The sequence below is a fragment of the Equus quagga genome, chromosome 16 (assembly GCF_021613505.1).
Source record: "Equus quagga isolate Etosha38 chromosome 16, UCLA_HA_Equagga_1.0, whole genome shotgun sequence".
Classification (NCBI taxonomy): domain Eukaryota; kingdom Metazoa; phylum Chordata; class Mammalia; order Perissodactyla; family Equidae; genus Equus; species Equus quagga.
Window position 1 is genome coordinate 17612132 of NC_060282.1, and position 72089 is coordinate 17684220.

General features: G+C 45.3%; 2 long non-coding RNA genes across 3 annotated transcripts; one reads left to right on the forward strand and one right to left on the reverse strand.

Moving 5' to 3' along the window:
- Positions 1-2069: 2069 nt before the first annotated feature.
- LOC124228210 (uncharacterized) lies at positions 2070-28832 on the reverse strand. 2 transcript variants are annotated; one of them, XR_006885660.1, is made up of 3 exons: positions 28417-28832; positions 27707-28316; positions 2070-2402 (listed from the first exon to the last, which is right to left on the reverse strand). It is a non-coding gene; the product is annotated as an uncharacterized LOC124228210 (long non-coding RNA). The 2 variants fall into 2 exon arrangements; XR_006885661.1 differs by lacking the exon at positions 2070-2402 and adding an exon at positions 22726-22855.
- A 22929-nt stretch (positions 28833-51761) lies between these two features.
- On the forward strand, positions 51762-60563 carry LOC124228279 (uncharacterized). Its single transcript, XR_006885683.1, has 4 exons — positions 51762-52041; positions 55581-55677; positions 59159-59407; positions 60136-60563. It is a non-coding gene; the product is annotated as an uncharacterized LOC124228279 (long non-coding RNA).
- Positions 60564-72089: the final 11526 nt, after the last annotated feature.

A 72089-nucleotide genomic window follows, 5' to 3' on the forward strand; every position in this document is an offset into this window, starting at 1 on the left:
CAATCCAGAGAGGCAATGTGGAGAAATGGAAACATCAGGGGGCCTCATGAAAAGCATCCAAGGATCTGGATTTGAGGTGTGGCTCTCTGTACTAGGTATGGGACATTGGGAAGGTCACTAAGCTACAATGTCCTTGCTTGTAAAATGGGTGAATCTCATTTGCCCATCACTCTTGAGAAATTTGCCATAGTAAATGGGAAAGTGGACAGTGCTCTATGGTGATCAGGGATAAAGATTCTCCCATGTTCTTCCTTCCATCTCTCTGGGCTCAAGGCTCATTTGGCCTGGGGGAGCAGGAGTAAAGAGGAAGCCAGCTCGTGTAACCAGCATCCAGATGAAGAAACCGGACATGATAGCACCCCAGAAGGCCCCTTCACACCTCCTTCAGGTCATTAGACTCTTCAAAGGGAACCACTGTCCTGACTTCCAACACCTCAGCCTAGTTGGATAGCTTGAACTCTTCAACACGGCTCCTTTTGCTCAACATTAAGTTTGTGAAATTCATCCACGTCACTCTGTGTAGTTGCAGTTTGCACATTCTTGTTGCTTACAGTATTCAACTATATAACTCTACCACAATTCTTGTATCTGTCTTACTCTTGACAGTTGTGTGTGTAGTTTCCCATTTGGGGCTATTATGAACTTTCTTGAGTATATCTGTTGGTGACCATATGTACGCGTATCTGTTGACTATATACTTAGGAATGAAATTGCTAGGTCATGGGGTGTGTATATGTTCAGCTTTTATAGATATGGCCAATCAGTTTCCCAAACTTGTATTAACCTCTACTCCCACCAGCAGTGTTTGAGTTCCAGTCGCTCCACATCCTCAACAACACTTGATATGTTCTGTCTTTTTCATACGAGCCATTCTGATGGGTGAGAAGTGGAATCACATTGCAGAATGATATTTTTAAAGTGTAAATCAGATTATATTACTCTGACGATGGTTCTCTTTGCACTCAGAATAAAACCCAGCTCTTTAACCTCACCTTCAAGGCCTTGGTTACCTTGGTTTTCTCTCTGACCACTCACTCTACTCACTATGCTTCAGCTCCACCATCTTTCTTCTTGTCTTCAAATAGGCCAAGGTCATTCCCAACTCAGGATATTTACATTCGCTGTCTCCTCTGCGTAGAATGTTTTTCTTCCAGATATTCCCATGACTAACTCCTTCTTGTTCATTCAGGCATTCAATAAATATTGTCAAGTGATTACCGTGTTTCTTCTCAAATGTCACCTTCCTCCAAGAACCCATCCCTAATCACCATGTGGTGTAGTAGGATATCCACCACCCCACCCCACGTTCACTCTCTTGTCCCTTATCTGGCTTTATTTTCCTGGTAGCACATATCGCTCCCTCCCATCTCCTCTTTTAAGATTTATGTGTTTTCTGTCTTATTACACTAGAATATAAACTAAGAGCAGAGACAGTATATCTTCAATGCCTAGAACAAAACATACAGTAAGTTTTCAATAAGTATTTGTTAGATGAATGGAGGGTTCAGGGAAGGAATTCATAGATAGCCTTCTCAAAGATAATTGTAGAATATTAAAGCTAGCGGAGCCCCCCCCCCCTTTTTCTGCTCCACTTGACTGATAAAAATGAAGTTTTGAAAGATAAAATGACTTGGCCAAGTTCATAGTCAGTAGATGAGATGTGAACCTAAGCTCGTTGAACCCAAGCTCATGATTTCTTCTTCTAGTACATTATTCTGCCTGCAAGAACAGAGGACAAAGTTTTACTCCACTTGAATGAGTTTCTAATTATTGAATGTTGGACATTAGGAATTGATTCAGCCTGGACAAATCCCCCCTCATACCATGAAAGCAGACAACACATCAAGAGGATATGACACAGGAATTGTTTCTGGTTCCCCCAAATCGTCCCTGACCTGGTTCAGAGGAAGAGGAAGATATTGAGAGGGTAAATATGCACAGGGGTGGTTCTCAGCCCATCCCCCAGTCTCTTAAGAGAGGAAAGAGAACCACCTTGGCAAGAACAATTTCCCTGGACTCCCAGGGCCTGAGATCATCATCATGCTCTCTCAGGTGAGGGCCCTGTCTCACACACTTAGTTTGGGTGAAAATCAGGTTGTACCACAATGCGAGCCTCAGGGCCAGTTGCATAATTGGATATGTAATCAGTACCTTTGAGAACTTCAGCCAAAAGCACTCCTGACACCACTTCGATCTTGCTGAATCATCTCCAAACCCCATGACTGGATGATTCACTGGTCTCCTCTGGGGTCATAACTATCAGGTGATGACCCAGAAATGAGAACTAAATTCATAAGGAAAGAAATCCTCTAGTCGGAACTCCAGTTTTTCCGGAGCTTCAATCTTCCACTCCTTGAGTTTCCAAAGAGTGATGGAGGCCATGTTGTCTCCTCCTCGTCAATCTAAATAAACGGGAAAAGTTAACCAGAGACCGACTAGATAAGATAGGAAGTTAGTATTTGGGATGAAATCAACTTGGGAGGATAAAAACCACACAAATCCATAGCTCCCTATCACAATTCTGAAATCCAAAAAGTTCTGAAAACGAAGTTTTTTTCTTGTTTATTCTTTTTTGTATATTTGCAGCAAATTCATCTGGCAGCAAATCCCGACAGCAAAAGCTGACGAGACTATTTTCAGTCTTTATTTATGCTCCTTTGGGTATATACTCATACATTTTGATGCAGAAATGTTACCATTTGATTATGAGGTGCTGAATCAAACCCCAGTGGGGTGTTTCAGAATATACAGGGTATTGTACATCTTATTACTTTAATAAAAGCTGAAAAAGTTTTAACAACAAAGCACATCTTGCTTCTAAGATTTCAGATAAGGATGGCAGACCTGTAATTCTTCACGTACTTTATTTGTTCTGCACAAAAAGCCAGGGCAGGCAGTGTTGTCCCCATTTCACAAATGAATCAACTGAGGTTCAGAAAAGTTAAATGACCTGTTATCTATTGCTGCATAACAAATTACCTCCAAAACGGAGTGACTCAAAAGAACAGTAAACATGTATTATTTCACACAGTTTCTGAGCATCAAAGAGTCAAGAGTGGCTCAGCTGCGTGGTTCTGGCTAGAGGCCTCTCATGAAGTTGCAGTAAGCTTGTCAGCCAGTCAGCCAGCATATTTTATCTGAAGGTTTGACTGAGGCTGAAGGATCCACTTCCAACATGGCTCACTCACGTAGCTGTTGGCAAAAGACCTCAGTTCTTTGACACATAGACCTTTCCACAGGGCTGCTCGAGTGCCCTGCCAACGTGGCAACTCGATTCCCCCGGAGCAAGTAATCCAAAAGAGAGCAAGATGGAAGCCACAATGTCTTTTATGACCAAGACTCAAAAGTCGCATTCCATCATTTTCACAATATCCTACTTGTTACACGGATCAGCCTCTCCAGTGTGAGAGGAAACTACACAAGGACATGAATACCAGGCAGCAGATATCAGGGGTGCCATCTCGGAAGGCTGGCTACCACAATTAGATAATATCACTTTGTTTACGTTTTACAGATGAAAGTCTAAGCAAGTGGTCCACGGCTACACAGTGAGTCAGATACAAAATAGAAGTTGAAGCCAGGCTAACTAACTCCAGACAACTATGACATGACATTGCCTCTTCATTTACTTGACTATCCTCCTAATATACTGCATATTTAAGTAAATTCCAATTTCTTGTTACTATAAATAACACTAGACACTTTCTACATAAATCCATTTCTCCATTTCCTGTTCTTTTGTGGGACAAATGCCTTGAGGCAGATTTGCTAGGTCAAAAGGTATGAATTTTTTAAATCCTCTTAACATGTATTAGAAAAAACAAATTCTGAAAGGAAACACCAATTAACAATCTCAGTGAAAGTTCATATGAATGCCTGTCTCATTACATCCGTGATACAATTGAATATCATCATTGTTTAAATTTCTGTTATTTTTATATGTTATAAATATGTTTTGATTTGCGTTTCTTGGAACATTTCTTCATATGTTTATTATTATTTATTTGTATTATTTAGAGCTTTGGTTGTAAGCCATAGAATTTGACTAATTTCAGATGGAAAGGGAAGTATTGAAAGAAATCAGGCGGCTCATGGAATTAAAGGGAGGGTGGGAAAAATCTGGCATGAAAATGAACAGGGACCAGGGCATGCCAGGACTCTAGGCAACAGGAAGGGATGGATGGTCTTACAGGCCACCACCAGTGGGATGAGTCAGTTTCAGCATTCTATCCATCTTTGTGTCAAAGCGCCCTAGCTTGAGTCGTATGTCTATCCTTGGAAGGGCAGGGCAAGGTGCCTTGATTCAACCAAGACAGCACTTAGTGGAAGAGAGGTAGTTACCCAGAAGTAAGTAAATTGCTATTACCAAAAGAAAGGAAGAACGGATCCTAGACAGTTAAAGAACAACACGTGTCTACTACAGGGTTTAATCTGATGGCTCCCAAACCCATGCTCTTAAGTTAAAAGTCCTATGCTCCTCATACTTGTTCATGGTCTATTCTGATTAATCAGTCAGGTAAAGGATCCTTACTTTATTTTTACCTAAGAAGTTCAGCATCATTGGAGTCCTCATCATGGACAAGCCAGAGAAGGGTTCTCTTTGGTTGGGAGAAAAGTCTAGAAATGTAGAAATGTGGAGATAAGACGCCTTCAACTTTGCCAAGTAAAACAACCAAGCACAGAGGGACCAGGAAGAGTCCTGCTATGGTCTGAATGTTTGTGTTCCCCCAAAATTCATATGCTGAAATCCTAATGCTCAATGTGATGTCTTAGAAGGTGGGCCTTTGGGGGGTGATTAGGTCCTGAAGATGGGGCCCTCATGAATGGAATTAATGGTCTTATAAAAGAGACCCCACATTGCTCCCTAGTACAATTTTCACCATCTAAGGGTAAAATGAGAAGACTGAAACCTAAAGTAACGCCCTCCCCTGACCATGCTGGCACCCTGACCTCAGACTTCCAGCCTCCAAAACCGGGAGAAATAAATTTCTGTTGTTTACAAGCCACCTAGTTTATGGTATTTTGTTATAGTACCAAACGGACTAAGATGAGCCCTTTACCAGCCCTTTTCCTGTAAAAGACTAGGTGGTAAATACTTTAGGCTTTGCAGGGATGCACACTCTCTGCCACGACTACCCAGCTTCACTGTTGTAGCGCGAAAGTAGTCGCAGACAATAAGGAAACAAATGGGTGTGACTGTGTTCCAATAAAGCTTCACTTACAGACACAGTTGGCAGGCAGGATTTGGCCTTGGGGGCCATAGTTTGCTGACCCCTACTTTAAACCAAACAACAACAATGCAACACATAATGCTTCTATTTACGGTTGTTTCAATCCTAGCTCCAAAATCGTAAAATTTCTCCTGTGGTTTTAAAGAATTTACCTTCAGTTGCCAATATTTAGGACTGTGTTCACTTGATTTATCCCCTGCATTTTAACCATAAACTACCTCAGGCGAATTTGGCTTGGAAAAAGTATGAAAGCAATAATATACTATTTGATAGGAACTCAATCTCCACATCAAAGTCAACTTTGTTATCCCTGTAGATGGGGAAGAGTAAACATGCTCATTCATCCAAGAACATTCTACATGCGTTTGCTATCATGTGCCAGGGACTGAGGCTGGATGCACAAAACACACAGGCCCAGGCCTTAAAGAGCTTAAGCCTGGAGGAGAGACTTACAGTCTAGAAAAACATTCCATAGTTGAGTGTTACTCTAGTAGATAAGGAGTGGGCGTCACAGAGAACCAGAATCAGGTTTGAACGGCTGTGACTATCTGAAAATGGAAGAGGACGTTTCGTGGAAAGGGTCGGAAGAGCTCTAGCACTTCTGAACAACTAATGCCCAAGGGCAGTTCCTAATTTGAGTAAATGCTCAGACTAGACGATCTGTAAGACTCCATAATCATCAGCCATCCCTTGGAGTGCCTGCAAGATTTACAACAATTCTCCCTTCAGTGGGTGCACTCCTCAGTATGCCAGGCTGAGGCCCCAGGGGCTAAATCTGTACTATGTTCCCATCCCTGTGTCACGACTGAACGATCCAGGGGTCAACAACTGACCCGAGCAGGGTACCCTACAAAGACTTTGAAGATGGCCACCATGGTTTCCTTTCTTCCCTCTACACACATGCTACTCCTCACATCAAGAGGTGAAGTCTATTTCACCTATGCTTGAATCTGGGCTGGCCTTAGTGAACTTCTTGATCAATAGTATATGGCAGAAGCGATGCTGTCTGATTTCCGAGGCTAGGTCAGAAGATGCTTTGCAGTTTCCATCTTAGGCCCTCAAAACATTAGCTCTTGGAACCCAGCTGCTGTACTGTGGGGAAGCCTAGCAGCCCCCTAGAGAGGCCCATATGGAGAGTAACTACGGTCTCCCCATTGATGGTCTTGCTGAGCTCCCAGCTGACAGCCAGCACCAACGTGCTCGTCCTGTGAATGCACCATGTTGGAAGTGGATCCTTCAGCGTCAGTTCAGCAGCCCCAGCTGATGTTGTATGCAGGAGAGATGAGCTGCCTAGCTGAGCCCTGCCCAAATTCCTGACCCAGAAATCACGAGATAAAATAAAATCGTTCTTTTAAGCCACTAAGTTTTAAAGTAATTTGTTATTCTGTAACGGATAATTGGAACACGAAGCCAATCACAACTCTTCTCTCCCAAGAATTTGAAATTGGAGATAAATAGATACTAGAAATTTTAGGAGCTGAGTCTCATTAAAAGCAACCCTTGGTGTGCATTAGAATCACATAGAGAAATTGTGTAAAGTGTAAAGTTCCAGGCCGCCACTCCTCCCCCATATTTCTGATCCAACTGGATTGGGGTAAAGCCTAGGAATATTTTAAGCAAACATTTTGAACAAGTGCCCCAGGTAATTCCAATATCATGAACTAAAACTGTGATCTGGATACACAACTTGAAGAACCACCACCCACATAAACTCGGACTCCTCACCCTTTGTCCCCAACCTGGCCTTGACTTGAGCCTCTGACAATCCAGTCTTAGCTTATTCATTGCCTAAAATCTGGTTGCATCTCAGGGTTAAGAAAAGCTCATGTCAATAACATACTCAGCAGAAGTGGTGCCTGACAGTTCACTCTAAATTGAATTTGAAGAGTTAATCATCTTCCTAATTTTAGAATCCTGAAATACCTAGGATAGCAAGATGAAAGGCCTCTTTAAAACACAGTGTGAACTGTGTTCTAATCCTTCTTATATTTTTTCCTTCAAAAGGCAAATCTCCTCAACCACCTTGGGGATTCTCCTGGCTTACATCACAGACAACAGGATCCTCTCCGTAAGACAGGCTGACTGCGACTGCCATTATCTGCAGACAGAATTTCAAAGGACTGTCAGTGTGTGTGAACTCAAGCTGAGGCGATTGCCTTGGGGGAAGATTTGGTTTGAAAAGTTCAGATAGGAAAGCTGATTTACAGGCGCTGGACTCTCACAGTCCTGCTTTAGTTAGACGTGAATCCGGGCTGGACTCTCACAGTCCTGCTTTAGTTAGACGTGAATCCGGTCGAGGTCTGTGTGTTCTTTCTTGCTCGAAGGTTTATTTGGGAACAAGAAAAAGAGAAAAAAAAGTCTCTGGAAGTTAAGCTGGTGGACTATTCACCTCTTCCCACAGCCAGTCCAAAGACGCAAATACTATGTAGGTGGGCATCTGAGACGTCTGGAGGTGACAAGCTAGGAATTTTCAAATATGGAGCCAATGCTAGCAAACTTGGAAAGGGGGGGACTTTACTGCAGCAACCTTCTCCAGCTCGGATTTTCGTGATCCTTCTCTCCTTGCTTTGCCCTCAATCTGCATATTGCCCCCCTATTCCTCACTTGTTCCCCAGACTAAGCTTCCCCACTTAGACATGACTTATTCAAGAAGTAAGTGAAGAGGCCGGCCCGGTGGCGCAGCGGTTAACTGCACATGTTCTGCTTCAGCGGCCCGGGGTTCACCGGTTCAGATCCCGGGTGCGGACATGGCACTGCTTGGCAAGCCATGCTGTGGTAGGATCCCACATAGAAAGTAGAGGAAGATGGGCACGGATGTTAGCTCAGGGCCAGGCTTCCTCAGCAAAAAGAGGAGGACTGGCAGTAGTTAGCTCAGGGCTAATCTTCCTCAAAAAATAAATAAATAAATAAAAAGAAAAAAAGAAATAACTGAAGTTCTAGAAGTGTTTTCTCCTCTTTCTTCAAACTTTCTTTAATCAACCTCCCCCCCCCCCCCCATCAAAACATACCTTTCCTAATTCCTATTCCCTCCGGACCCTTTGCACACCTCACCAATCTGGTGCTTCATTCTTTCCACAGCATTAATTGGTGGTAATTTTATTATTCTCCTTCATGGTCCATTTTTGCAATGTATAGAGACCTCAAAGAAGCAACCCCTCAGGGTACCTGTAGTTGAAGCTTCAGACTCACTGGCACTGAGAAGAGAGACTTTGAAGCAATTTGTGGCCCCTTCTTTCTACCAGGCCCTCTCAGAGGCCCAGAGGAGGCACTGGCTTGACCTTGGGTCCCTGAGAACTCAGCTACTAAGGAAAGGAGAGGTCATTCTTATGCAGGTGTCATTGAACATGTCTGGATACGGGAATAAAAATGACCTTTCCTGTAATTTAAAATCAGTCTATTCTTCTCAGTACAAATTAACAAAACATTTTTTAAATCTGGAAAACAAAACCACCTCAAAAGTTAAATAAATAAAGAATAAATAGAATAAGGGAAATCCGAAACTCACCCTCCTAAGCTGTTACTGGCTTTTTCTGCGGCACTTTGGGGTGGGCGGTTTACATTCAAAGCACACGCACCCCTCAGCCCTGGCTTGTTATGGAGGAGGCGGAGGCACTGCATCGGGCCTTAGTCCCGACTCACCTACCTTGAAACCCAAGATTCCCATCAAGACTCGTTATTTTCACAGCAGGAAATCGGGACTGGAAAGCAGAAGGCCTGACTTCTAACCTAGGTTCCACGGCTACCTGTGGGGTCTTGACCTTAGGAAAATGAGGAGTGCAAAGCTTAGAAATTCTCTTTGCTCCAAAATTCTAGGATTCCAAGATTGAAGACGACTGTTTAAAATATAAGTAAATTCTCTGAAAAGAGGGATGCATTAATCATCTATTACCCACCACCCCTTAGCTCAAATGAGCCTCCCAGCTTATCTTGCCCAGTTGCTCACAGGTCCTAAAGGATGCCACAAAAATCAGTATTTAAGTAGGGTGATGAGAAGGGGGAGGTCAAGAAGATGGGAGCTTCCCAAGGGAGGAGAGGAATCTGGTGGGAGAAACTCCTGGACTAGGAGGATGCATAGGACTATGGACTCCCATTTTAGAGGCACCAAAAGGAAAGAGAGGCATGAACGAGGCACAAAAAGTTAATTTTTCCCATTTCCCACTTTTTCCTTGGCTGGGCAAGACTCCAAGGAGTCTGTGCTGGTGAGAGCTTAGACCCTTCCGGATGCTTATTAAATGGTAAATAATGCCAGTAATAATGATCCTAAGGAATTCTAGTGCTGTCACTGCCCTGACACAAGTCAAAATATCTGCTCTCTTTCCTGTTCAAGAAATGAGACTAAACTGATATGGGGCCAAGAAGGGTTGCGAGGGAGGGAAAAGAAGGACATAATGAGCAGTTACCTTTGTTAAGCATCACTGTGCACTAGGCACCAGGCTGGCTCTCTGGTTGGACAGGACAAATTTGCAAAGAAAGATTGTCATTCCCATTCTACAGATGGGGGGCACTGAGGCTCAGAGAAGGGTCACTCGCCCAACATCATCCAGCCAGTGATGAGCACAGCCAGGATTTAAATCCACATCTGGGTGACACTCAAACTCATACTCTTCCCACGATATCCACCCAAAACGAGTTTTAGCCAATGCATTTTAATGTCCATTTAAGTGATAAGTAAAATGATAAGGATAAACATTCATCGAGGGACTTTTATGTGCCAACCACTGTGCTAAACGCCATCTTTTATCAGGACATTTAATCCTCACTTCGATCCGATAAAACAGCCAACGTTGCCCCCATTTCACTGCCAAAGAACCTGAGGTTAAGCAATTTGCTCAGGGACACATGGTTAGATAGCAAGACGGGATTTAAGCCAGACAATCGGACACCAAAGACCATAATCTTACCCACTGCACTTAGCAAACTTATTTTAGTCCAATCCTCCATAAATAAAAACTTGTTATTGCTCAGTGTATTAAGAGGGATGAAGATAGAGGGAATTTTAACCACTATCCAGGCTGTTGACAGATCGAGAAATCACTCTTTGACAGCAGCTTGGAGTGACTGAGGGGTAAATGTCTTCAGAGTGGCAGACCTGTCCCCAAAGTCATTCAGGCCCAAAACAAAACCTTGTCTGCGTCCCTCATGTTCTTAAAGAACACAGGCCAGTTTCAACCATGCCAGGACAAACGGCTACCCCTGTACCCCATCTTGCAGGAACAAAACCCTGACCCTCTCTACTCAGGTCCGGGAAAATGTTTCTGGCATCTTTGCAGAGATGGGAAACTGGAGCAAGGAGGAGGCAGGAAGGAGAGGAAAGGAGGGAGAAAAAAAAAACCCAGTGTCTACCTACGTAAAACACAGAGGGAAGCTGAGCTAATGAAAGAACATATTTCCACAAACAGAACCAAAACACGTTTCACAAACTCTCTTGGCCTTGCAAAGGATTAGCTGCTACAGGACATGACCATGGGTACCACTTGTCTGTTTACAAGCTTCTCCGCCCCATGTGGAGATGTGACTTTCCGTGTCCTCGCTGAAGGGCTGATTATCTGGTTACCTGAGCTGCATAAACCCAAACAATTCCCGCAGTCTCTAGGACAGATCTGAAGGAGGAAGGCCCGGAGGGGCGCTGGCTGTGGACACATGTTCACGGTCAGCTGGGATCTTTGTGTGTCTTCAAGGTTTCCCCACCACAGACAACTGGCCTGTACACTTCAAAAAATGTCAGTGTCGTGGAAGACAAAAAAAGGGCTGAGGAACTGTTCCAGATTGAAGGAGATTAAAGAGATGTGACCGGTAACTGCAGGGCATGGGCCTCTGCTGCATTTTGGACCAGGGTGGGGGTGGGGGAATGGCCGTAAAGGATATAATTGGGCAACTGGCAAAATTTGAATATGGAGAGCATGTTGGATCGTGTTTTACACCAAAGTTAAATCTGAGCTTGATCATTACCCTGATCAGACTGAGAGTGAGTACACAAATGGACAATGGCCAGACCATATATAACAATAGAACTTTGACCTACAACCTATAGTAACCTGCCCGGAAGACCAGCCCTTATCTATGACAAAGAGTCGGGCAAGCCAGCCTGCTGTCAGTCAGATTTTCAGGAAGCCAGATTGCTGTCTCTAGAGACAATCCAGGAAGCTAGAAAATAATTTCTGTAGCAATCGGCCCCAAATGGCCAGGACTTGATTGATAACTGACAGCTTCTCTAATTTTTGTCCCTGCTCCCAACTTAGGACCAGAGAAAGTCAAACATGCACCCCTAACCAACAGGATGCCCTGCTTCTAGTCTGCCCGCCTCAGCTTCCCCATGCCAACACTCTCCAACCAGGGCACACCAGAGCCCTCTGTGCCTTCCGCTGTAAAGCTCGCCCATCCCTTGGCCTGCCTTTGAGTCTCTGCCAAAACGCAAGTGACCGTGGCCCATTCCCTTGCTAGAGCAAGCTCAGAGTAAATAGCCTTTGCTTTTCTCATTTGGTGGGTCTTCGTTTAATTTCCACAGTTCTGTGGTTAAGTGAGAAAATGTCCTTGTTCATAGGAAATACACGCTGAAGTGTTTAGGGGCAAAAGGGTGGAGGGTTTTCCGAACCTCAAACGATTCAGAAAAATATAGATACCTCTCGAGAGAAGGAGGGAGTTATAGAGCAAACGTGGTAACACGTTAACCATTAGTGAATCTGGCCACACGGTGGGAGAGTTCTTTGTACTATTCTTGCAACGCTTTTGTAAGTTTGAAATTATTTTAGAATTAAAACATTTTTTAAAAGTGTCCCTGCTGATGGCTTTCATCCTGACCGAACACACCACATCTTTTCACCTAAGACCTCGGATGATGGACTTGTGTCTTGTCTGTGTCGCTTTACCCGTCTGCTCCCCTTGCAGAACTGCAAATGCAGAAGCCAGAGCTCTCTCAGCCCTGCCCCTGAAGAGTGACCATGCACTCCCTACTCCCGCACTTTCTCAACCCTCTTGGCAGTCATCCATTTGGATGGTTGGCTGCAGAGAGAATCAGGATGATCTTGAAGTCCCTTCTACCCTCCTCCCTGGGCCAAGGGGCACAAAAGAAGCAGGGTGCTGCTCTCGTTATCAGCCCTCACACGTCCGGATGCTGGGCCTCGTGATGCACATGGCTCATGAACTGAGGATTGCAAGGATGTTTGGAGACTGGCCATCAGTTTCTTAAGGCTAAGCTGAGTTCTTGGAACTGGCTGGACTTAACTATTTTACATTCCAAAGCTGCTGTATATGACTGTTCCCTAAACTTGCCCTTACTCTTCTTGCTTCCTCGAAATTTATTGAGGCACCCTCTTGTTTATTAAGTCTCTTGTCCTTTCATGCAGTGGTTCTGAGCCTTGGCTGCACATTGGAATCATCTGAGGAGCTTTAAAAAATATTGATGTCAGGTCCCATGTCGCAGAGACTCGTAATCAGCTGTTCCAAGGTGCAGCTTGGGATCTGAGATTTCTGTTGTCTTTGCTTTCGATTTTTAAGCTCCCTGGAAGACCCCAATGGAGCCAAGACTGAGAACCCCTGCCTTAATGCATTGTCAGATACACCTACGAAGCCCTTCTCGCCCATATTTTCCATCTTTCTCATTACTCTGGGGAGAATTCTGACCATTTCCTCAGACCTTACTGAAGCTCCCACATGGGGGGAAATTTCTCTGAAGTGGTTAGGGTTCACTTGGCCGTTACGAAAGTGATTTGTTTGAAAGTCTGTCCCCAAAAAAGAATTAAGGAAAGACGAGACATGTGAAAACCTGCTCTGGTCAATAACAATTAGAGGTAATCATCATCATTTCCTATAAATAAACTCACCCAGCCTATACTTACGGGGCAGAAACCCCAGTGGCACCCACACCACACGTCCCCGTGTGACTGCACAAGCTGCTCCAAAGCAGAAAACAACAGATCATGCATCCAGATGTAGTTATAAGATACTGAAAATACATGAGGCAAAGGGATGACGAAATCACACCAGATTTACAGCAACAGGTGGTGGCCTCTCCTAGCAGGCGCATACGTGGTCATCCGACCTCTCGGTCACACGAAAGAGAGAACAAGGAGGCCCAGCACCAAGAAGTCTGTTGAAAGGTCTGTGGCTTGGATTCAAAACAGGGGGCCCAGGAGATGCTGAAAAAGCATGTGTTTGCCCAGTTCTCAGTGTGATGCTCATTAGAATCACAAAAGGGGGTTCTAAAACTACTTGTCTGTCTCCAATCCCCAGCTGGGCCCAATGAAATGAGTCCTTAGGTAGCGCCCAGGCATTGGTGTTTTTAAAAGCTTCCCACATGGTCTGACGTGCTGCCACTTGACTTTGAATCACTTCCACATAGAACCTTCTCTTCTTACTGCCATGTAGGACCCTGAGTTCCCCATGCCCCCTGAACCAGGTCTGAAGCCACATCACTTCCCCAACCCCCATCCCCTTAGCACTGCCCTATTCTCTTCCCACACCCTTTCCCCCATTACCCGCACAGACATACACACACCCACGTATTCATATACACTCACACATACTCTCACACACATGGGCCCACAGAGCAAAACCCCAGCAAGGTCATTTGAGTTATTCCAACTTCTTGCATATGAATTGTTTTCTTAATCACGCTGTGAGTTTCTGGAAGCAAACATCTCTTCTTACCCTGTGAGGGCCCCCATAGCATCCAGCAGAGCCTCAGGCTTAATAAAATGTAAGCGCCTAATGGCTGAAGGGTCACTTGATCCATTCAGCCAGAACTATCAAAAGACAGTTAACCTCACTGAGCCCAAGACTTAGTGTCCTGAAATAGTCAGACAGCTACTGAATATTATGTACCCTGGGCTGGGTTTGATTTTGGCTCCAACACTTATGAGCTAAGCGACCTTGAGCAAGTGACTCAACCTTTTTCTCCAAAACTCAGTTTCTGTATCAACCAAACGACAACAATACGAATAGCCACCTCATAGCGTTGTTAGGTAATACACACAAAGCACTTCACAAATATATAGTGTCTATCAGATAATAAACACTCAATAAATGTTTCAATAAATGATTTCAATAGCCACATCTATGGACCCGAGTTTGCTCTGAAATGATCCTCAAAGCCCAACTTGAGCGTGTGTAACATCTTTTCTAAAAAGTGACAATGGTTAGCAAAAATGGTCTCCGATGGTCCAGGGTCCATCACCCTGTTGATAGAGCAGTGTCCTGTCTGGGTGACCCTATAGCTCCAGTTCTGAATATTCTCGCTTTAAAAGAGCCACCTGTGAAATGGCAATCCGTGGCTCATCTGCTTCATTCTTCCCTTACAACGGGATACAGAGCATGTGGTGAAAATGTTGAGATCCATCCTAGAAATCGGACCAGTCTCAGAGATGCCTATTGGCCACAGGACGGGATCTTAAGCTTGAGTGATGTCAGAATCACCAGCAGAACTTGCTGCATAGGTAAGGGGTGGGCTCGTCTCCCAGAGACTGATTCCCCCGTCTGGACTCGTTCCATGATTCATCCTAACAGCCTGGTGATTCTGAGGTGGCTATTTGGGGATCATTCCCGGAGAAACGCTTATCTCACTGAATGATCAAGACAGGGAACGCTAAGAAATTCATGGAGGTTGCAGAAAGAATGTGGCTTCTGACATCAGACTCATTAGTTTTAAGTTTGAGCCAGTTACCTAATCCGTTTGCCTTCGTTTTCATCATTTCTAAAACAAGAGTAATAACACCCATCTCACAGGATTATTATGAAAGTTAAATGCCAAAAGACCTGTAAGCACCCAATACAGAGCAAGCACATTTGACTCTCAGCACAAGTTTATTCCTTATGGACCGAAGGACACAGCACAAAGGCAACCCAGCTTTCTAGCCTGGGATACCAAGAGATGGCAATGCCCCTGACCAAGATGGCATAACTAAGTGGAATGAATAGGCTGGGAGCAGATATAGGAGCTGCAACCCTAACTGAGTTGCTACAGACCAACGCAGTCCTTCTCCTGCAAACAAGAAACCTCAAGGCCAGTTCTTTGACTGACTCAGCGTTTCCTGCCCAGGTACAGGGAGTTCTTTCTCTCACACTGCTGCTCCACAGGTAACCCTAGAGCTACCTAGCCATAGGTAGCTCCTTCTCCTGAGAATGGCTTTGTGTCCCAACCTCTTGCTGCCCCCAAAGACAAGCCGACAGCCTCACTAAGCAACAGACAATAGTTCAGATAATCTTCTAAAATACACAGAATTCCATCAAGCTCTTAGGCTCCTGACTCCTTGCTGGGATAATCCCTGGAAGGCCCTGGAAGCTCTGGATCTCTCTTTGATTCCTGAGGGTGATGTCACCAAACTTCCCCACCTCCTGAGCTCCTCCTTTGGGTGGGGCATGGTATCCCCGTCCTGCATGACATCCCCTCTTCTCAGTCAGCAAGCCTTGGGGTCAGACCACTTGTGTCTACTAATGGCCCCTCAGGTGCCGAAGTGTCTCAAGTAGGTGACTTGCATCTTTGAGGAGCCTAGGCCAAGATAACACTCTTCTCTTTGGGGACTTTCCTTCGCTTTAGAGGGTGAAGGGCAGCGAGTCAACAATATTTACCAAGTATCCAGAGCCCAACACACAAGTGTCATTCATATTTCCCCAGCCATATTTGCCCTGAGGGTACAACAGGATCCCAGTGACAGCAACAGCACAGAACTGGGGGGAAACTTGTCACCTTATAACACTTCCACCTCTACCCAGCTCTTTTCCAGGCTGTCTCCAAGAACACACTTCTGTGAGCTAGAGAACGGTGTCCTCTGGGCTGTTGTACGGAGTCTGTCTCCAGGAAGGAAGGAAGGAAAGAAGGAAGGAGGGAGGGAAGGAGGGAAAGAAGGAAGGAAGGAAGGAAGGAAGGAAGAAAGGAAGGAAGGAGACACTGAAAATACAGAGGGAGTTCAGATGAAGAAAGTCCGTGTCCAGTCAGGTGTATTGGTTAGCTATTGCTACAAAATGTTACATAAAAAAGGACTGTAAAATCTTTAAAAATTAAAAAAGGAGACAGACCCTCCCTTTCCCTCAAATACACCGGCACACTACCCCCACCCCACCAAGACCCACACACAAACCTGCCATAATTACCACGCCACCATCAGAGAACGAACTGCTGGCCCATGATCCTACTCTGTCAAATGGGTTCAGTCTCACCATCTGGGGTGCTACTCACCAGATATTCCTGTCTCTCCACCTTTTGGGCTCATGGTAAGACTGTACTCCCTGAGCCCCTTGTAGGCAGTGGGATCATGTGACCAGTTCTAGCCAATCAGTTATAACCAGAAGTGATGTGTTCCCACAGACATTTAATCACGGGATAAGACTCTCCAGAGTTCACTTGCCCTCTGCCTCAGTGATCATCTACGTTCAAATAGATGACTCTGTCTCATCCTGAGTTGACAGGATGCCAAGCCTCCAGATGACCCACCATATGTAAGTAAGATGGGTGAGAAGTAAACCTGTGTTATTACAAGCCACTAAGATATTGGTGTTATTTGTTACTGCAGCATAACTTAGCCTATCTTGACTGATACACTCTCTTTTCTTGACAGATAGTCTAGTCATTCTCCCAACTGCTGTATTGGTGAGCCAATGATAGCATTCTGCCACCTGCCTTTGATTCTTCCCAGACACTCTTTAAATGCTTCTGAATAATAGTGTCTTCATGCCTTTGCTTGGCCATTTCCTTGCCTGAATTGTCCTTCCTCTCCACATGCTGAAATTAGATTCACCCTGCAACGTCCTGCACAAAATAACCCTGGAGACTTCCGGAAGTCCCAGATTGAAATGAATTGCTCCTTCTATATTCCATAATACTTAATTCCATTCATTATCATACATCTTATCATTCCTCAGCAGGGAGAGGCTGTGTCTCTCTGCTCCCTAGCCCATCAGCTCCTAGAAGGCAAGAACCAGAGTTGGTTAACCTTTCTATTCTCCACAGGACGTGTGAGCCCCTGTCACACAGCTTGTACATTTCTATGTTATAATACCCAGCCTTAAAATGCACTGGCTTTAAGGGCCAGCCCCGTGGCTGAGTGGTTAAGTTCGTGAACTTCACTTCGGCAGCCCAGGGTTTCGCCGGTTCGAATCCTGAGTGCCGACATGGCACTGCTCATCAGGCCATGCTGAGGCAGCATCCCACATGCCACAGCTAGAAGGATTCACAACTAAAAATACACAACTATGTGCCGGGGGCTTTGGGGAGAAAAAGGAAAAATAAAATCTTAAAAAAAAATGCACTGGCTTTGAATCTGCAAAAATCAACCTACACATTTATTAATTCATCCTTAGGCCTACAAATATTTATTGAGTGCCTACTAAGGAATAGGCACTATGCTGGGACCTGGGATTCAGTGATATAAATGACATGATTCTTGCCTTCCCAAAACCCTCAGTCTAGCGGAGGATAAAGGGCCATAAGCAGGTAATTATCAATATGTGCATCTATACTCAGTATAACTTTATTCATCAACTTAGGATCAAATGCACTCATTTGCTTTTGCTTTTCCATTTAATAAATCAGCCCCATGCGCCAATATTGGCAGATAGTCTGGTATCTTCTTCTTCAGGACATGACTCAGTGACTTAGCCTAAAGGGCCAGGGAGTATGGGATAGAATCTTGCCAGCAAGGTCCATCCTTCTTCTGCATCAAGCAGAGAGGAACTGGAGTCAGTCCCTCCATCTTCCCACTCGTTCTGGTGTTGATGTGGACCCACGAGGCCCACACCACTGAGTAGACTGTGCTCGTCTGCCGCTGCTGGACTGCACTCACTGGTCCAGATGCTGCCCGTCCTGCAGCGCTGCCCTCTGAGCAGGCATCTCTGTGTGGTTTCCATCCCTCTGCTAAGCAACTGTTCTCCAGCCCTGGGCCAGGGCTGGGCCAGGTTGCTTGGCCAGGAGAAACTTCCAGCATTAGCCACAATCGGTGCTGGTCCAGCCCTCCCCCACCAACCCTCAGATTCTGTGTGGAGCCCAAGGCCCGGTGTGGACACCCCCTTGCTTGAGGTCATTTTATTTCAGAGGCCATGTTGCCCCTTGTCACAAGCTTTCATCAGAGCCGTCCTGAAAGCTACCTTGAAAGGGCCCCCTAACTTCCAGTCTCAAGGCTTCAGAAGTTGGAGTGTCAGCCCCTTCCCTCCCAGAAGGCTCTGGCTCATTACTCAGATAGGCTTTCACACCCTTCCCCCAGAACTGTGTCCTAAGGAGAAAGATGCCTCTTGTTAAAGTGTCCTGCTATCCTCTGCTCTTTGGACCGTGGGTGTCCAATAGCTTTACATTCACATAAATAAGAAGACCACTCATGTGACCTTTCATGGGACAAAAAAGAGTGACAATTTTTATTAAAAAAAAAGAAGAAGAAGAAGACTGTGCCTATTGTATATAAGATGGTAAAATATTATAATAGGATAAGCACCAGGTGCTATGGAGCCCAGAAGAAAAATATCTGATCCAGACTGGTTTCGTGGGAGGACAGAGGAAGGAAGTCAGGGGAAGCTCCCATATCGTTTATCTGCGTATCCCAGGTCATGCCCATCCCTTATCCTGAGTGCCCACAGGCCAGGGAGCTGGTCTGGATGAACACACACCCTCAGGCTAATGTCAGCATAAGAACAGGTGGAGTCTCCCGGGAAGTGAAGAGACCACAGGGTAAAGGTGGATGTGAGGATGCAAGGTCAGGCTGGGGCATAACAGGACAGGAATTCAGGGAGTCAAGCACCTGAGTCCCAGCACCAGCCATTAGAGATACGCAGCCAGTGATTTCAAACACTTTATTGTCCAGGCCACATTTTAGGAGCTGGGTCTGCCATGATGAATAAGACAGACAAGAGGTAGAGACCAAATTCTACGGCTTGCTAAGGACTCCAATCCAGGAGTAAGCAAGTGACACAAGCACAGAAGTGAAGGGCCTACCTCTACCTGAGAAGGTCAGGGAAGCCACAGCAGGGGACACAATGTCACAGGTAGATCTATAGGGCCAAGCTAGTCTAGATGATGTCCTTCAGCAAATTTGGAAAAGGCTCCTGCTTTAGGGAGACAAATTAGAAAAATACCCTGGGCTGACACAGCATCAATGCTTGATGAGAGGAACGTGGGCTGGATTTCAGACCCCATTCACCCCCTGGGCCAGGTGCCTTGGCTGAGCGAGAAGAAGCAAGTGCATCTGAGGTGACCCTGGCCTTGAAGGATGAGCAGGAGAGTGCCCCCAAACAGGGAAAAGGCATTGCAGACAGAGGAACAACAGGGAAAAGGCCAAGGGCTGCAGCAGAACTTGATTCCGGAGAATCTTTTCAACTTCCTGCCTAGACAGGAAGTGGTCCCAGAGCACAGGCCGTCCAGGGTTCATAGGTATGAATTTTAAAACAATGGCACCAATTAGAGAGCAAAGAAAAAAATACTGCTACTGGAGATCAATTCCAAACCTAAGGAAGTAGGAACAAGAGCTGCAATGACAGGGTGGCTATGTCAGTGACAGAGAAATTATTCAGGGAGTTTCAAAAATGTGGAAAACACCCGGGACCCATCCATTCTTTAAAAAAAAGAAAACTTTCTCTTTCTTGTAAATTAGGACTCAGAAACTGGATCTCCCGAAATAACTGTCCTGAGCTCTTCGTTTTCCTTTGTGAGTGTGGAAAAGCACAAAGACATCTTTACTTGGCTGGATTTGACGCTCTTCGCGGTAGACACACCTCCTCCCCCAAACCAGGGATGAGTCACCAGGAAGAACATTTTAATCAGACCACCACTATTCACAGAAGAATACAAAGAGATAAAACACATGTGAGTGTGGACTTTCAAAGCCAGTTCTTCAATGAAATAAAATGGGCCATTCGCTTACGCTGGGTCTCCCAGAATTAGCCTAATGAAAAGGTGGAGGAAGCTACCTCACTGTAAGCGATGGCGTCATTTGAGGGAGGCACAAGGGTCTGACTCAACCTCAAAATAGCTGCCACGCCAATGATTAGCATGGGCTATGAAATCACTCCCTTGGAATATGGCATTGTCTCCTGAAGGTCCTGTCAGGACCTTGAGAGGACCGGTCTGCACAGCAGCCATGTTCCCCTTCCCCTGCTAGTAGGATGCTGATTTCCAGGTATCCGCCCCCAGGTGCTGCAGGGGTACAGGCCCAAACTCCCGCTTCACAAGCTGAATCAGGATTGGTTCAAGCATATTGGGGGTCCCATTCCCCTTGCCAGTCTTGGTTGAGTCATGGGCACATGACACAGTTCTGACCAGTGAGACACAAGAAGTCTGCTGAGGAAACATGGCTTATGGAAAAGATCTTTTAGTTCTTAAAAGGAAACACAAGGAAGAAACAGTCTGTGTTTCTGTCTCTGACTATGGGTGTACATGGATGTGTTTTCTGAAACAGTTGGCCCTCATGTGACCTGGATGGCAGTTAGATTGAGTGATACACACTAAGAGTGAGATAGATGGAAGAAACCTGGGTCCATTTAGGCACCATGGAGCCGTAGAATTAACCAGTCCAGAAATGGTCATTCTTCAGGACTTTTGTTATATGAGTTAATAAGTACCTTTTTTGGGCCAGCCCCAGTGGCCTAGTGATTAAATTGAGCATGCTCTGCTTTGGTGGCCCAGGTTTGTTTCCCGGTCATGGACCTACACCACTTGTCTGTCAGTGGCCATGCTGTCTTGGCAGCTCACATACAAAAAGAAGAAGATTGGCAACAGATGTTAGCTCAGGGCGAATCTTCCTCAACAGAAAGAGGAAGATTGGCAATAGATGTTAGCTCAAGGCGAATCTTCCTCAGCAAAAAAGTAAAATAAAATAAGTACGTTTATTTTTTAAGGCATTCTAAATAGGTTTTTCTATTTTTTATAGCCAAAAACATCCTAACTGATACAGAAGTTTTGGTGCCTTCATTTTCTTGGCACCTATTTACCCCTAAACACAGTGCAATCTGGATTCTGCATGGCCCACATGCCACTGAACTTGTCCTTTCTTCAATCCCCAATGGCCTTCCAAATATGAGATCTCTGGCCATTCTTCAGGCCTTGGCTTACTCAACCTCTCTCCATACATGACTCTTGCTCACTGCCTCCTTCTAGAAACTCTCTATTCCCTTGATTTTCAAGACACTAAAATCTCTTAGTTCTCCTCCTGCCTACCTGACCACATCTTCTCATCTCCTTTCTCCAACTATTTACAAAGAAGCACTTGACCTTGGGCCAGCAGATATATTTTGTTTGGCCTAAAGTATTTTTAAAATTTTGTAAATTCATTTCCAACATTAAAAATTGAGAAATTTCACACAAACATAGGGTTTTCTAGCTTCCTTGAATAATTGAAAGAATAGGCAACCTTGGTCTGGTATTGCCCCAAGAGAATTTATAGCTTAGGAAGAGGAGATCAGTCCAACAAACAGACAAAAGAACCAGCCAGAATCCAGGTGATCAATGTATATTGAAAAGGGAGGGACCAATTGTGTTAAAAGCTGCTAATAAATCAAGACTCAGAATTTACCACTGGCTTTGGCAACATGGAGCAGGCTGGTGACCTTGAAGAGAGTTGTCTTAAGATCAAAACTACTCTTAAAATATTGGAGCAGTTTCAAGACAGAAAGAGTGGGGGAAAGTTTGCATTACGAGCAAAGTTGTAGATTCATATAGCCTACAATCCAGCAAGTCCACTTCTAATATCTAACATAGAGGAACTCCAGCACACGTGCACCAGAAAACACACACAAGAATGTTCACCGTGGCGTTGTTCATAACAGCCCCAAACTGAAAACAGCCCGAAGTCCATCAATAGTAGAATAGACAATAAATTGGGGGTATATTGATACAATGGAATACTATGCAGCCATGACAATGAATAAACTATCAGAGACAACAACATGGATAAATACCACAGACATAAGGCTGAGTTTTTAAAAGAAATAAGACACAAAAAATTCATATACTATTATTCAACTTGTATAAAATTGAGTAAGAGGAAAAGCTAAATTATATTGTTTCAAAGATGCATGTTCAAGTGATACAACTCGGAAAGAAAATTATTATTAAAAAACCCAGACAGTGATCAGCTCTAGCAGAGAAGGAAGGCATTGTAAATGTATGGGGTGACTCTGGCAAGATTTTATTTCTTGACCTGGACTTGGCCTTTAGTTACATGGAAGTTTGCTTTATAATTATTATTTTAAAAATAAATGTATATACATATACAAACATATTTTTAAAAGACCTCATGTGTGCTATAGCTTACCACTTAAAAAAGAACCGAGAAAGAGCTGTTACGAACTTTTCTTAAGCATGATTACAATTGGCCACATCCTCTGCCATCACTGGATGGATCACTCTCAGAAGTCACTTCCTCGTGAGGCCTCTGAAACCACTCAGGTCGAACTAACCCAGTTTCATCACTTTCATTTCTTCAAAGCATTTCTCATCACATTTTACTTAGTAATAGTCTACCTTCCCCACAGAGGGAAAAGGAGAATGGGAACTGAAAAAGTAGACGCAGTGAGGATAACTATTTCCATGGCTTTTGTTCAGCGGAGAATAGAAATGTAGAAGGAGACAGATGAGGAACAGAAGGAGATGCTTTTCTTCTTCTTTTTTAAGATGTTCTATGTTACCGTGGGTCTGTAGGATGACGGGAATCCTAGAGAAGGAACGGGGAAGCATGATGATGCAGAAGGAAGAGAGAACGATTGGAAAGACTAAGTGCCAGGGAAGGTGATGGGAGTAGGACTCGCTGCGTGAGTGTAAGACTGGGCCTTGGCCAAGAAGCAAGGACCACAGAGGGAAGAGCCTATGGGAACAATCGCTGGGAGGTTCATGGATCTGGTAGTGGAAGGAAAAGGAAGTTCTCCTCTAACTCTTTTTATTATCTCAACAAGAGTGAGGATGAGGGAGGGCGTGTTAGAGATTGGAGGAGAGAAGTGGTGAAATGGCCCTCTGGGAGAACGGGACGAAAACTGACCAGAGAAATGCAGTAGAATGGTTATATATGACCAAGGGGCCTCTTAAGAATTATAGTCCTCAACTGAAAGGGAGGTTAGTCAACATCATTGAGAGCTTTTCTCCGGCCTTGTCCAGCTACTTGATACATATAAAGAATACAAGGAGAGTTCGAATTTTGTCAGCTGAATATAACAGAGAGAGAGAGCAAGAGGGTGGGTGGCCCAGCAGACCAAGTGTTCGGAGCTGGGCAGGGGAGGAAGCGCAGGCGGTAGCAAACCACATTCACGATCATCAGCATCTTCCACTGCCAGTGCAATGAGTACTTTCATCTGTGTTTTAAAGTTATAGCGATAGAATTTACTCCAATAAGACACAGTATTTTATCTGCTTTTAAAACTTATTTTTTAATGTCTATAAAGATATGAAAGTCCTTGGGAAAACTGGGCTCTTTGAATCTGTCCTGATAGGCTCCTGGTTTTTTGACAATATAACAGATAAGACTTGGGAAAGCCTGGGAACCGCTACCTCGTGCAGTATTCACCCAGTAAGGGTCCCTTTCAGAGGAACCATGTGCTCAGCTGAGTAACAACGCAGCCACAGCCTCTAAGGGACAGACCTGGCCCCTAACCCCATCTCCATCCCCAGCTGACTCTGGCCAGGTTTCTCAGCCTTTTTTCACTTCAGTCCTGTCCTCCATATCTTAGGGAGAACGATAATATCTACCTCCCAGAATTGCTGTTAGGAGTAAGTGAGAAAATTCATCTAAAGTTCTTAGCAAAGTGCCTGGCCAGTAATAAACACTCAATGGAAGATGATCAGTTACTTAGAGTAAGTACTCAATCAATGCTGGCTGTTTGGGGTTGGTGGCAGTGGTGCTATTGCTGTTGAGTGACTTAACCCCAAGTAACGGGTTATACGCTTGAATAGCTGGGTGACAAGGAGGTCTCAATCTCGCTGGCATTCTATTCTATGGTTGGACAACCCTAATTTGATTCAAGACAGGAAGCGTTTCTGTTCTCAGCACTAATCTGAACACCTTATATGTACCATTTCACCTAAGCTTCACAACAGGACTCCAAACCACATCTTTCTGCCGCCAAAAGCTATACTTTTTTGCCCAATAAAACACTCTTCTTCCTGAAAAGTTTGTTCTAATTTTAACTGGTCCTAATTCTGATTTGTTCTAATTCTCCTCTCAAGAAGGACCCAGAAGGAGTCAGTTCCTCCCCTACATGACACTTTCCTCCAAACGGAGCAGCAAACCCTCCAGAGCTGTCAATCACCCCAGGAGACTTGGGGCAAACACAGAATGGCCCGGGGATCCGCCGAGCCCCTCTCAGGGCTCTACTCACAGCCGAAACCCCTGCCCAAGGAAGGTCTTTTCTCTAAAGTGATTTCCGTTGAGTTCAGAAAATCTTCCTGGGGGAAGCGATTTCTCTATCCAGTGAAACGAGGGTCTGTGACCCATGTTCCCAGTATAAGATCCCCGCACGTGACTGCCTTAAATGGATGTGCCATCATTCCGTCATTCAAGCAGCAAGCTTGCAGTGCGTGCTGGCCAAGCTACACAGGCACTAAGGGGAGTGCAAAGGAAGCATGAGGTCTGGCCCTTAAGGACATAAGGACACCCTGTAAGGACACCCCAATAGCCTATGTGACCTCAGACCAGTCCCTTCGCCACTCTAACCCTCAGCTTCCTTGGTGGGAAATGAGAAAAGTAACAATCTCCAGTGTAAGAATTCTTGTGAGGATTGAATGAGGGGCTGCTAGCTGTTATTATGGGAGAGGCCCCCACACACATACCCTTCTTCCTTGTTATCGGAACCCCAGTTTTGTTCAAGAAAGCACTGGGCCTGCTCCCAGACTATTAAAGTTGATCTGATGTGGTCATGATGATCCTATTCCTCTCTGCCAGATACTCACTTTCCCAGCCCCTCTTGTGCCTGAGAATGTCTGTTTGACCTTATTCTGTGCAATGAAAGATTAAGAGAAGTCATCTGGGAGGCTTCTGGAAAATTTTCTGCTTCCTTATAAAGGGGACAGGCATGAGATAATACACATAAGTGTCTCCACCCCACATGCCCACACTCACACACACACATGCACTCTTTCTCTCATCTTTCTTCCTTGAATTCTGATGCAATGCCTGGAGTTGTGGTAGCCGTTTTGTGACCTTGAAGTGGCAAGCATGAAGGCAATAGTCAAAAGCTAAGGATAAAGAAGCAGAAAAGAAGAATGACCCTAGATCCTCGATGAGCCCCTAGAGCTGATGTACCAACCTCAGAATGCCTTCCTCCAGAGTTCTTAAGTGAGATAATAAATGCTTGAGTATTTAAGCCGCTGTTAATCAGGTATCACTCGCAGCCCAAAGCATCCCTAATTGATTCAATCATATTATCTATTGTTATCATTGGCTCCAAGCTCCCATCATTGTTCTGTGACTTGGAGCAGGAAGCCACACTTCTGAGTACCAAAGGGCTTTATCAGGGGCATTACCATGGACAAGGCCTTACACAGTAAAGTTGAGCCTCTCTTCTATTTCCCACAAAGTCCTCCTCTGCAAAGGACCCCAGCACAATCAGCAAATGAGGGGCCCTTAACGCCTCATGGATCAGAAAATGCTTCTCAGAGAGTCCTCTGGTACGATACTGTATTTGCAGCCCCCTTGGCAATCCCGTGCCCCATGTGTCTCATATGCTGTCTGCAGACCGTTCTGGGTTGTATCCTGGGCATTCTGCTCTGCCTCCATGGAAGAACTCCTCCTGATTCTCAGAACCAGGTTTCACAACTGCCCACGAGGGCAGAGGCGAGATCTGAACATGTGAGCAAATGCATAGAAAATGCTTAGCACAGGGGCCAGTACCTAGAGCTTCCTCAACAAAAGGCAGCTATTGTTATCATGATCACGACCATTATCATTATGTGACACAGCTGCCATCGCTTCTAAATTCAGCTTTTCCACAAAGGGGGAGACAGGCCCTGCACTTCCAAGTCCACCCACTCTCTGTGACTTAGAGCTTAGGAGTCCTTCTGACTTGGTATGGTCCCAGGGTGGGAGGTGAATCGTAGGTTCTGGCAGGTGAGCAGGTGCCCGACAGGTTACATGGAGAAAGAGGCAGGCGGGACCTAGACCGACCCTTGAGAAGCTGAGTCAGGGCCATGGCAAAGAATCACACCCTATCTTCCCAATCTGGGCTGAAAGTCAAGATGAATTTTATATTATTCATCACCCAACAAGTATTTATTGAGGTCCCTGGCAAGAGCTCAAAATCGTACTGTAAAATTCCCCTGGAAAAGAAGGGAGACAGCGGGATATATACTGCAGAAGGGATTTATGGCTGGATTCAAGGCAATTATTCCGGGAAAACATCCTCAGGTTTCAGCCATTCACTTTCCTGGAATTCTAACTGAGGTACCAAGCTGGAAGAGCCCAAAAGACACACACCAAGCTTCCCAGAGAGCTCTCCTCTAAAACGTACACTGCAGCTCTATAAACAGACCAATCCACTCAACAAGTGACGCTGTGGTGGGACTCCCTTTCATTTGGTGTCAAAGCCATGAAAAATCTCCTCATGTGCTGGGTTTCCACCCAGCCCCAGTGAGGAGACACCCCGATGCGTGGTATAGTCAAAGAGTGCAGGACTGCAGCCAGGAGACCTGATCTCCGTCTGGGCCGCCCCACTGAATTGCTGCACAACTCCAGGCAGGTGACTGAGCCTCCCTGGACCCCGTCTCCCCATCTCTCAAGTGACGGGGGCTGGACTCAATGACTCCTATGATGGTTAATTTTATGCATCAACTTGGCTGGACCACAGTGCCCAGGTATGTGGTCTAACATTCTGGATATTTCTGTGAGGGTGTTTTTGGATGAGATTAACATTGAATCTGTGGACTTTGAGTAAAGCAGCTTACCCTCCGTAAGGGAGGTGGGGCTCATCCAGTCTGTTGAAGGCCTGAATAGAACAAAGACTGACCTCCCCTGACCAAGAGGGAATTCCACCAGGAAATGGCCTTTGGACTCAAACCGCATCTCTTCCCTGGGTCTCTAGCCTGCCTGCCAGCCTACCCTGCAGATTTATTTTAGACTCACCAAGCCTCCACAGTTGCAGAAGCCAATTCCTTAAAATTAAAAAAAAAAAAAAAAGTATACATATGTGTGTCCATGTGTTTGCATCCTGTTGGTTCTGTTTGTCTGGAGAACCATAACTAATACAACCCCCAAACTCCTTTCCAGGTGTAAGATGCTGGGAGTCTGAATGGCCACAGAGAGGAAAGTAGGCGCGTTTCTCAGCCTGTAGCTCCTCGGGGCAGGGATGTCAGAGTGATCAGGACAATGTCCTCTTTCAGGAGGACTTGTGCAATGGGCGTCCTCGGCACAGCAATAAATACCAGTAGTTCCACAACTGGTACACCAAGTACTGTGCGGGTATGGAGAGAGATAAATTGATATGAGTGCAGCCAAGAGGAAATGCAAAAGGGGAGGGTATGAAGACAGCTTCACATTCCACCAGTTTTGCCATCTTCTGCAGGGACCTCCCCGGCTACTTACCACATTATGACGCTGTTATTCCAGGGGCAGGAAGCAGGTTCTCTACTGGTGATTGATGAGGTGTTGCTATAGAGCGGAGCATCTGCCACAGAGGAAACAGGGAGACTGTCTCTGCAAGACACCATCCAGGGGAAGGCGGGAGGGAGGGAGAGCAGGAGCAGGCTGATGCTGAAATCCATCTGAGGACCACAGCGGCTCAGAGAAGCCTGCCCCACACCAGCTGTTGTCTGGAAGCCCCAGGACCCTTTCACGCCTCTCCTTTGACACACTTTGAGCAGATCTCAGCCATGGCTTTCAGACCTAGAGAGACCACAGATGGCAGATGGCAGCTCCTTCTCAACCTCCTTTGCTGTCTCTTCTTCCTCCTTAAGTCCTGTGTCTCCCATGTTCCAGCCAAGGCCCTCTTCTCTCCTAGTCTACGCCTTCCTAGGTTGTTTCATCTATGCGCAAGGCTCTAATTACCACCCCTGAGCAGCTGCACCCCAAATCTAGATACCCAGTCCTTCTTCTCTCCTGGGGTCCTGACAAGCTCCTCTAGAATGTAAGCCCCATGAAAGCAAGGATGGTCATCTCTTGTTCTCTGCTGCCTCTCCAGCTTCTGGAACAGTTCCTGGAACATAAGTGATGATTAATAAATATCTGTTGAATCAGTGAATGAACCTGCCTCCCACAGCCTTTAGACATCTCCACCTCGGCTTGCTTGGACTCACCATGTATAAAACCCAACTCTTGGTCTCCCCTCAAAACCTGGGCCCCCTCTTGTGTTCCCCATTTTGTTGATTCCCTCCACCATCCATTTCCTTGCTAGTCCCCAAATCAGGGCGCCATCTGTGTCTCCTTTGTTCTCCATCGCCTCCGACTTCAATGAGTCTCCAGGTTCTACCTTCTTAGTATTAATTACTGTTCGCTTTTCTCTTTCTCCACCTGGAGTGAGGAATGAGACACCCTCATTCTTGTTGTATTAGTCATCTGTTTACTTTTCTGCTTCTCTGACTAAACCAAAAGTCATGTGACAGCAAAGACCTGAGGTAGTGACATTTTCTGTTTGTGTGTGGTGGGGGGATTCCCAGAATCTGAATATCCTCTTCTTATTTGGGGAAAATCCTCCACTGAGTGCGAGTTGGTGAGAGGCTGGGGCTCGACTCCCCCTACAGAAGCCAAGGGAGCCGGACATACCCTCCCCTGCAGTCATAACCACATGACCGGCCTCACCCAATCAGAGACCTCTGCCCAGGAGTTAAAAGCTGGAGGGAGGAAAGCAAAGAAGCAGGTTTATTCAGAGCTCATTCATGCTCTAGCCATCGGTGGTGGCTGTCCCAGGGGGTGGTGCCGTCAGTGAGTCCTAACCAGCAGACTGCCCCTGGGCTGGGCCCTTGGCTGTGTTCTCTGCAGCCTGGCTCCTTTAGTCTCTGCCATTGCCCAAGCCCTGCTCTCCAGCTTCCTGTCACTCTGAGAAGTGACCAGTATCCTTCTGACACATCCCTTTTATAAATAAGTTTAGCTAGAGTCAGCTTCCAGGCTGTAAGTAAGAACTCTGAGTAACATACCTGCTCTCATCTGTCTCCTAACCCCGGCATCTAGCAGAGTGCCTGGTATCTGATAGGTAGTCAGGGTGTGAAGGAAAGAGGTGGGGGAGGGAGGGAGAGGGGAAGACAGCCATTCTCATTCTTTCTGGCCCTTTGGCTACTTCCCACATGGGGAGCTTGGAAGTAGGGAAAGAAGACTTGGGAAAGTATGGACCAACTCCATAATTATAATGTATATTAACATATTTAAATTTAATATTATAATAAGTATAATATTGAATATATTATAATATAGACTATATGAGTCTCAGGGGGGTGTTTTAGCACTAGGACTCTTCTCTTTCTTCACTGGCTATACCTGGGAGTCCTCAGGGAGGGTGAGAAAATATGCCATCCCCAGGCCTGAGAAATCACTAGTATTCAACATCCTCCAGGCAGAAGGCTGATAGCAAAGCTTCACTTTCTGGGATGACAGTGACTCCAACACGACCACTAGTCAGAGAACGGAGAGCAACGGAAGAAAGGAGAGGGGTCTGAGTGGTTAGGGAGAGAGAGATGCGATAGGGAGCTGAGAATGAATAGGGCCTATAAAATTCCCATGCTTTATAAAAACCAGCTGAGAGCACAAATTGGTATAAGTTTCCGAAAATCACTGTGGCATTGGCTTTGACCCAGTAATTCCACTTCTAAGCATCTGTCTTAAGGAAGCAATCAGAAATATGGACAATGATTTATGTACAAGAATAGCCATGTTGATGTTATTTATAACCAGAAAGAAATCAGAAGCCACTTAATGTTCAATGTTAAGGAAATAGCTAAGTGAAACATGTCTCATCGATACAATGGAATGTTAGGCCACCATTAAAAATCATGCTCACAAAGAGGTGGTAAAGCTATGGGGAAACATGGTGACAGAATGTTATGCAGAAAAGACAAGCTACATGCAAAACCATGTTTGTAGAACTTGACTGCAAACAAATAAAGGAAAACATCTGTGTTAGAACAAAGACTAGAAAGAAACTGCCAAAGTATTAATAGGGATTGTCTCTACATTGCAGGATTGTGGGGTTTTTTTCTTCAGTAACTTTTCTGTAGTTTTCAACGAGTCAATATTAATTTGTTGATCAAGAAAGAGCAAATACAACAGCAAAATGCAAGAATAAAAATTAAAATTAGGGGCAGCCTAGTGGCACAGCAGTTAAGTTTGCACGTTCCACTTCGGCAGCCTGGGGTTCGCCAGTTGGGATCCCGGGTGCGGACCTGGCACTGCTTGGCAAGCCATGCTGTGGTAGGCATCCCACATATAAAGTAGAGGAAGATGGGCACAGATGTTAGCTCAGGGCCGGTCTTCCTCAGCAAAAAAGAGGAGGGTTGGCGGCAGATGTTAGCTCAGGGCTAATCTTCCTCAAAAAGAAAATAATTAAAATTAGGTAACCAATGCCAACACTCATAGAAACTACCATATTTTGGTTTTGAATTCACAACCCCATTGGTTGATTCTGAGGCTAGAGAAATCTTACTTTCTGCCCCAATCACTTTACTTCCACCTGCCTCCTTGCTCCTCAGGCGAGATTAGAAATGAAGCTTCTGCTATCTCATTGACCCAGGCATGCAGCCCCTCCTTTCCCCCGTGGTTCCTGTCCCTTTCTCTCACTCCAGCTTCCTCCCACCTCCTCACAGACTCCTGCAGTGGATGCAACACCCCTGACGCACCGGTGACACTTCTAAGGGGCTCCTCTCTCCAGTGGGTGTGTCTCTGAAAGGATGTGACAAAATAATTATATTCAGTGAATAGGATGTCTGGGACATGTTTGGATCATCCACCACTTGCAAAGATTGGGATAACAAGCCAGGACTTACCAGGACTCACTCATTCCATCTAGACTCTGAACTCCGAGCTGTTGCTACAGGACCTACCCCTTTGTCAACAGGTCCAGCACCTTAGCACATATAACACAAACGGGCATGTGCATCCCGTTGTGGAATTAATACATTTTCTAACCAAATATAGAATTACTCTTTACTCAATAAATAGTGCAACCTTTTTATTAATCTCGGTTTCTTCTTGAGATGACATAAATGTTAGAGCAAAGCTCATGTACGTAATTTAAATACCCTCATCACTATTACACAGCCAAATTCAACTAATCCTCAGGTCCGCTCCAGCTTGTTCTGAATTATGTATAAAAAGCCTACCTAGAGGAAGCAGCGTGGAAGTGTTACCAGGAGCCAGGTAGATGGTCAAGTAAATGATACTATTTTAATCGAGAGAAATTATTTTAAGGAAGCCAAAAGTATATTTGCCTAATGGTGGAATACGGTTTGTTGGCAACAGTCTGATGAAGAAAATACTTTGGCTTACCTTCCAAGGGAAAGCAAAACAAATCAAGACAAAAACTAGTCCTCTTGTCACTTTCCCAGGGCTGGGAAATGGAAACCCACTGAAATTTCTACCTAATGACTTGGCCTGCCCAGAATTTGCCCCGTGTGCTTTCAAAGGGTTGTCCTCTTGAGGCTGGCTGTGGTGAATGTGGCACCATCAAGAAGTGACTCTGCAAACACAAAAATGTGGCAGAGAAAGAAGAGGAAAAGAGAGGTAGAAAGTAAGGTAGCTGTGCTGACTTTCAGCTACAACCATAAGACGCCAGGAGATATTGTCCAATTGATAAATGATATTGACAGATCAAAAAATAAAGGTGTAATAACATTTAGATTTATGGTGGTAATCATAACACTAATTTATAAAAAATTAATATCAGAAGGGCGGGTAGCACGTCCCTCTAGAAAGTGGGGTGGTGGGGTCGGGGGCACGCAGAAAGCCTTTTAATGTCATATATACCTTTCCATACTATCTGAACTTAAATCAGGAACACGTGTTACTACTATAATAGAAAAATAAAAACCGAAAATTATAAAAATGTCTAGAAAATTTTTAAAATATGTCTATTTATCTATCTATGTGTATGCTTGTGCGTGTGCATACACATGTGTACTTGGAAACATGCATATACATGAATATATGCACACATGAATATACCCATCCACCCTTCCAGATATTGTTGTTTTCCTTTGAGGGTGTTTGTAAAGCTCATATAGGTACCTATTTTCAGGCAGTTCATGTTGTCTTTTAATCAAGATCTGCATGCTTTCAGAAAAAAAAGAAGTGATTCTAATCAAAGATCCTTCTATTGTAGGTGGAGAGAGAAAGACATCCCTCCACTAACATTTATGCAGCAGCTACAAGTCCCAGAAGACACAGTGTGAGGCCTTGAGACGCAGGGATGAATAACTCCAAGGCCTTCTGATGAGGATGAGGGACAAGAATGTAAATGGCCAACTAATAAAAACTGACGTAAAGGGCAATTCCTCGAGACAAGGCAGGGAGAGGCGCCAAATCACAGGCGAGAGCTCTTCCTTGGGGTGTTCTGGGAGGCAGAAACTTGAAGTTACTTCCACTTGTCTGGAGGTTTGGGACCAGAAAGATGCCTCCCTCGGTTTCCCCATCCGTCCGTCGTCCTGCTCCAGCCAGATGAAGGCCAAAGCAGAGCCCAGGGGTCCAGACACAAGGAGAAGTCCTTCCCCGGCTCTGCTCCCCTAGAACCCGGTTATTTTAGGAACGAGAGGACATTTTTGGCCTTCCTAAGGCCTAGATCCCCGGAAGTCTGGGCTGACAAGTGAGTCCTATTCTTTCTCATGAACTGAGGGCTTCTGAAAACAAGCGACAAACAAGTGGCCCTATGCATACAAAAGGTCGTGGAAATTTCCCCAGTAACCAGTGAAATGGCAATCTGGTGCTTCCATTTTTACTCATCAGATTGGCAAAATTCCTGAAGACTGAGGAAATCCAGTGTCATTGGGGATGTGAGAAAAGGACCCTCCCACTCACTGCTGGCTGGAGTATAAACTGGCTTAATCTCCTGGGAGGGCCATTGGAAGCACCTATAAAAAGTTCAAATGCAAATGCTTCAACCCAAAACTCCACGAAGATACATGGACAGGGATAACCTTGCCAAGGATATATGAGCAAAAGGCTCACATAGACGTTTACAATAGCAGAAAACTGTAAACAACCTAAATGCCCATCAATAAAGCAATGGTAAACTCAACTACGACACATCCAGACTAGGGAACACCATGCGCAACAGTTAGAAATAGAAAGGCAGACCCCTTTGTCTAGTCATGGGTATAACGATAAGCAAAGAATGCAAGTATCATAATAGTAGAGTGTGATCTTATTTATATTTTTAAATATATACATGCTGTGTGAATGCACATGTATAAAAGAGACTGGTTGCCTCTCCTTTGTTTTCTAAAATTTTACCACATGTATTTATATTTCACTTACTAAATCTTTTTAAAGTGAAAAAAAAATAAGAGTATTTTAAAAGATGGCAATAGAAGGTGAAAGAATTTTTAAGTCAAGGGAGACAGCTGGCTGCCGAGAGCCCTAATCGGTGAATTTGGCACAAGCCAGGTGTTGGTCTTCCACCTGACAGGCTAAGAGACTTGATTACGTCATCCTGGTTTAGTCTCTCAGCAGCAGATGCAGACTAACCAAGCTTGCAAGACAATGAGGAAGAAAGACCAATTTGTCATTGACAGCAAGGTTTTTCAACGTCAACACTAATGATGTTTTGGGCTGGATAATCCTTGGCTGTGTGTGGTGGGGGCATTATGGCATGTTCAGCAGCTTCCCTGGCCTCTACTCGCCAGATGCCTCTATCACACCCCTCCCCCTAGTCGTGAAGATCCAAAATGTCTCCAGACCTTGCCCAATGTCCCCTTGGGGATATTGCCAGAATCATCCCCAGTTGAGAACCACTGATTTGCAGTGAGAAATACAACTGCCAAGAAAGCCAGATGCTGTCACTGCAGGAAAACAACGTGGACAACCAAATTACAACAGAAGGTTCCTTGGAGAGCAGGAAGTCAGAACAAAGGCAGTTTTTAAAAAAATATATCTGATTTGAATATTTCATGGCTTTGACCTGGGCTAGTCTGAGGCACCTTCCTCCCCGCAGGGCGATCCCTGCCCCTGGACTTTGGTCTCTCCATTCAGGCCCACACTGAGTCATGGTTCCCCTTCGAGCCACACTTTTTTCCCAGAGACATCAATGTTGTCAATTGTGTCAATGCTTCTCAAACACGCCAATAGCCCGGAACAGCAGAAGAGCGTAAACCCCCAGAAGCAGGTGACCTCCGAGGGAGGCACAGCCCCACCGGCCCCACCACAAGCACATCATTTTTTGCAGTTGTGTTTCATCTTGAAAGTCCACATGAGTTTGCCTTCTGCTCTATATTGTGTGTATATATTTATTTTAACAAAAAGCAAATAAGTTTCCAAAATCCTAAAGAGTAAACTTTGGAAAGGTACACAAGTTGATCCTGTGGCTTCATGCACATTCCCAGATATAAAGAATGGACCACATTCTGCTCTTCCTCGTTTCATCCAAAGAGAATCTCTCAATGAGCTTGAAAAAGGAGTTCCTTGGGGAATCATCTTTCTCTAGGGTGCCTCCTGCATCCATCTGATTTCAAGTGCACTGTGTACGCTCCCAGATGTAAGGAAAGCCCTCCTCTGCACTGAGGAGCTCACAGCTTCGGCCCCAGCTGAGCTCCAGCCGCATGAGCTCCAGCAGCAACATCAACAAGGCCTACGCCGGCAGATTCCAGTTAAGATGACCAGTGGCTCCTTTTGGTTTCAAGCAAGACAGCCTCTCGAGATTTTTTTTTTTTCCGAGAAATTTCTCTTAGCAAGAAAAAAATCAAGAGAAAAAAAAAGCGTGGGAGGCTCTATTTCTGAATCAGACTTCCTTGGGGTTTTATCTTCTCATTTAAATGACTCCATGTGTCAACGGGGTGAGGGGAAAGGATCTTAAATATGGAAGTATGTTTCAATAATGGCTCCTCTAAAGCGTGTATCCAGACTGACTTTTGCAGGGGACAGAGCTCTTCGGGATGTATCAGACAAAGAAAAAACAGGGTGGGGAGAGGTGCTTAAGAAACGCTCATCGTCGCTTGTCAGCCTTCTGAAGTCACGGTGCTGAAGCCTGTGGAGTTGGGTCAGGTCTAGTGTTTTCTGATAGAAACACTTTAAGACTGAAGTCAGGAGTTCATAAGTCTCATTTCAGTGTCTTTGGGAAGCCTGAATTCTCTTCTTATTCCCAACTCTCCTCTTCCAATCCCTACTTTATTTATATGCTGTAAATACAAAAACTGAGAAAGAACAGAACTAGACAGATCCCTTTTCTTCTGATTCTTCCCAAAACTAGAATGGAATCTCATCTTTTCCTGTTGCCTTCCTTACCCAATTCTATATGCAGGTCTGCAGTCCTCGCATCCTTAAACAGTTTCTTAGTAGAACAAGATTTTCTATTTTTACATTTTCCTTTAAAAACAACCAAGAGGGGCCGGCCTGGTGGTGCAGCGGCTAAGTGCGCATGTTCCACTTCAGCAGCCCGGGGTTCGCTGGTTTAGATCCCGGGTGCGGACATGGCACCGCTTGGCAAGCCATGCTGTGGTAGGCGTCCCACATATAAAGTGGAGGAAGATGGGCATGGATGTTAGCTCAGGGCCAGTCTTCCTCAGCAAAAAGAGGAGGATTGGTAGCAGATGTTAGCTCAGGGTTAATCTTCCTCAAAAAAAGACCAAGAGAAATGGGTTTTGGATTTTCACCTTTTCTTCCCTTCTGATTGTGGACTGCAACCTCAATCCTCCTATGCATCCTCAGTGCCCTGTTAACTGGGGAAGAAAGACCCGAAATGATGGCAAATTTGAAGCCCTCTGGAAAGTTAGGTTTATGCACAGAGAAACATGGTGTTGGTTCCTGCAGTTTCCAGCCTCCTGGAAAAAAAGCTTAGTCTCACCAGGGACTATTTACACAGAGAGGAGGCGGGGAGAGATGAGAGGCACAGTTCTGGGAGATCGTGTTCCACGTTAAGCAAAGTGATGCTCAGCACCAATTAGGTGGCATGCCAGAGCAGAAAAGTAATCCAGCCCACTGTAGCCCATAAGAGAAATGAGACGGGAAAAGGTCACACCACCACCAGGCCGGAGTAAGGGTGTCTGTTTTGGAGACGGGCAGCTGGGACTTGAACCCCAGCTCTGCCATTGTATTCACTGCAAGTTACTTTGCCTCTTTCTGCTTTAATTTTCTCATATGCAAAATGGCCATAATCGCATTGATTCGTTCAGCAAATGTTTATGAACGCGTCGTTGTGTTAGGAAAAACTCAGTCTTTCCTCCCGTGTTTCCCCTTTACTCCCACACTATGACCACACTCACAACACTTCTGACACCAGATGTGTGTGGGGGTTTTCCCCACGACAGGCAATTCTGCAACCAGCTGAATTGCAACCAGCCGGCTGTCCTACAATTAAACTCAATTCTGACACTATCTACCTGGAGAGAGTGTCAGCTCCCATAGTTAAGGGCTCAATCCCATGAGATGTCCCCCCTACCCCGCCCCACTTCAGATGCCAATTGAAAGAAGTAGATCCACAGGTTACCCGCAACCTCTGTCCGACTTCGCTACAAATCAGAGTCCCACAACCTCCTCCCCTTTGGATTTGGTTATTTGCTAGAGCAGCTCACAAAACTCAGGGAAATACATTTATGAGTTAATCAAAGAATATGATAAAGGATATAGATGAACAGCCAGAGGAAGCCGTACATAGGGCGAGGTCTGGGAGGGTCCAGAGCACAAGAGCTGCTGTCCCGTGGACCTGGGCTGTGCCATCCTCCCAGTACACAGATATGTGCACCAACCTCGAAGTTCCCCGAACCCCTTACTATTGGGATTCTACGGCGTCTTCCTCACATGGGCCTGATCAATTATTAACTCCATTTCCAGCCCCTCTCGCCACTCTGGAGGACGGGAGGTGGGGTTGAAAATCCCAAGCTTCTAATTACGGCTTAGTCACCTCCACCCAGGAGCTCACCCAGAGTCATCTCATTAGAACAAAAGATGCTCCCAGTGCCCTTATCACTTAGGAATTTACAATGGTTTCAGGAGCTCTGTGCCAGAAGCCAGGGGCAAAGACCAATATATATATTTTATATTGTCTCACAGTAATATACACCAAGACACTCTTCTAGGTGCTGGAGGTGGGGTAGGGCAGTGGTGAGCAAAACATTCCTAGTCATTGCTCTTGGGGAGTTTACATGCCAGGAAGGAGTGCCAAGCAATAAAGAAATATGTAATAATGTACACCTGAAATTTGCACAATGCTATAAGCCAATATGACCTCAATAAGATAATTTTCTTAACAAAAGGAACATGTAGGATAATTTCCATAACAAATGCTATGAAGAAAATAAAACAGAATGTGGTGTGATAGAAAGTGATGGGGGAAAGGGGATGAAGAAGAAACAAAGGAGACGATGCATGAATGACAGAAACACGCCAGCCATGTGAAGAACAGGAGAAGCGCATTCTGGCGGAGCCTACTTCCGAGGGTAGTTCATCAGGACTCAGTGAGAGAAAGTATGGAAAACCAAGTACAAGTACAACAAGTACAGTACCAGACACAACAAATATAAGTTACTCAACAAACAGAGGCACTCATTATGATTCAGAGGGCTTGGCAAAGTTCCCTGAATCAGATCATGGGGCAGCTGGGAGGGGGAATGTCAAGGACATCGGGAAGGACATTGAAGCCGGGGAGTTGAGTGGGTAGCCTCAACCAGGGAGGCCAGATGGAGCAAAGGAGTCATGGGAGGCTGAGAAGAAGACCCTGGAGATCTGGAGAGCTCATGCCACATCTTGAAGGACCAGCCAGGATGCACTCCGCTTCCCTCAAATTACCCCGACCCCTGTGACTTGAGTTTGCCCCCACTGGCCTGCAGGTAGCCTTCCTCTCAGCAGGCTTTACCCGTGTACCTCCCTCCCGATGCCTGGGCTGCCTCTGCCCAGCTTGTCCTGGGCTCTTGGGCAGGAGGCGGGCAAACAAGTCAAAGAGCATGTGTCTGACCTCCCTGTTTTGTAGATAAGGAAACTGGGGCCCAGAGAGGTGATGCGATGCGAGCAGGGAATGCAACTACTCCCTCAGCCTTGGCTGAACATCGTGCCTACCCCAGGCGAGAAGATTGTCTTCTTCCACTTGGCTCCCTCTACTCTGCTCCTCAGCTTAAGAGGTGACATGCACAGAACAGTATGAGAGACGGGGACACCCACCCAGCCAAACAACCCTGGTCACCTATGGGGTCACTGATGTCACAGTGGGAATATCCCTCACACCCAGTGCACCTAGGTTTGCAGAACTGTCAGAAGTATTTGGGGGGCAGGTTGTGGGTGGCGATGGAGAGGAGGCCATGGCATTATCACCATCAGGGATACTGACTGAGCCAGCCATGTACACAGTAGGGCAGGATGTCAGAGTGCAGCCCTAGAAAGCAGATCTGGTCAAATGAACAATTCAATCATCCAAAGAGTGTTGACGGTATAGCTTCAAACACAGAACTACAGAGGAACCCAAGAGAAGTAGTGATACCCACTTCCGTGTGCAAATTGCTTTCCTGTTCCTCGTCCCCAGGTTTACAGAGGAGACAACCACAGCCCAAAGAGGTTATCTGAGACGTTATGACTCCATGCTCCACTCTCAGAGAAGTCAAAGCCCATGATTTTCGAGGATGCCTTCCATCTGTGGGGAACACAAGGATCCCATGCAGGAAACAATGAGAGAACAGCACAACATGCACAGTACCACCCCAGGAGGGCCTGCTGGTCAGTGCTCCAGACTTTTGAACGACTTGTAATTTCTGGACAACATAATGTTCTTTTCATCTGTAGGCTTTTGCACATACCATTTCCTCTGCCTGAAAGCCTATTCCTCACTCCTCTCCCCACCATGACCTGCATTTACCTAGCTACACCCCATTCATTTTGGACCAACTTAAATACCACCTCCTCCAGGAAGCCTTCTCTGACACCCATTGTTTGGTGCCCTATCCAGGTGCCTCCTTGGCACCTGATGCCTCTTAGATCATTCACCAATCACATTGTCCTATAATGACTTAATTGTATTTCTGTCTCCCCATTAGACTATTAGACTATGTTTCATGATGGCAGAGACTACACTGTATTTGCTGTTATACCCCCGGCCCCAATAGACTCTCAATAAGTGGTCATTTACAGAACCATGAACAGGAGCAGAGCTCACAGAGCGGGGAAGCTCACTGGCCGGGATGTTTATTCCACAGCAGACTCTCACTCTGAGAGCTCCAGGCCTCTTATGGCTTGTTCCCTCTCTTTTAGGAATTTCTACTCTCCTTCACTGTCAACAACTCCATGTTAGTCAGATGAGATCTGGATAATGCCAACCCATTCCGGAGCCAGCCAGCTCCTCTCTGCAGACTGGGCACCAGGCCATCTGATTTTCTCCCCTTCACTGGCATGAGAGGTCCAAAGGCAGCCAGCAACTCAGTCTTGGGAATGTTTGGCCTTTCCAAGCCCTTGGGATTAGAGTCTAAAAGTCTGATCCAGGGAGACAAGCTAACAACCCATCCCCCTATTGATTGCCGGGGACTCCTTGCTTTCGCTGAGCAACCTGGGCCCACCTGCCTCTTCTCTCTCGTTCTGCCAGTTCTTTATCACCATTTGTAGGTTACTTTTTATTTTTGACAGCAGTCCTATGTATAGGCTATGGTGGATATCTTTCGAGGTATCTGCCCAGTTTATGTGACTCCTTAGGCATACCACTTACTGGCATACCTCATATCCTGTCCCCTCACCAGTGTTGGCTGGACCAGGATTGGACACCTGAACCAACTGGAGCTGATCACATTCTCCCACCCAGGACGTGGCACTAAGAGAGGCTCGTTCAGTCTGAGTTTGTCTCTTACATGGAGATGATGTAAACTAAGGAGCTATATGGCAGCCTTCTCTTGCTTACTAAGTAGACTGGGAAGCATGAAAGGTCTGCAGAGAAAGAAGAAGGAACCAGAGACACTGGATTAAGACGTCTGGGTTAGTTTTTTTGTTCCCAGTTGCAGCCCATTTCTGAGGCGCAGTCTCATTCCTTCCCGTAGGTATGTCTTCTGCTTTCAACAGTTATCCACTGAGCGCCCCTGTGCCAAACGTGAGGGTCTGAGCACTTGGTCTAAGTGGTGGAAAAAAATAGACATAATCCCTGTCCTCATAGAGTATGTAATCTAATTAAGCAAATAATACAAAACGAAATATGTAATCACAAACTGGTTTAAATGCTATGAAACAAAAATACAGGGTGATTTAAAAATATATAACAGGAAGACCTGACCTAGTCTAGACAATCAAGGAAGGCTTCCCGGAGGGAGTGACATTTGGACGAATTCATGAAACAGAGAAGCTCTGATGGAATGGTGAGATGATTCCTGAACCAAACCAATGCAGTAGAGCCAGGGTTTCAGGACAGAGGTGACCATGGCAGAGTAAACTTACCAGTCAACAGGGAGGATACTGGGCCCTCCACAGACTGAGGAAGGGGAATTCAAGTCAATCTTATCTAGATCTTAAAAGGCAAGATGATGTCTGGGTCCATCTGATTTAATCGCTTGGGTTGTACTTGAGGATGGGGGGCTTTTATTTTTATTTATTTATTTATTTATTTATTTATTTATTTATTTGTAAATGAATTTTTTTTGATAGTTTTTTCATTTAATTTTTTTTAATTTTTTTTTTTTGGGATGTACATCATATTTCAAACTCTGTGTAGATTACATCATGTTCACCACCCAAACACTAATTATAGTGCATCCCCTCACATGTGAGCCTAGTCACCCCTTTTGCCCTCCCCCCTCCCCCCTTCCCCAATGGTAACCACCAGTCCAATCTCCAATGCTATGTGGGGTTTTTTTTTTTTTGTCGTTTTTATCTCCTACATATGAGTGAGATCATACGGTATTTGACTTTCTCCCTCTGACTTATTTCACTCAGCATAATACCCTCAAGGTCCATCCATGTTGTCACAAATGGCCAGATTTTGTCATTTCTTATGGCTGAGTAGTAGTCCATCGTGTATAAATACCACATCTTCTTTATCCATTCGTCCCTTGATGGGCACCTAGGTTGCTTCCATGTCTTGGCTATTGTGTATAATGCCACAATGAACATAGGGGTGCAAGTATCTTTATGCCTTTGTGTTTTCAAACTCATCAGATGATTCTAACATGTTGCTACAGTGGAGAACCACTGACTTCTGGACCACAATGAGAGTCTAGCTAACAGCAAAACCATGGCTTGGGAGCAGTCCCCATTCTCGTAGTCATGTAACTTCTCCAGCATCATTGACTGACCCGTTCCTGTGATCAAATCTTGCACAATCTGTGTCATAACTCATGAGGCCCCTGCCTTGTGGCATGCTGAGAACTTAGACCAAAAAAAAATGGAGAGTGACCCTGAGCCATCCTGGTGTGATTTACCCTCTTTAACCAGGAAAGAAGAGCTCAGATTCCAGGGAAAACAAATAGAAGTAAGGCCGAGAAAGAGATGGATGAAGACAGCTGGCCTGGGGTAGAGCTTACAGAACTGAGAACAATCCTCCTTAGCCACCTAGACTCAGTGCTTATCGCAGAATACCGAGAACTTGGGAGGCAGAAAACCAAGCAAGGGCATCCCTGAAGTCTCGCGCGAGAGCCTGAGAAAGCCATAGTGCCAGTAGTCGCAGCAGAGGTGTGCTGGCAAATGTTTAACAACCCACTCCTGGGGAAAAGCCCTGATACGTAGTGTTTGCCCATCTCTGAGTTGTAAATACTCCCACTGTGGCCAATTTCAAGTTACCAATGTGACATCATTGAAAGCGGAGCTGGGAAGAGATGCCCACAGTTGGTACCCATGAGCTGGTGATCACCAGCTCCAGCACAGCCCTGGCCACAGTAGTAACCTGAATGAGTTTTGTAAGCTGGTGTCATCCAGGAATTCTGGGTATCTAACACTCAGATTTAATTTTTCAAATATGTAATAAATAGCACTGTTACTTAACATTCTAAAATAAGAGAGAGGAAAGGTTATTTCTACTCTACTCTCCTTGCCTTCTAAGAGGGTGAATCCCAAAAAGGATGTGTCTGGACGGCTGGGGAAGCTACCAAAGCTCGTGGGAGAATATTCACGAAGGGAGGAGAGATGAGGTTGCTCGTGTTGAGAGAGGAATTTTGGGGAAAGAAGAAAGATGCTTAAAAAGGGAATCTTTTTCTCTCTCTCTTTTTTTTTTTTTTTTTTGAGTTTCGCTGTGTGGTGTGTACAATTATCATCCAGATTTCCCTAAGAAATCTTCCGTAAAGTCTGCATTTCTCACCAAAACTTTTGGCATTCAATTTGATTTGAAGGAGGGATCCGGGAAGGTGCTGATTTTGGTCTCAAAGTGGGTGCAGAGTGAGAGAAGGGGCTGCCCAAAGGGACACAGTCACATTCAGATTAGATGGAAAATACAAATAACAACACAGCAACAGTAACAACCCCACTTGCTAACCACCAACCACATGTCCGGCACTGCTATACTCACTTTATAAATATTAACCCATTTAATTGCACAACATCCCTGTGTGGTAGGAACTAGACAGATTAGCAACTGATTTGAACCCAGACAGGTTGCTTGCCTGAGCTTGATTAATTCACAATATGACCGCTCAGTGAAGTATATGGATACAGTGTATCTTTTTAGATAAACAGTATATATTTCAATATCGAACACCTTAGATCTTTGTGGCTAGAACGCCTGATCTATAATTCAGATACTCCCAGGAGAGCTAGAAACCTCATAGCCCTTTTGGCAAACCCTGCTTTGAAGTGAAATGAAAGCCTCACATGACTGTAACGGGGGGGTTCAGGCATCAGTCAGGGAGTTGAATGTTTCCTTTCTGGGGCTCCTGAAATCACTATAGAAATATATTGTGCACCAGCTGCATACAATCCAATTCGACAGACATTATTATTCAAGAAACAGTGACAAGGATGACAGTTTCATGTGTCTCACCCAGCCAGGGGGACAGGGCAGGGAGTGGAGAGGAAAAGCAAGTACATCCTTAACTCTGTGACAGGGGAGAGTGGAGTAGGGGCATGAAAGGCACGTAAATAAGTGCAGCTCAGAGCATGGCACGGAAATCACGAGCAACTTCATGGGCTGATAAAGTCTGGGCTTGACTTTAAGGGAATCCAACAGGCACAGGAGGTGAGAGAGTGAGGGCACTCCAAGCAGAGGGAAAAGCCCCAGCAAAGGGGCAGAGGTGGCACAAACCAGGGCAAGGAGCAGGACCACAGGCACAAGGAGGGAGCATAAGGCACGGAAAGCAGAAGCCATTCTCAGGGAGCTCACAGTCTCCTCCAGATTGTTTTATCATAATAAAACTATGATGTAAAATATATTGAAGTCATTATGAAAATCTGAGAAGTCAACAGGACTATTTTCATTTTGACCAAATAAATAGCACCTTAAAATTTAAATAAAAATAACCATACTTCCCCTAACCTTAATTCACAATAATAATTAACAAACCAGTTTTTTGAGACTTAAAATTTAAAAAGCAGAGTAGTTGCTCTGCACAGATCTGTGACACACTCAGTTCACGTAATAAGTGCCTCCCCCTTTTCTCCACTTCCCCATCTCAATGTTTCCATCCTTCCCCCGGCTTAGTTCTTGAGGCTCCATATGCCCTCAGCCGCTCTGCGTTCCCTTCCATGTTGTCCTTTCAAGGTTGTACTTTCCTGATGGTGTCTTTTCTTTCTGAAGTTGTCCCTTCTGTGTTCCAGGCTCTCAGAGTCTGAGGGAACCCTAATTTGGAGCCCAAGTGTTGATGGTTAACTATGATCTTCAATGGGAATATATTAGCTCCAAACCAAAAGTGCAGTTATCAACAAAAATAATCCCCAACTAACCTATAAATTAAAATTGGGGTAAGTTTATTATGAGCCAGATCTGAGGGCTAGCTTAGCCCAGGGCCTTCCTTCCCCAAGGAGTCACATGTGATTGAAATGTCCCTTTTACAATAGTCAGGAGACTGCTCTGTGGGCACAGCAGGTAGTAGGTCTGCTGTCTCAGTGGACACAGCAGGTAGCCTGTCTGTTGTCTCAAGCTGGGGGTCACAGGGTGAGCACAGCAATCAATTCCTAGCCTAGGGAGAGATGCTTATCCTTAAGGAAATGCCAATGTGGGGGAAGTTGCATCTTTATCTTAAGGCCATTTGTTCTTGCCTTTGGGACATAACAAATGCTTAAAGCAGATATACAACTGCATGCTCCACGGACATGCCAGGCCCTTTTGGGAAAAAAACAAGGTTAGGCCAAATTAGGTTTACATCAAATGGCTTCCTCATACAGTCCAATATCCTATTGTTTGCCATTTGTTTGTCACAGGTAATGGGAAAATTTCAGGCCAATAAGGGATGTTGGGGCAGAGTCTTCCAATTTCCCTGAAATCACACCCAATAGGACACCCGTCCTTCCACCTCCAGGGCTGGCAGGGGTTGGAGAAATTTCTTTCAGAAACCTTAGGTTCAGTTTCATAAAGGAGAAGGCAGAACATGGCTACAGTGTCCTCTGTGCCCCTCTGTGCCCTGTTCCATGTTTTCCTTCCTCCCTGAGGAAACACAGAGATGCTTTTGGAATGTAATTCTAGATAACTCAGGCTATCAAGTTACATTTCATCTGGCAACCCAGACTGGCTGGATGAGCCAGCAGAAAAGGGAGACGGGAGGTGGGGGAGGGAGGAAAAAGCCACCAGGAGAGCAGGGTAAAAAGGAAGGTGATGACAAGAGGAGCTTTTGGAGGCGAAGACCTGGAAACCTGGACCCAGCAGGTTCAGCTTCTGAGCGCAGTGTCCGTCTGAAGGCCAAGGGCACTGCCAACAGCCCTATGGGAATCTCCAGCATTTCCTAATTGCCTTGGCCAGAGTCCACCACAACTCATATCTCTAGGCATTTCACTGTTTACGGAGCCCTTCCCAGACAGAATGCCTCACACAGCCCTGGGTCAAGGACCCCTGCTGTTAATATCCCCGTTACACAGATGAGTAAACTGAGGCTGGGAAATCCAGTGATGCGCCCAAGTGAGTAAGAAGGGAAACTGGGCCTTCACTCTAGGTCCACTCATGTTAAAGCCAACCCTCTCCCACCTGCTCTTCCCTCTTCTCTACTACCATGGTCAAGTGACTATCCCGAATTCTCTTTGATTCCTTTTAGCTGGTGTCATCTCAGCAACTACTATGAACAAGTATCTGGTATTAGGCGATGTCACAGGAAATAAAGAAATGGGAAAACAATTATCCTCTCCTCTCAAGTTACTCACAAACTTGAGAGATTTTGAAATAATGATGCAGAGCCTTCTGGCCCACGTGTTTTCAAACACAACCATGGACTTCTCTCTCCTTCAGAATTTCACCCTACTGTCATTCACTCATCAAGTGTTAATGGAGCCCCTGCTCTGTGCCAGGCCCTGTCCTGGGTGCTGAGTTTGCTATGTGGACAGGACAGTTAAGACCCTGCTCTCATGAAGCTTGCATTCTAATGGCAGGAGACAAGTCAGAAACCAGGAAAATAAATAAACAAGCGTGTGTTGAAACTGAAACAGATGCAAACAGAGCTTCTCTTGGGTAAAAACAAGCTCAGAACATATGCATGCCAGGCTGAGCTTCGCAAATCAGCCTACAATCTTCTAAATTAATCCCGAGATCATTCTCTATTTACCAGATCACACAGAAACAAGTCCTCTTGTTACAAAACCACAGAAGACACCACGAGAGAGCCCAGTCAAGAATCAAACGGGGACAGACTGTTGCAAGACCAAAGGAAAGATGTTTCTGCTAATAAACCACAGCTCCACCTTCAAGGTGGTGGTGGACGCCGAGCCTGAGAAAAGGGCACATTCACTCATGTTGGAATGATCTGGGAAGATTACATTATCATTACGACTCCAGGGTCGAATTGGAGATGCTTGTAAATCAAAATTAAATTAGGCGTTCAGTATCACAAGCAAGGATTTTAGCTTCCAAGATGTCAACATGTGTTTGTTCACATATGGTTTTATATTTCAAAAGATAATACCGTCTGAAGCTAGCCCAGCCCGCCCCATGGAGAGTGCTGTGTCTTTGAACTTGATGCATTTGACATCCACTGTGCTCATTTGGCAATTAAGCCGGCACCACCCGTGACCTCGAATGCTGTCTTGCTTTGCTCCTTATCTCTTCCAGTGTTGAACTTCTCATGCATGATGACTCATCTACCAACTGGTCTACCGGGATCACTTCTCACCCTGTGCTCTTTTAACCTTTCCCTATAAAACAGCCCTCATTTGGTCCACCATTTGTTGAATGCCTACTAAGCGCTTGGCACTGCATCAGACATCAGGGAGGTAGCCTTCTGGGAGATGACAGTCTACAGGGAGAGACAGACATTAGCTATCACTCAAATGAGTCTATAGTCATATGTTACGGATCGAGACAAGTGTAACAAAGGAAAAGAAGTCAATTGCATGAGAATGGGTCACATTCAGGAAATGTGACCTGGACAAGAGGGAAGGAATGGATTCCTCAAGAAAGTGGAACTGGAGCTGCGATGGGAAGCATCTCAGGAAGAAGAATGTGCAAAGGCCCTGGGCAGCAGGAAATGTGGGTCAACATGTACACTGTGCAAAGGTTTGCTCTGTAAATTGGCACTGGGGCCAGAGCAGACAGAGCACAGTGGGATGAAGGGTAGTGAGGCAAGAGACAGGTGGATCCTTGTAGAACTTTCCTTAAAAGCAATGGGGAGCCATTGAGGGGTACGTAGCAACATGATCCAGTTGTACATCAAAAAATCTCCTGACTATAGTGCAGAGCAGCCTTCTCTAAACATTTGACTACACACCTTTATGAGTGAAAGATTTTGAGAGCACACCTCCGATTTATGTAAATTTATGTATTGTATATTTGTATATTCATATATACTGTATAGTTCACGTACATTATAAAATACACAAATATAGAATTTTTTTTTAAAGGGAGCTAGCGATAAAAGACAGTTTTTTAAAGTCTTGTCTTGACAAAATGCTGATAACTGTTGAAGCTGAGCAATAGGCACACGGGGCTTCATTACTGTGTTTCCTATCTTGCGTATGTTTGAAAATATCCACAAAGAAAAGGTTTTCTTTAAGCATTGAAAATTAGGATGATGACCACATATTATCATCAGTTAATATCTCAAAGTACAATACACACTTAGGGTGAGCTGTTATCAACAACAGCAAACAGATGTTTGCCCATATTTCATCTGATATTTTTGATCACTCTGAATTTGGGGGGTTAATGTAATGTCAGACTCCATTAGGTCATCGTCATCTTTCCTCATTCTATAAAGTGTAACAGTTCAGCCCTTAGCTTGTGGTTCTCTCTTGCTGGCCTTTAGTCCCATCTTCGATCTATAAATATGTTGCAGAAATCCTCTTAAGTTGCTTGTCTGCTTTTTGAAAGTTCACTTAACTGAAACCGCTTATTGTAATCCACAAACAGGCTTCTCCCGGAGAAGATGCAAACAGCAGCACATTGCAACACGCTGAGAACAAAGGGGCAGAGGACCTGAACAGACATTTCTCCAAAGAAGACAGACAAACGGTCAACAGGCACATGAAAAGGCGCTGAACTTCACTCATCATCAGGGGACTACAACTTAAAACCACAGTGAGATATCACTTCCCACGTTAGGACGGCTGTTAGGGAGAGGAAAGGTAAGTGCTGACAAGGATGTGGAGAAAAGGGAACCTGCATACACCACTTGTGGGAATGTACAGCCACTATGGAAAACACCATGGAGGTTCCTCAAAAAATTCAAAATAGAACTACCATATTATCCAGCAATTCCATATCAGGACATATAGCCAAGCAAAATGAAATCAGGATCTCAAAGAGCTATCTGCACTCCCACATTCATTGAAGCATTATTCACAATAGTCAAGATATGGAAACAACCCAAATGTTCATCAATGGATGAATGGATAAAGAAAATGTGGCATAAATATAGATGATGGAATATTATTGAGCCTTTAAAAAGAAGGAAAATCCTGCCATTTGCAACAATGTGGACAGACCTGCAAGACGTTATGCTAAGTGCTAAGCCAAATGCAGAAACACAAATATTGCGTGATCTCACTTATATGTAGAATCTAAAATAGTCAAACTCTAGAAACAGAGAGTAGAATGCGATTACCAGGGGCTGGGGGATGAGGGAAACGGGGTGGGGGGGGATGTTGGCCAAGGGGTACAAAGTTTGTTATGCAAGGTAGGTAAGTTCTGGAGATCTAACGAACAACAATGTAACTAGAGTTAACGATATTGTATTTTATACTTGAAATTTGCTAAGAGAGTAGTTTTCATCACAAAAAGAAAAAGAAAAAGGAAACTATCTGAGGTGACAGACATGTTAATTAGGTTGATTGTGATGAATGTTTCACAATGCAAATGTATATCAAATCATTAATTATATACCTTAAATGAATAAAACTTTTAATTATCAACTATACCTCAATAAAGCTGGGAAAAAAACTCAAAAGGCAGAAGCCATGAGGACACCCCATGAACCTTGCCATGTTCCAGAGCCTCTGGGAGGCCTCTTGAACCAAACATGACACGCGACTGGCTGACACAAGGATTGGACGCGGTGCCAGGGTCAATTCATTCTTTGAGTATCAGTAAAGCTTTATTTCTAATTTTATTTAAAATAAATAAAAACCAAAATTCTAATGTTTTTCTGCCTGCGCTCTGTGGATTGTATTGTGTGCAAAGTTTTAGAGACACTGCAATAAAAAACTGGATAAGAGGGACCCAGTGAAGACATACAGGAGGCCACCGCAGTATGGAATGGCAGGAGGATGGGGTGACAAGAGTGATGATGGAGGGAAGTAGGTGGACTGGAGAGATATTTGGAAGGACATCACGGACTCAGTGCTGGAGGGAATATGGGGGATGAATAAGAAGGACCCGAGAGCGCTCCTGGGTCTCTGTCTGGCACTGAGCTGTGCCTTACAGGAAGAAAGCGTATTTATTCAAATGTTGAATTAAATTAGCACAATGACACAAAGTGAAACCTATCTGTGCTGTTTAAATGGATTGTTCACTGTGCTTATAGTGATACTTTCTCTGCTTTGGTTTCTTAATAGTTCTACTTTAGAGAAAGTGCATTAGGTTTTCACTTGGCTAACCTCACTTGTGGAAAACTTCCAATTTCAAGACCCGAGCCCAGACAGAGTCTAGGAGACACAACACATCCCAGTATTCAGGCTGCACCTCAGCTCCTACAGGGCAGCCCACATCCCAGGCGCCCTGACTCCAGCGAGAGAGGTCAGTCCTTCCCCTCCCACCACCGAGAACCAGCTTCCCCCGCAGGAAGCTCGATGAGAGGACATGGCACAGATCAGGATGGTGGGAGAGGTGGCTGACGGGAGCCCTGGATACGGGCCAAGCAGATGATCACCTCCTCTAGTTTGACTGTAGAGGATCCAGGAAGACCAGGCCCCGAGGTCCAAATTCTCTCCCATCCATTGGGACTGCTACCTGAGACTCCCCCAGTGGAAATGCTCTACTCTGCACTAAGTATCATCTCCCAGGCATTCCGAGAGGAGCAGAACGTTATCCTTGGCATCTTCATATGAGTGGCTTTATCAGATGACTTTTTCTCAGTGGCAGGAAAAGCCCAAAGTTTCACAAGAACATTGTATGTCTGGGAAAGCATGGAAACTAACATCCGGGAAAGCCCCAACTCAAACATCATTGATGCACCCACATTCCTGGACTGCAGGGGGCAGGCAGATGGAGGTGCCCTTTTCTTCTCCTAAGCCAATTCCCCCACCTAGGGAGATTATGCTAGTCTAGAATATAGAAGGATAATGACAATATTGTTTAAGAATTTTTAAAATCTCTAATTTACTGAGGAATGATGTGTGCCAGGTACTTTGGAAAGCACTTTACAGATACAATCTCACTTACTCCTTACCATCACTCCGTGAGGTAGGTAACTATGATTGCCTGTATTTTACAGATGAGCAAAGATCAGAGAGGTTAAATACTTGTGTAAGGTCACACAGCATGAATGATGCGGCCAAAATGGTATTCAAGACAGCAGGATGTTGTAGATTAAAGAAAACTGCCCAAGAACAAGACTTGAGTTTGAAGTCCAGAATTACCAGTTGGCAGCTATATGACCTTGGGTGACCTCAGAGCCTCAGTTTCCTCCTCTGTAAGCTGAGGACCCAGAGGATCTCCAGGGCTCCTCCCAGTTCTGTCATCCTATGAATCTGAGACATAATTTTCCATCCACCAGTCCTCTCACCTAACCAGATACCTTCTCTTGACTGCAGTTTAATTAGGTACTCCATGCTTTAGCTCAAAGAACAGACACTGTTTTCAGAGGGCGATCAGGTGTGATCATAGTTGTCTTTCTTTAATTCTTAAAGTAAACCGAAGCAGTTACTCTTGTGCTAGTAAGATCGACGCCTGGGCAGTCAAAGTGTTGGGTGGAAAATATCAACCTGCTGACTCCCCGGGGCAGTTGGAGTCACGCTGGCGTGTTATGCGCTGTGTTGCTGTAACCAAGGCCTGGGAGGCTTGACTGCTTCAGCTGTTCCATCAGCTGGGAACTATTCACGTGTCTCAGTTCTCAGAGTTACCCTGCCTTGGGCAGAATTATTTTCCACAAAGATACACACAACAGGTGGCCTGGGGTCCCCAGTTAGCACCCAGGATAGGCATAATGACCAGTCCTTGCTGCAGACAACTTTTCAGAAGAGAAAGGGCCTTCCTTTATAACCTGGAGGCGTCTTCATCAGGGCCTGCCTCTTGTTGCTTCATCTCAAGTCCGCTTCAAGGATCCCAGGCCAGCACCATCGATAAGCTACACCTGGCTCCAGCCACGGGGTCACAAATCTCAGCTTTGCCCCTTATTGAGAACACCTGGGCTGAAATCGCAGTTTTTACCACTTATTACAAATACCAGCTCAGTCAAGTCACTTCACACCTCCAAGCCTCAGCCCCCTCGCGTGGAAAATCGAGGGTCATTGAAAATATTAAATCAGAGATTATATGTATGGGAACACGTCTAGCACAGGATTCACACACATTAAGCCACTCAATAAACATTTGTTCAGTCTGCATCGTAAGTTGTAAGTCTCAGAGCCTGGAAGAGGAGAGGTAAAGATTTTACGTCACTCAGAGGAAATGATTTTGGAATTCTGCAACCCTCAAAAGTAATTAGAAATTTAATTCCACTTATTCATCAAGTCTTTATCAAGTGCCGACTATGTGCCAGACACTCTTCTAGGCACTGAGGACACAGAGATGAACAAAACACACCAAGAACTTGCTCCCGTGGAACTTATTTAGTATAAGCTCCTTGAAATTTTCAAAAGTCTAAATCCATTTGGGGACAACAGTGTCATATTACGCTGTTGGGCCATTAAGGAAAACCCAGTCTCCAGCCTCTAAACTTGGCCTCAGTGGAGGGCAGCCACAAGCTCTTGCAACACTACTTGGTGGCCCTATCTGAGAACACATTCCCGGGCTAGAAGGACTGTGGGTCTGACCCAGTGTGACATTTCTTATGTCCTCAGGTATCCTTGCTAGTCTAAGTGTACAGGCAGTATAGTATAACACAGCCTCTCTTTCCCCAAATATATTCCTCAAGACATGACTAGATGATCAATGAGAAAAGAGTTCCATGAACGTGCAAGTTCAAGAAACAATGGAGTAAACCAAGTTCAATAGTCTTCTTTGCTGCGGGCCTTCTCAGGGCCTTAGTAAGCTAAGGCACTCGTGATTCTCAGAGGATTACAGTGTGCAGCCTTTGACCATGGAAGACGTCTTTATACCAGAGTATGTGGTAAGTCTGGCCTTCCAGCACGCGTTTTCAGACATGCTGGATTCTTGGAAAGAAGTCAGAAGTCCTGAGTTCTGGTCCCAGTATGCCACTGACTCGTTCTATGACCTCAAGCAGGTCATGTTACCTCCCTAGGTCTTAGTTCCCTCATCTAGAAAATGTGTTTGTGCTGTCAAGGTGGGGCAGGAGGGTGATGAAGAGAAGGGAGGAGCCTGCGCCACATCATCTCAAAGGTCTCTTCCAGGAGGACCAGTTTATCATCCGGAAGGTCGCCAAGCTCCCTGCGGCACAAGCAGGCTCATGACTGCGTGCTGGCCCACGCGTTCCAGCGGCCCCTCAACGCTCACGACCCCTGGGTTTGACTGTGATGCATTCTCCTGCATCCCGAGCATCACTCCCACTTCTCCCCTTCAGTCCTATTAACAGGCTTTCCATTCTACGGCCCACTAGCTCTTGAAAGAAGTGCCTAGTAGCTTGTGTTAGCAGCCAGGTAGGGCCTTGAAGATGCTACAGGATAAGCAAGAGTCAGCCCAATTCCATCTGAACCGTTTCTAGAGGACTTAGTGAAAATTATACAAACCGAATGAGCTAATATTTTTAACATGAACAACCATGTACGAATCTCTCTCTTTATATATATATATAAAATATAATATATATCTTGATTTTAACCCATGAGGAGTGACATATACATATATATGTAGAGAGAGACAGAGACAGAGAAATCTATATCTATGCCTATCTATCCATCCATCCATCAAGAAACAGAGAGAGGAGGGAGAGCCTGAAGAAAACACTGTAATATATTAGCAGTGGTTTTCTCTGGGTTGTGGACAATAAATGACTACTATTTTCTTATTTAAGCTTTTCTATGTTTTCTAAATGTTCGCCAATAAGCATGTATTATTTTTATGATACAACAACAAAACTAACTCCTGCTGCTTTTTTAAAGAGTCACCTAGTACAGGTCTGGATGTGAAGGAAACCATCCAGCAGGTTTTGTCAGGCTGCCCCAGCAAGAGTCCTCTGCGTTCCTGTCTCCCATTACCTTGGCTTGTTTCCCTGATTCTTAATCTTCAACACCAACTCCCAAGCTCAGTTTTTAATAGCTCCCCCAACTGAGTTCCTGGCATTTCCATGTGACCTCCCACTATCGGTTTATGCAGGCCCTGGGCCTCGGAGTAGCCACATATATTTATGCAGGTTATCCACTACACAACTCCAGGGGTTACAATTAACAGAGATGACAATGCAAAAGGCACTGCCTGAGTTGTGCAGTGCACAGTCCACACAACCGTACATGGCAGCTCTGCCAGATGTCCTGAGCCATTATTATGATCATCTAAACACTTCGCTGAGTGAAATGCTCAGAAGACAACAGTAGCTGGGCTTGGGAGGCAGTACATCTAATGTATCACAGCCTGGGCTCTGAAATCAGACCGCCTGGTTTATACACTGGCTCGGCCGCTTAGCAATTGAGTGGCCTCAGGCAAATTGTTTAACTGCTCTGTTAATTCAGCCTCAGTTTCTTTACCGGTAAAGTGAGATAACACTAGCACCTACCCCTAGCCTTGTTCTGAGGATTAAATGCAGTTAAAAAGTAAAGCACTTAATTTTCTGTCCCACGGTAAATTCTCAATAAGCGTTAGCTGTTACAACTATGATTTCCTCTGAAGTCACACGCAGAGACCCAGAGACAAGGTCTTCGATGCTAATTAAACCTTGCACTCTTATTGAGCTTTATCTGGCTGGGATGTGGGGGGAGGCCAGCCAGGGTAGGCGTGAGTCCCGTGGGGCCAGAACTGGGTCATGGGTGCTCACTAAGGCAGCATAGGGTTCAGAAAGCCAGACGGTCAAGCTGAATCAGGGTTGGTTAGGGTTGGTGCCTAAGAATAGATGCCAACAGCAAAGGTGGGATAAAAATGAGGCTGCGAAGCTAAGACTGCAGCATCTGATGGAAAAGATGCTGGGGGGGATGGGAAAGAGTCAGGGATCCGGGAAGAGCTCCTGGATCACCCTTGGGTCTTGTAGAGACTGGATCTGTGGGACTTCCTTAAAGGTCAGCGTGAATGCCTTTTCTTTCTACAATAGTTAGGATTGGCTCCAGCTGTGAGTTTTGAAAACGCCCCTAATAACAATGGCTTGAACAAGATAAAAATACATTTCTCACTCAAGTCAAAACGTGAAGGCAGAAATTCCAAGGCTCCTCTGTGGCTCTGCTCCCTCCAGCTCGTTCCTCCAGCTTCTGCAGGGCGTGGCCTCAGCCTGTGGTCCAAACAGCATCCACGTCTAGATAGCAGGATGGACAAAATGAAGAAGGGAAGGGAGCTGGGCCTGCAACCGCTCCACCTACCCCCAAAACTCAGTCACAGCCACTCTTGGAAGCAAAGGAGGTTGAGCAAAGTTCTTTTCTTCCAAGTAGTGTATTAGTTTCCTATTGGTGCTGTAACAAGTTACCACAAGCTTAATGGCTTAAACCAACACAGATTTATTACCTCACAACTCTGGAGGTCAGAAGTCTGAAAAGGGTCTCTCTGGGCTAATATCAAGGTGTCGGCAGGCCTGGGAGCCCTTCTGGAGGCTCCAGGAGAGAATCCACGTCTTGCCTTTTCCAGCTCCTAGAGGCCACCCACATTCCTTAGGTCACAGCCCCTTCCACCTTCAAGGCCAGCACCAGCCGGGCAAGTCTTTCTCCCTCTGCTGTATCTGATCCTGACTCTTCTGCTCCCTTCTTCCCCATTTAAGGACTCTTGTGATTACATTAGGCCCACCTGGATCATCCAGGATACTCTCCTTATTTTAAGGCCATGGGATTAGCATCCTTGACTTAATCTGTGACCTTAATTCCCCCTTGCCATGTAACATAACACATTCATAGGTTCTGGGGATTAGGATGTAGACATCTTTGGAGGAGCATTATTCTGCTTACCCCAGGCAACCACAGCAAAAATTCTATCACCATAGAAGAAAGGCAGAGGCGCCAGCCCAGTGGCACAGTGGTTAAGTTCACGCACTCCACTTTCACAGCCCTGGGTTCACTGGTTTGGATCCCAGGCGCAGACCTATGCACTGCTTATCAAGCAATGCTGTGGCAGGTGTCCCACATATAAACTGGAGGAAAATGGGCACAGACGTTAGCTCAGGGCCAATCTTCCTCAGCAAAAAATAAAAAGAAAGAAAGAAAAGAAATTAAAGGCACAGGGACATGGGACATGCCACACTCCCCAACAAGGCTATGATCTCAGAGAATGGATGTCACAGTCCCTCAGTTCTGCCATGCTGATGCCATGGGAGGTGCTCATTGTGGAGGAGGTAAGCTTTCTTGTCTGCCCAGCATCTCTGAGGGATCCTCTCCCCTATATGCAGTCCGGGTTGTTCAGGTGGGACAGCCCCATGCTCTCAGCTTCGGATGGTACTAAGCAGAATTCTCCTGGGGGGAGCAATTGCTTCAGGGAATGGGCTTGTGAGCCAAGCCTGGTTAATCACACCATTCCTAGTACTTGGGCTAGAATTTTGCAAATGATGCTCTCCCTTATTTCTAGGATCACCAACTCCGAGGACAGTTGAAGCTGGGAGGTGCCACTGGCCACCTTTGTCACCACTGAGAGAAGCATGCCTGGTGTTGAAGCCAACACAGAGGTGAGCAAGGACGTGAATGAAGAAAAAGAGACAGAGGCCCAGGGACCTCCAGCCATGCCCACAGCCCAAGAGCCACCCCGGGCTTTTCACACACGTGAGCCAATAAATTCCCTCTGCTCTTTATTTTTCCTTAAACTAGTTTGAGTTTCTTTCACTTGCAGCCAAGTGCCTTGACCAATATACTCAAGAAATACCTGTCAGGGCAAGTCACCACTTCTCAGAGCCCTCGAGCATCTCCTAAAGCCCAGCTCTTGAATGCTCTGACTCTAAGTCAGTGATCAGGACCCATGAGACCCTTCCAGCTTTCATACACCCTCATAGACGATCAAACATCCTGGCCTCAGCCGGCCAAACTCAGCCCAAAGGCATACAATTTCCCCAAGTCACTTACTCTGCATGGGAAACACCTCGTGTCACAGAGGCCCTTCCTGGCAACCTGACTTTTTTCCTTGTGTATCTGCAGGGAACACTAACAAATACTCTGGGGTTAACTGGAGACCCCCATGGCTCCCGTAGGACATCCATATGGAAACTGGTGGCAGCCGGAGGAAGAGGGGATCTGAGAGGTTGAGAAAGAACAGCTTGCTTTCTTTGAGTGGCAGCTGCAAGAGCCTGCAGTTATTTCCTCTCTGCCCTGTTCTGCCCTAGCATAGCTTTTCCTGGCCTGGGTCCCTCCTCTCAGTCCAGCTCTTGGCTCTGTTCCAAGTGAAAGATACTCCTTGAAATGTACCCTGTATCAGGAATCCAGCCATTGAAAGAAATTTGGGAGAAATAACCACTCCCTAGTCATCCACTGTCCAGGGTGGTGTCAGGATCAGAGCCCTTCTGAGTTGCCGTCAGGAGCAACGGAACTAAAGAATTTTGCAAAGCACCTGGGAAGTTGGAATATCAGTGTCCCATTTCAAAATTCCCTGCCGGTGGTGTGCCTGGCTGGCTCAGGAGAGCAGCTGTGTGCATCTCTGCCCAGACTTGACATTTACCAGCACCCTGAACGTTTTCCTAGGTGGATAGAACGTTCTGGGCTGTGCAAGGCTGGAGAGCCTAGAAGACCCGTCTGAATTCTGGTGTCTTTAAAGAAACCAACACCCTCTTAGGTAATTCATTAAATGAGAAATTAATCCTCTGGGGCCAGCCGCATGGCCAAGTGGTTAAGTTCACGTGCTCCACTTGGGCGGCCCTGGGTTTCACCGGTTCGGATCCTGGGTGCGGACATGGCACTGCTCATCAGGCAATGTTGAGGCGGCGTCCCACATGCCACAACTAGAAGGACCCAGAACTAAAATATACAACTATGTACTGGGGGGATTTGGGGAGAAAAAGCAAAAAAAAAAAAAAAAAGAAATTAATCCTCGTAATCTTGGTATTTTCATTAAAATCAAGCAAGAAATAGTAGTAATTGCCATTTATGGAGTGCCTCCCACCTACCAGACACTTTACACCATCACCACCTCTAAACCCAACTACAACCTAATCAGGAGGCCTTACTATCTCCATTTTACAACCTAGGGAGGGGAAGTCAGTTGCCCAGGGAATGGCTTACAGCAAGAAGGTATGTACTCAAAAATAACTCAATCCCACTGAATTAATTAATAAATAGAATTTACCTAGCAGTTAACTCAAAATGAATGGCTGTCAACACATAAGAGTGTCCATCCCCTCTCCCCATGGGACAGCTCCATCTTTCTTTATCTTCTATACAACTTTGTTTTGAGAAAAGTCCCATGGTGACACACAGTTCAAAGACCACTGGGGTTGCAGAAAGAAGCTAGATCTTGGAGACAGAGAGGGCCTGGAATTAAATTCTGGTTCTGCTGCTAAGTCGCTATGGGACTTGAGATAAGTCAAGGAACCAAGCTGAGCTTCAGTTTTCTCATATGAAAAATGGAGCTAGGAATGCCCATCTCTCTGAGGTTTTGTAAGGATTTGAGATAATATTTGTAAATCACCCAGCAGTGAGTACACAGTAAGTGCTCAATGCATGGTGTTATTAATACTTAGGTAGTATAACTGGTTGATCTAGAATAGAGTGATGGGCTCAATGAACAGGAGGATGGTGAGGGAAGAGGACGCACTGAAAGAAGGCCAGGGAGAGGGTGCTGGTGGAGTACTAGCTGGCCAGCAAGGTGCGAGGGGCAAGGAAGCTACAGAGGGGACCAGAGGCTGTGGAAGGAGAACTGAGAGACATAGAAGACAAATAGTTCCATTACCAATGGGCCAAGGCCTCCATGGCCTGGGACCCAAGAGCTGGCCGGAGGCAGAATCCACTATAAGACCTCTCTTCCAGAAGGACCACTTGCCAGATGCTGGCTAACACCAAGACCCTTGAGGTGACTTCCTAAGTGGAGGGGCCGAGACTTGAGCAAGTTCATTCGCTCCCTTGCCCTTCCCTCACCCGATAAACAGCCCCTCAGCCTCCTCCCCACCCCCATCTCTCCCCAGCAGGCCAAGTAGAATCATTCCCTGGATCTGGCTCTCCTTGCAAAGCCATGGGAAGGAGGCTCTTAAAAAAGCAAATATTCAGCCTCATAAACATGTCATAAATCCATAACCAGTTCACGTGCTTTGTGTTTTTATGCGATCCATCTAATATCCTTCTACTCTTGACTCTGAACCCACATCTTCTGGGTCCAGCGTACTAAGAACTGGCTGTTTACAGGAGATTTTATAACCATTTTTTAATTTTGTGTGGATGGGGTGGTTACTTCTTTTTTATTTATCTCCAAGAAAAATATATTCCTGATACAATCAGACAAAACGTGATATTAGATATATTTTTGTTTTTCTGAAGAAGTTGCTTCCACTTCTGGTAAGATATTCTCTAACCCAGACCTCCCAGGGACCGGCTTGCCTCAATGGTTTCACAGTAGTGGCCATTTCGTGGGAACCTACATGGGTTTCCTTTCCTCAGAAAGAAAGTGCTCAAGACAAGCACCATCTGATGCCCAGCAGGCCCCTTGCAAATTCTATCCATAAATGTGCATGAACCACAAAATGGGAGGGGAGCCAAGTCTTGATTCACCGGCCTTCAACCAACCAGAATTCTCAGTTAAACAAAACTTTGTACTTGACTTCAAAGGAAAAGACTAAGAACATGGAGGAAAGAAGCTAATACTGGGAGTTAGCATTAGAAACAAACACCTTCCAGTGGCTGTCATTATTACAGCCAATACTTACTAGGAGCTCACGGGGTGCCACACACTGCTAAGTGGCTTGCATGCATCTAATTTAATCCTCACAACCAACCTTGAAGGAAGTATTGTTATCACCCCCATTCTACAGATCAGAAAACTGAGGCTTAGCATGGTTAAATAATTGGCCCAGTCACACAAGACTGTCCTTGAACCCAGGACTCAGACTCTAGAATCTACAAGCTTAACTTATACCATCCTATGCTAGGAAATCAATCAAGTCGGGTCCAATGCCTACATCTTTTACAGAAACATCTAGAACCAAGAAGAGCTTATTCACTCTGTTTTTACAGTTGAAGAAATGGATGCCCAAAGAAAGGAATGGGTTGGCCTGTGGCACCCAGCCAGCAACTGACAGAGCCAGGATTTGAAACAGATTCACCCCGAAGGACAGAACCCAGAGTCTGCATGTTCAGAAAGATGACACAGCCAAGTTCCCCAATATCCACGACAGCCCTCTCTACGGTTCCTAAGGCTCATTAAGATGGAAGAGCAAGACTCCAGCTTTTGGACAGATTCCCAACAAGAAAATTTAGAGGAGAGTAAGTTAGTCACTTAACTTTTTAATCAGTCAAGAAGCAGGACCAAATTGAAGGTTCCTTTGGGTGTTAGATTCAATAAAGCACCATAATAGGTAGCATTCATTGAGCACACACAATGTGCCAAGTTCTCTCCAGAGTAATTTACCCGTTTTAACTTTGTTAATCCTCATACAGTTTGATGGTGCAGGACTGCTACTATTATTCCCATTTCACAGATGATGAGACTGAGGCACAGAGATTGAGCACTTGCTCAGAGTCTGCTAAATTTACCAAATATTTGATAATATTGCTTCCACATATATTTTTTATCTGATGGCATAACAAGCTTGTGATTCACAGATGAATATTTTCTTAGTTTTATCACCTTCCTTTTAGGGACGGAGAACCAAAGTTTTGCCTTGGCCCCGCCCCTTTTGAGCTATGTAAGTCTGAGCAGGTGCTTTTCCTCTCCAGCCCCAATTCCTATAAAATGGTTGGGGTGGAAGTGGATTCTCTCTAAGATCCCCCAAGCTGGAAAATCCAAGATAATAAATAGAGATGGGCTTGTTCTCTGGAATGTCCTTCCCCTAAGTTCTGGCAAAGCTGAGCTGTCTTGGCTTAAATACAAGGAGGTTGGCATCTCCTTAGTGGTTCTGAATAATTATGTGGCTTAATTATCCATGTGCCCAAGGGAAGAGGAGGGTGGGCGCATTTTTTACACTGATCTAATCAAAGACTGCTTAATTCAGGGTGAAGCTTCTCAGAGGGTGCAACGTCTCTGTTTCCATGAGCACCAGATGGAGGGGCTGGAGCTGGCTTCCCTCGAGGTGATGCTGAGGAAATGACACAGGGAGTTCACTCATGAAAAGTCCCGGGGACATCAACTGAGGAAAAAGCCACATGTTTCTCAATACATTCCCGTTAGTACAGAGGGTGGCAGATCCAGCCACTCCTCTCAAGGCCTAAAGCAGCAGGGAAACTCCGCAATCACATGTGCACAGCAAGATTGGAGGCTGAAGCCCTCGTATTTTTCTGGGTATTTTTGTTTGGCTTTTTATTTTTTTAAGGCACTCAATTCTGCTTACAATGTAATGGGCACTGTGTTCTGGCAGGATCTGCTTTTAAAATAAAAGGTGGGGGATAGATAAGAAATTAACAGGCCTCTTGAGTACATGATGACCTGTCATAACTTTGACACCTGACAATTGGAGAATGGGGAGTAGATGAAAAATAACACAGCAAGGCTCTCCCTCACTCAAAAGGTTCAGAGAACCGGGCATTTTGTCAGAAACTAGCAAACAACTATAATGTATTCAATTTGGAAAGACTTGGCTTTCCACCTCTTACTAGAGTGAAAATTATTTTTTCTACCCAATACTAAATCTTCCTGCTCTAGAGAATTCCCCACTGAGATCGCTGGGGTAAGGCAGAGCCCATCTCTGCTATAGAAATCTGAAAGGCCAGGTACTCACTTTCCCAGCTTCCCTTGCAGCTAAGTCACAGCCAATCAGATGGACCCACCAGCTTTCAACCAGAAGCTGGTGATGCAAAGAAGTGGGGCCAATGGAAAAGCCATTCTGGTGAGGCCAGCAGCAGGAGCAGCAATTTCTGATCTCCAGGGACAGTGATGGTGGCAACGGTACCTTGGTGATGTCCTCTGGTCAGGCAAGATGTCATCAGTGTCCTCACCAGTGACCACAATTCTGGCCTTGGTCCTGGGTGCCATCTTGCCTTCCTGTTCCAGCTCATTTTGTAAGCCTGGGACTTCCTGGTGATTCTGTGAGCTCCCCAGTAGCCTTTCAGTGAATACTTTGTCTTCTTAAACCAGCTGGAGTTGATTTCTGTTTTTTTATAGTTAAGAACTCCGATGGATGCACTAGTTGTATGACTTGGGCAAGTTATTTAATCTCCCTGACCCTCAGCTTCCCTTTCTGTAAAATGGGGATTATATGCCTATGTCTTTCATTTATTCTCTCAGCAAATATGCAATCACTGAACACCTAGTAGGTTCTAGGCACTGTCTAAGCTCTCCTGCACTCATGGATTTATAGTCTGGTGGGAAAGACAGACATTAACAAATATCATGGAAATAATTTATTACAACTGTGTAAGATTCTATGAAAAATTCATAGCAGCATTATTCATAATAGCCAAAAACAAGCCAAATGTCTTTCAACTGGTGAATGGAGAAACAAAATTTGGTATGTCCATACAATGGAATATTATTCAGCCATAAAAAGGAATGAAGTACTGAGACATGCTACAATATGGATGAACCTTGAAAACCCTATATTAAGTAAAGGCAGGCACAAAAGGCCACATGTTGTCTGATTCCATTTATATGAAAGGTCCAGAATAGGCAAATTTATAGAGACAGAAAGTAGATTAGTGGTTTCCAGGTGCTAGGAGGAGGGAGGAATTGGGAGTGACTGCTAAAGTTTATGGCATTTCCCTTTGGGGTGATAAAAATGTTCTGGAATTAGATAATAGTAATAGTTGCACAAATCTGTGAATGTAGTAAGAACCACTGAATGGTACACTTTGAAACAGTCCCCATTATGATATGTGGAGTCTATCTCTCCAGAGGGCTCCCATTCTTATTGCATTCCTCATCACTGCTTCCCTTGGGGCTCTGCCTTCCTTCTCTCTGAATGCTGATTGCTTTCCTCAGCGCTGCTAAGAAACACAGCCTCTGGTTGCACAGCTTCCGGCTTAGCAGCCCCATCAGAAAGACCCTCCCTCTCTCAAGGTCTCTGTAGCTTAATTGCAGAAAAGATCCTGATTGGCTGTGCTTCGTCACATGCCTATCTAGGAACTAATCACCGTGCCAGGGGGTAGGGACTGTGAATGGCTCAGCCTGGTTACCCGGCAACCCCTGTGGGGAGGGAGGCAGGCACTGTGATTAACAGCCCCACCAGAACCAAACAGCAAGGGGGAAATTTTCCCCGCCAAGGAAAGGAGGGGCTGTTATCAAAAAAGGGGGGGATGAGACGTTGTGCTTGACAACAAATATCTAGCCTGCTACACCATGATCACTACAGAAACCAAGCTGTCCCAGAGGTGCCAGAAAAACCTCCCAAAGGACGTTTAAGATAAGACCCAAAGAGTGAGTGGAAACTCGTGAAATAAAACCCAGTACCTGAGGAAGAATCCTGTGGGTGGAGGGAGCACCTCACAGGAGATAACATACGTTAAAAGGCGTCCTCAACTCTAAACCACTACGTCATCAGTTATGACTCTAGGATCCAGGAATCCTGACTTCCAGGCTAGATCTCTTTGTGCTCTAGAGAGCTGGGACTTCCAACACACCCTGCCTCAGGTTGCCTGTGGAAGCTCTGGCCTGAAAGCCATCACTTACCTGATTCTCGAAGACTCTCCGGCTGTGTAACATCACAAGCAAATTGAATAGCATTTCATGCCTAGGGTTCCAGATCTTTCCACATAAAAGTTGCAAGCAGATATTTTAATAGCCCTCCCTTTCATCTAGGTAAAACTGTGCTAAGGGACGATAAGATCAGCTGGAGCACACTGCTTGCATCTTGGAACACTCTGCACAGCAGGTTTGTTTCGTTTTAACGTTAAAAAGGGAGAGGAGCGGTTGCGAGACTGGACTGATACAGATGCTCAGACTTTATGGGGCTGGAAGAGAACATAAAAGTCATCCACCCGTTCATCTTAAAGATGGCGAAATCAAGGAGTTCTGGAAGACTTTGGTGGCTTGGTCAAAGCCACACTGATGCTCCTGCCCCCTAAGCTGCCCATTTCTGGCTTGGTCAGGACCCATTCCCTTGCAAAGGACAGAAGCCAGTGAAAAGTCTACAGGAAGAGCTGGATCTGGGGGCTCAGATGATGTCATCAGGACTCACTCTCACTCTCTACTTGAGGTAGAGTCTGTCCTGGTCCAGCCAGGACTGAGGGGCTTCCTAGAAGGTGGGCCTTTAAGTTTTAAAATCAGGGCAGTCTGAGACGAGTTGGTCACTCTCACCTGTATCTTCAGCTGTGCCATCCTCTGTATTAGCTCCATTCTCTCCATCTTCTTTCACAGCGGCTAGATGGCCGGCAAGATGGCTTCCAACAGCTGCAGGGGTATGTCCCACCCTCAGCAACTCCTGTGGAGAAGAGCTTTCCCAGTGTCACCAACGGGAGTCCTGCAATTCGCCCTGATTGGCCTGATTTGGGTCACATGCCCTGAATCCCTCGCTGTGTTAAAGATGATGACCAGGCTTGTGCTCAGCCCCTTCTAGACCTTGTAGAGAAATGACCACCCAAGCCCACACACTGGTTACCATATCATTGCTGTAATTTGATGCCTATGCAGGATGCCTGGAACCATATAACAAGATATATAAGATATATGTAAGATAAATAGATAAGACGAGTGATGATTGATAGATAGATAGGTAGATAGATAATTGTATAACAAAATATATAGCACAGGAACTATATAACAAGATGATGCTGGTGGCCCGGTAAAAAATTGTTCCCAGACCCTAGATGTCAGATCTTGATAAAGGATCTCGACAAAGGCACTTTTTGCAATCATGGAAAATGACCTTGCAGGAGTTTCAACAGGACCTCACCCTGGACAGGCAGAATCCCATCACCACGAACCCAAATGTATCTCCTAAGAAGAAATGGGGGGCCCTCAAGCAGCGGTTCTCCCAGCACAACCCCCAGCCTGAAACCTGCTGGGCCACTTTGCTGAGAGTACCCTCTGTGCTTGTCGCAGGAAATGGTGACATCTGTAAGTTTCAGGGTCAGTTCCACCAAGCCTCCAACCCGATCCTGTGGAGAAATGCTTCACCTGGGCCCTGTGCCCATGCTGTCGCCTGCAGGTGGGGCAGCCCCACCCAACGCGCATGTGTTAAGTGTCAAGGAGGGGTGCTGTTGTCAAAAGAAGGGGGGCAATGGATGTCAGAGTAAACAGAAACAATGCACTTCACCCCACCATTCCATGCTGTTTAATCCTGCTGACATTTCATATCCTCCAGGAAATTGTGAAGGTGAGCCACGTATATGTCAGAAAGCAGCTGCTTTAACATGGCAGAGTGGGAAAGGCAAGGGACAGGAGGTCAGAAGAAAGTGGGAGGTAAGCCTCCTCTTTTTCCCTTATCGGCTGGGCTCGGTATTTTCCATTTGTCTTTCCAGACCCAACACTCTGCCCTTCCCTGCCTTGCTCTGTGCCCCCCGGAGGCTGCATCAGCAGCTTCTTTTGCCCTCCAGCTTCTGGTTGGGTTCATCCATGGGAGGCACAAGCTGGAAACTGAAGGTCAGGAAGAGAGCGAGGTCAGGGTATTTATTCCCTGTGGCTCCTTTCTCCCAAGTCACTGGGACTTGGCTGTATCCACAGCTCTTACCTGGTGGCCCTCTCCTACAGTCATCGCTCCTGTCTCCCAGTTCGTGTAACAGGTCCCTCCACTTGCCCCTGTAAGCCTAGGGGTGGGAATCCTCCTCCCACTGCTGTCCCCAGGGTGCCCCACCATCCTTACCCTGCCCATACCCTTGTAAACTGCCCCTTTACTAAACTGTTCTCAATTACCCCATCTGAGCCTGCCATCTGTTCCCTGCAGGGACCCTAACTGATACCCCAGCTATGAGACTTCAGGCAAGTAATTCAACTTCTGGGAACCTTAGTTCTCACAGCTGAGAATGAGGATAATTATACTTGCCTCTCACGGTGATCAGGGGATAACATATGGCGCCCCACGCCTCGCCTGACACTGGGCAACACTCAGTCTGTAAACACAACTGTCTCCTGCACTGGGCTGTGAGCTCCCCCTAGACCACCGACCTCATTTTATTCATCTTTGAATCAGCAGCACTCAGCACTGTGCGTGGTACACTCTGTGTGCTCAATAACTGTTATTTTATGGATTGTCAATTGGTTGTGGGCCCTCCTTCCTTCCCTTTGGTTCTGAAAAATAGATAAGAAAAATAACGCAGTCCTTGACATCCATCTTCTGATGTGGACCAATCTTAGAAGCTTATGGTGCTGATCTTCATGTTGTATCTTATATTTTTACTATGCTGTAGAAGGAAACTGATTTTGTCGCACACAATCTGCGTGTTTTCTCTAGAAAGAACCCTGCCAAGGAGGGGGTGTCATGTAAACGTGGTGGTCCCGCACTAATATTTGCAGACTTTCCACACTTCACCAGCACTTTGGCTCCATTGGTTTCCCCAGCATTAGGGGCTCCTTATGCTGCTTCAGCCTTTAAAATTGTTTAAGGCACAAGAAGATGGAGCGCCCCGCCCACAAGGCCGGACACATCCTGGTTTCAGCACATATCCAGTGTTCTAGGGGTCGAACACTATGGAAGATGCTCGCCTCGCTTCCACACCTTCATTTCCTGTCTCCTTCCATACCCCCTCTGCCCCAGCAAAACTGAGTCAACGCCTTTTCCCAAACACCATGGCACTCTCACTCCTGCATGGCTTTGCTCTGCCCAAATGTCATCCTCCCTTGTCCTTTGTCCAGTGAAGTGAGGTTTGTCCTTCAGATGTCACCTCTTCTATGGAACCCTCCATGATTTCCCCATAACAGAATAAGTTCCTTCCTCCTCTGTGCTCCTCTACCGTTTTGCTCGCATATAGCACACATTACATTTTATTTCAATGGCTCTGTCTCCCCAATAGATGATCATAATCTCCAGCATTTATTAAGCATCTACTATGTGCCTGCTCTCCATAAACATCTCATTTAATTCTCACAACTCTGCAGTAGGTCCCTAGACTCTAAATGTCATGACTGTAGAGACCATCTGAGTCTATATTTTGGGCACTGGGGTTTTTTTTGGGCTTGTTTGTTTGCTTTTTGGGTTTTGTTTCTGTTTCATTTTGTTTTTGCTTTTGTTTTGTGTTTTGGAGAGGTTTTTTTGTTTCCTTTTCTTTTTTATGCATTTTTCTTCAGTCTTATTCCTCCAGTGCCTAGCATTGGCACATAGGAACAAACACTTGTTGAATGAATGAATGAAAGGTAGGATTACTTTTACTTATGGGAACACTCAAAAGCAGAGACTTGCATGAACTTGCCCGTGGTGCTCTCACTGCACCCAGTTGCTGCCTGGTGGGCAAGGGCTACACTTCATTCATCTCTGTTTCAGCAATGGCAGGACTCTGTGTGGTACTCTGTAAGTACCAGATAAAAGCTTGGAGAAGGAATAAATGAATGTTTGGTGACTGCACATCCCAAAGGATTGTAACTTAATGACAGCCAATTGAAAAAGGCAGTGTAACAGCTCAATCTACCACATGTCTGTAGAAATCAGCTTTCTCACCTCTGACATAGAAATGATGTAACTCACCATAAGTAATGCTGGGGGAAAAGTACGTTTGCCTAACTTTCTTAGATAAAAGAGACTTTTAAAATAGCCCCCTCCTCTTATTTTGTATTATTCCTGGCAGGACGTCCTCCTGGAAGGCTGCATGGAAATCAAACATTTGTAGGTCTAATTGATTTAAACATTGTAGAAACACTCGCTTTTTCAAGAAACACTACTACATATCCTTTGGGAAAATGAAGACTGCTTCAATGAAATGAATAAAATGATAATTTTATGCTTCAATAAAATTAAGTTAGCTCCCAATTTGTATCACACAGGGCCTAGCAGTTTACAAAACTCCGCTCAAATGGTTTCACTGAAGAGGTTTTAATGAAGGGATCAGTTACGGAGGTGTGAAGAGAGTTAAGGGAGCCTGCAAGAGATGGACAGCAGGGAGCCATTGCTACTCCTGGTCTTAAGGAGCAAGAGGAGGAAAATGGTTTTGCTGAATCTAACGAGAGCTGAAATCAGGGCAGAGGAGCTGCCTGGCGGAAACCAAAGTCATGGAACAGCTAAGCCAGTGGTGCGGAAGCAAAGAGGGAGAGAGGAAGAAATCTCTGACTTTGCTCCTCTCACTCTCTAATCTTTTGCCAGTAACTTCCATTGACCAAACCCAACCAGAAACCAGAGGGCAAGGGAGCCCGGGTGAGGTGGTCTGTAGGGCTCAGTCTCCCTGGGCCTAGAGAAGGACAGTGAGTGGATTGGGGGAAGGGAAGGTGAGGGATGCTGAGAGTAACCTGCATGGTCCACCCCTTTTGCATCCACCTTGCCCTTCGTTGAGATGAAGGGACTCTCATCCCCAACATCACTGAGACACAAAGTCCCATAAACTGGCATGTCGTGGTAAGGAGATGTCAATACAGTCACACTCTCACTTGAGACCTAAATTGTAACACACCCTTCACACGCGGTAGCAGAAAGCCTAGTAGAAAAAGAAAATTATAGTCAATTAGATAAGACAGGCATAAAGTCACAGTGCACACCTCAGCCACTAGTCACGGGACTGAAATCAACAGTCACAGCTTCTTTCATCCACCACCCATGCCACCTTCTCCTACCCTCAGCACCTCAGATTGCTGGAGTTCTGTTTACCTGGTAGGATGAGTCAACCTTTCATTCCCATAGAATCAGAGCCCTTAGCGACCCTGTACTGACCAGGTTGTCACACTTTTCCACTAACCACTATTACTGTATATGAGACCGCTAAGGAGAGGCCCAGTGAGTCTTCTGGACTCTGGATATGGTTTTTCTTGCCTTCATTAGGTAGAGTAACCTAATTCCCCTTGATAATGGGGATCAATCACTCCAATCAACACAGTAAACGTCTGTCTTCTTGTTGGTTCGGTGGCATGAGGAGCCTTAAATGGCCAGGGACAGTTTCCGCTTCAGCTCTAACAGAACCATGTCTGTGCTCCCCGGTGGAAACCAGGACCTCTGAATCCCACCCACCCAAGATTTCAGGGATGAGGAGCCAAAACGCTCTCAGCAGGTTGTTAGGTGTTCGTGTAAATAACACTAATAGTCTAAAAATGAGATGGGGCTACTCCCACCTCTCCTCTTAGTTCTGAAACCACATATTCTGGATATTGAGGAAACACTATACTTACCACAGTCTGTAGGACAGGAGCCCCAAACTTTTAGGACGTTATTTCCCAGCGGTCTTTAGAAGGTCATTCTGTGGTTCCGTCAAGCTTCAAGTGGTGGGTTACACAGTAATATCAGCTAATTTTGTCAGCAAGAGCCCAGCACTATACTTCTTTTGCTGTAAAGTGAGTTCCTTGGTTATCAGAGGTGGAATTGTGTGGGATACAAGACACTCGAGGTCCCTCCAGGCCACACAATGGCAGTCATGTTCAAAACCAGCCAGCTCTGTCCTCAGTCCCGATTCTCATCTCCATGGAAGAAGAATTCTCTCCCTAAGGTCTGGCAGTCCACTCTCTCTGTCCGGATTCTCCCCGCTGGCTTCAAGTAACCTTCAGGAGACCAAAAAAAAAATGATGTCATAGGAAAAGCACAAGCTTTGGAGTCAAAAGTCCTGGATTCAGATCCTAGCTCTGCCACAGTGAGCTGTGTGATTCTAACTGTGCAGTTTCCTCATGAATAACATAGGGATGCTATACCTACCTTGTAGGGTTCGGGGGTGAATTAAATAAACCAAGGTAGATAAAAGTCAGACACACAATAGATATCCAATAAATGTTCCTCCCCTCCTGCTGCCTTCAAGCTAAATTCCACATCCAAAGCATCAATTTTAGAACCTGTTTATAACAAAACGTGTACCTTAGGGAAATCTATAAAATGTCACCAGTTGAACTTTCTCTGGACTCACCCTTGCTGCCCTGATGATGCTCAAGCCATGGATTTATAAGAAAAATCTACAGCTCTAAGCTTTTCAATTCCTCATCTTTTCCTTTCATACATGGACAGCTCAACATTCTTCTCTGTCTTGATATTTCTAAATCTGCCAGTTTTGTGCAAGTCAAAATCCCCTGTCTGGGCTTGAGTCCAGTTTTCTCAGCAGATTATTTCTTTCAGTAAGTCCTAATACTCACAAATCATTCTCTCTGGTCTAATTCAGCCCTTGGCCCGAGAGCACACATAAGCACATGAGACTGCAGGGGCTTCCAGGAAGGATGGATGGAGAAGAGACTGTGTGTCTGTGAGTGACCCAGTCTCTGAAGAACTCTCCTACATGGAAGTTCCACATTGTCATGATTATCGTTTGCAAGCAGCAGAAATCAACCCTGGTTCTCCTAAGCACACAAATTTTATTGGAAGACTCTCAGGGTCCATAGCACCAGCAAGAGGCTGAAGAAACAGGTGTGGAAACTGAAGCAGGAACCGGGAGGACCAGGCAGAAGGACCATGGCAAAGCTGCTGCTGCAGAGACCACCTGGAGTCAGCACCCCTCCGACTACGCTGGCCAGGAATGCCCTCCAACGAGGAACCACCAACCTCCTTCCGTCAGTCTCCCAGAAGAGGGTGTGATCAGTCACATGACTGCCCCTGGCTGGACCACAGCAGGGGGCAAGAAGATCTAGTCCCTTTAGGTCCTATATTTGGAAGTAAGCACTACCTCCCACAAAGACACAGTGAGGCATCCCCCTAAAGGGGTCTAGCAGGTGGTACTAAGTGGATGGTAAAAAAGACAGATATAAAACAAATTTTTAGCACACCCATTCACTTGTTGGTTTTAGGCAATTTCATTATTTGCTTATATACTTAAAGTTTGTTATAAGTTATTTGTAGTGAGAAATAGAACTACATATATTTATAACATTTTTTAAGGCATGTGAAAATGGACCATTTCATTTCATGGTACCAGATCATGCACTGTAACCACAGGCAGAGAGAATCCATCTTATTCACGGCGGATCAAACAGGTGAGGGCAAAAAGAGAAGATCCCCTGTTCCAAATGGAGTTCCTGCCTCTTCTCTGGGCAGGCCTGGGCAGTTAGGAAGAAGTCCTTCCAGGCAACCTCCCCCAGGGCAGAGGGAACACAGAGGTGGTTCTGTTCTTGGCCCTAAAACCAGCGAAAGTGAGGTTTCATTCAGAACAATGAGACTCTAGTCCTCAGCCTCCCATCCAAACATTCATTCTTCTTTTAACTAAACTAGAATCTCAAGCCCTCCTTGGCACTTCCCTACCTTCATCCCTTGCATGCAGTCAATCACCAAGGCCTGCAGCATTTGCCTCCTCCGCCTGTCTCAAATCCATCCCCTCCTCACCGCCCCAGCTACTGCTCTCCTGGCCCTGGTGCTCATCAGCTGCTGCCTGGAAACAGCCACATCCTCCTCACTTGTCTCCTGTCTCCATAGTGTACTTCCATCCATCCCTCCACCCCCCAAGAGATACCTACCTACAGTACAATCTACCCACATCATTCCCCCCCTTACAGCTCTTCAGCGGCTCCCACCACTTCAGATAAAGCCCAAGCTTTCTACCAATCCTCACGGAACCCTCTGCCATCTGCCCCTGCCCCTCTTCCTTCCCCAGCTCTCCTCACTCTCTGCCTCACATTCTGTCCTTCACAGCACCCCATGCTGTTCCCCTCCTCTTGTCATTGTTCCTGCTGTCTCCTCCATCTGGATGCCCAACCCACTCCCATTTTTATTTCCATTTGCTTCATCAGTTCCTATTCATCCTGTAAGACCCAGCTCAAGAGCAACTCCAGGAAGCCTGGCCTGATTATTCCAGGTTGGGTTAGGTGCTCTGTCCTCGTGGATGTCCTGACAAACCGTGTGCTAATGTCTATCACCCCACAGGCACATAGTTTTAAGAACATGTATTTGTGTGTCTCTCTCTCCCTATGGCCTCTACACTCCCTGAGGGTAAATGTCTGTCTTCATGTTCCCTATGCTGCTTTAGAATAATAGCAGGAGCTTAGCAAGGGCGTGACATATTCCTGTTGAGACAATGAATGAATGATATTCAAAAATAACCTTACAGCCTGTAAAATGCTCAAAAACAGAACTAAAGATAACCACTCCTTTTGCTTAGTTGACAGAGGAGGAAAAAATCTAATTTATGCACCATCTTTTCAATAAATGCACAATTTGAAGATATCGAGCAAAGGTTTTTACGGAATACCATTTTTAGCAAAGCAGATGTTTAAAAAACTAAATTATTTCTTAAGTCACTATCAACAGTAAACCCTGGTTGAAAATAGTACGTCCCTTAAGGGACTGAATTTCTCAAGCTGTAGTCAGAATGGGAAAGAAGATGAACATTCTGTACTTCTTTCTAAATTACTTTCTTCTTCCTGAAATGAATGTACTGTTGTTTAAAAGAAATTATGTCTTGGTTTATTTTTATTTTCATTGAATCGTCTGAGACAAACAGTAAAATGGTTTTTAGTTCAAGGACCACAATTTCTAGGCTACAACTTAGAAATTCAATTCCACATACTGAGACCTCATATGTGCCAGGCATCAGGCATACTTAGTAAGTATGTATACACGTGTAGACTTCTGCTTTCTATGGAGAAATGATGGGTAAGACAGGCAGAGATACACAAACAACCCAAGAAAAAGGACAGGACAGGATTGTGTTTTTCGATTTCCCAATGTAAATTTGTAATTGTTGTTAATGATCACTATTCAACCAGTGATGTCATACAACCAGCTCTATAGCACGTGTGTATATAAACGTGAAAACTGAACACCAAACAGGTTACGTGACTTCTCCGGATTTGACAAATCAGTAACTGACTCAGGAGGAAACACACTTAACATGACTCACAAACCACTTCTCCAATCACTAGGGTTGACGAGTCAAAACACGCAGCGACGACGATAATTTGTCAAAATATCACAAGCAGCAGATCTGCATTCAACCTGATGGTCAGGTAAGGACGTACCAGGCACCTGATTTTTCAGAT